This window comes from Triticum urartu, chromosome 5, assembly GCF_003073215.2.
Source record: "Triticum urartu cultivar G1812 chromosome 5, Tu2.1, whole genome shotgun sequence".
Classification (NCBI taxonomy): domain Eukaryota; kingdom Viridiplantae; phylum Streptophyta; class Magnoliopsida; order Poales; family Poaceae; genus Triticum; species Triticum urartu.
In genome coordinates this window covers 660,268,876-660,340,964 of record NC_053026.1, presented here as the reverse complement: position 1 = coordinate 660,340,964, position 72,089 = coordinate 660,268,876, and the positions used below count along the sequence as shown (strand labels likewise).

The following is a 72,089-nucleotide window of genomic DNA, read 5'->3' as shown; positions in this document are numbered from 1 at the left end:
AGCCTGTTTCAGACAGGGCGGTAAAATCAAACCTATGGTCAATAGAAGCATCTGCTAGAAATCTTATTTTAGCCAAGTCTCTCAGACCTCCAGATGATGGCCAAACAATGGTCAGACACTCACACGCACGCACGCCACGGGCTCGGCGTGGCCACGGACTGGCACCTAACACGCTCACCGCGCGCGCACACACACGCCCATCGTGTCTTATTTCCTAACAGCACCGACACTATGGCCAAAAGGAATTTGAAATTGCCTCATCTATCAGTCCACGTTTCTCCCTGTTGCTATTTTGGCCAAAACCCAACAGCAGTGCAAATTTGCAAAGTGGAAAATAGTTGTAGTTGATATGGCAAAGATAATATGGTGCCCATATGACTGAAAAGTGAAAAGACAACAATTTGTATGGAGGTAGATTTAATTAAAACAGAACTCCATTCTATGACAACAATGCAATACACTTCATATCCATACTTCTGATTACATTAATATATTTCTTATTAGACAATAGGCATAGAAAGAAATCTAGACATACATATAAAGTTTCTTTCAATTACGACAATAGGTAAGAGCTAACAACCATAGCACAAAAGGGGCAAGTGGAAAGGGATACCTCACTGCTAGAAACAATCAGAGACAGGAGCTCCTACAAGCAAACTATTAGTGGAAGCTATTGACTGGGAGCACAAATAAGCTCGGTTCCAGCCATGATTTTTCAGAAACTAAACAACTTGACCACTTGATTTGAAATGATGGCATGGAAGATTTGTATGCTACTCCCTCTGTAGAGAAATATAAGAGCGTTTAGATCACTACTTTTAGTGATCTAAATGCTCTTATATTTCTTTACGTAGGGAGTAATAAAGTATCCCAGAACGGGCAATAGATCACAAAAAACACCTTTCAGCTTGTGAGCATTCCGTTTCAATGCTGAAACATACAACCCAAACAACCACTTATAAGATTTAGGAAATAGGTAATGGTAGATCATGTTCTCTGAAAGCATGTGAAATTTATTAATTGGAATAGCGTGCAATGTATTGATTCGTTTCACTAAATACACTGATCTTGTATTCAGTTTGCCAGATGTAATTGTACTCCTCAGGTTCCATGACTGCACATGGATTTACCGCAGAGTCAAGGGGCTGTTCACGGGACGCACGTTTAACTCGGTAGATGTAGTAGCCTGCAAAATCAAAATAAGGATTTGATATGCATGAGAATCTGGGAACATGATACTCTAAATTATTTAGAGCCGAAGTGCAACTGCATCATAACCTAGATGTAAAATAATGTGTTGCACCGGGCCGCTAAGGGCATGATTTGTAGTGCACAACAGTAAATAATGATCATAGTAGTGCGGAAGGAGAAGGGCGGGAGCGTGGCGGTGGCAGCAGGCGAAAGCAGGAAGGGCGGCGGCGGTTTTGGTGCTGTTTTTTATCCCCTGCATTAAAAAAATGGGCGCACAGGATGAGGACACGTATATGAGGAGGATTGGATCAGACGGATACCTGTACAAACGCACCGCATGCCCCCAATTCCTGCACGAACAAGAATTGAGATATGTAAGTCAGATAAAAATGATCTTGAGGAATATCCCTTGAAAAATAAAAGTGAACTGTCATCACAAAGTACTCTAGTTAGTAAGAAAAAGGCCAATGTACTCTTGTCTCTACTATAAATGCCACTAGACTACCCGCCATTCTGTGGGCATTGAGCGCGCGCTGCGTTTTGACCACCAGATTGATTAACTACAGTGTTTTTGGCTGCTGGCGCCTGGTCAACCGTCCACTATTTTTCATGTTCATAGCTATTTCAAGAGAGGATGACGGGTGGGGTCGTGAGGCTGAGGGGGCTAGCGAGCAGAGGGTGTGTTTTCTGTGGAGGCACGTGAATGATTGGGTGAGGGTGGGCTATTCTTGATTGGTTGAGGCCGACATGATGAGGTGGATTCCCGCTGCTCTACTTGGCTGAACTCTACCCTGTTGTGTCGGTGGTCCCGGTTACCATTTGAGCCCACGTTTCAGTGTGTTGAGTAGACGGGCTGGACTAGAGGAGCGGCGTGGAGCTCGAGGACCAATCCCCTCCCGAAAACCTAGCGCACCAGGACCAATCCTCTTCCTCCTCAAGCCCCACACCACTCCGCCATGTCCCGCCTCCACTGCTCCTCTCGCACCGCCGCCTTCTCTCCCGGCCCTCTTCCACGGCGCTCCAGGTGCAGCAGCGGGGACTCCACTATGTTCCTTCCAGTCGGATCAGGCGTAGGTCGCCGGCATCCGGCGTCGTGCGCAGTGATCCTGGATCGGGCTCAGATCTTAGTCAGGAAAGCAGGAGCGGTTGCTGCAGTGAGGGTAGCAGAGCTGTAGAGTAACCCGCCTGATCGAGACCCCACCTGGTAGCTGCCTGCAGAGGAGGAGAGGTCGAGGATGGCTCGCATAGCCCATCGCAGGTGAAATCTTCTTCACCGTTTACTCTTCTTCGCATGGTAACCTGAGCTCATATCTTAATTCATGGCTTCCTACTTTTTTTTATTCTTATGGATGTAGGGTTAGCAAGGAGGAGGTTGTCGTTGAAGAGGCAGTGTGGTGGCTTGGCGGCCAGCTCTCCTCATCTCCTCCCAACAAGCGCAGGCACGATGGTTCATGGTGTCGTCGTCGTCGTCCTTGGCAGAAGGAGCATGGGCCCCAGAGAAGGTCAGGTCTCGTGCCATCGTCCGTCCACTCGAGAAGCCGACCAAGCCACCCGTCATCCGAGCCCCCTCCTCCTTGGGTCGTTCTTTTCTCTTCAGGCAGGGTGAGCTACTTCCTCCTTCCCTCCTTTCAGTTTTGTGCTGGTAGATGTGTTTGCTGTTGGTTCTGCTGCTACCAGGCTTGGCTGCTGCTTGGCCTGACTCTACCTGTGATGCTACTATGTGCTACTATATGTTCTTGGTTGCCTCCTAATTTGGTTATTTGTGAATCAAAAAACACTTTGTGAGAGCAAGGATTGAAGAGAAGGCAATGAGACAATGAGAAGAGCTTCAATTTCTTTTTTTTTAAGAATTGATGAAGGACATGTCATATGTTCAGTTGCTAACATTCTCTCTATGGTGTATGCACTTGTTGTTCATTGCATTGGAGGGCACTACTAGGAAAAAGCCTACTAGTAGCGTGGGTTAAATAGCTAGTAGTAGCGCGGGTGCCCGCGCTACTACTAGCTCGCTATAGCTAACTGTTAGTAGTAGCACGGGTGCCACCCGCACTACTACTATGTGTGTGTTAGTAGTAGCGTGGGTGCCATCCGCGCTACTACTATTAGTTTCAAAAACAAAATAAATTATCAATCCCGTGCATGATGTCAATGGCAGCAATGATTCGATCTAGCAACAGTAGGGGTCTCCAATGGTGCCGACGGGCAGCGGCAGACCAGATACGGTGGCAGTTGCTGGAGAGGGACCGGATCCAGGGCGGAGCAAGGCGACGGTGTGGGGCTCCACTTCACGGCCAAGGCAGAGAGATCTTGTTCGTCCATGGCGATGACCTGCATGGGGATGGACATGGGAGGGCGAGTGAAAACAGAGGGCAGAGGGAAAGTCGGAAAGATAGAAAGAAGGGAGAGAGGAAGGAGATGGAGGGAGCACCGGGGCTAGTCGTTGGTGGTGAGGTGCTCCTGTGTGGTGGCGGGAGGCGAGGGGGAAGACCGGCGAGCTCCGGATGGCAGCGGTGCGAGGCGGCGGCCTCGTTAGGCGTCATGGAGGAGGAGACGCACATCGGCAGGAGCGCCATCGGAGAGCCTATGGATAGAGAGAAGGAGAGTTACAGGGGAGAGAGTGATTTGGACGAGGAGATGAGGATTTCAAGGCTGTTAAAAAACGCAGTACTTAGTAGTAGCATGGGTTTATAGCCCGCACTACTACTATCAACTTAGTAGTAGCGCGGGTTTATACCCTCGCTACTACTATGGCTTCTCCCCGGGGGGAGGGGGGCACGGTAGAGACCGCTTAGTAGTAGCGAGGGGTAAAAACCCACGCTGCTAGTAAGTAGCAGTAGCGAGGGGTATAAACCCGCGCTACTAGTAAGCGTCTGCCTATAAGCTTTTCCCTAGCAGTGGGGAGACGAATACTCTTTGTGAGCAGCAAGGATTGAAGAGAAGGCAATGAGCCAATGAGAAAAACTAAACTTTTATTTTTTATTTAAGAATTGATGAATGAAATGTCATATGTTCAGTTTCTTAAATTTTCTCTATGATGTATGTATCTGATGTTCATTGCATTCGAGGGAGAGGACGACAAGCGTTAGAAAGCCTTGCAGCGTGAAGGCAGTAGAAAGCAACACCAAGTCAAGCGCATTGGCCTCGATGGCAAGAGACCACTACCATCAGGATCGCTTGACTGCTTGCTAGGTTAGTGGTTCATCTCTTACTTCATATAGGAAATGTAATGTGTGCATATAGAAGAGTCCATACCGGCGACTACATTTTTAGTTTTTTGGAATCCAAGGCAACGGGTGTTATATTTTCATAATTCTTGCCACTTACGTGTTTTGTTTAGCAGCACAGATTTAAATGTAGTAACACGTGTTTTTTCTTTGCAGCTCGACATCAAACAGTACCCTTAATAAAGCGACACGGTGGACGCTATTTGGCATATTTTGACCGACGAATCTGTTTGAATAGATTATACAAGGTTGATGTTGTTATCAGAAGATTGCAGTCTACCCCAGGGTGAGTTTATCCTTTTGGTTTATGCAAAAATGCTTATTTGGCTTCATGTATAATATGATCTTTTAGTATCTAATATTTGTTCTGTGCAACATGAGTACATGAGAAAGAAGTGCTACTGCTACACTATTGCTATTTGCCTAGGGAAAGAGAGTTCCATTGTACAATGAGATGCTAGGTATCGACGGCTAGACTATACATGGCAAAGCTTAATTTGTTATGGTGAAACCAAACCTTTAGTGTTTGGGAGTCATATTTGTTAACTTATTATTAAGCATATCAACTATGTAGTTTGTCCCACATAAATGATTGAGAAAGACTCTGCTTTTTACGACATCCTGTCTCACTTATCGTCAGGTCTAAATATTTGAATTTTATGTTGATGTTTTGACCATGGATGCCAAAATGAAGTTCCTTCCATCAATTAGATATTTTTTATTAATTTGATTTTTCTATTTTGTAGATACATATTGGTTATTTGGATGCTTTCAAAGATTTGCAGGGATCAATGAGGATTCGGGTGGCGGGGAGGGGACTGGTGATAGTAAACATGACTAAAAGCGGTGAGCATGGTGAGTTGTTCTCCCTTTTCAAATTTAAAACCTAGACAAGAATCGGTCAATTGTAATTTGGTAATATGATTAGGATAGCATAATATTTTGCTACTGCCTTGATAATAGCTTCGCGAGGTAATTCTGTCAGCTATATATGTGTTTGTTTTTCACTGTAGTTAGATCACTAATTTTAGTTTAGAAAATAGAAACATGAAGTGTGGTTATAAGAATATAATAGTAGATGTTCTTAGCATGAACAAGCTCTATAATGTACGTGCTGACTAGCTAATAGCACAATCGAATCCTCCCTAAGCTGCATACGTCAGTCATGACTTCGCATGCCCGGTTTTACTTTACGAAGAGTAGTATGTGGTGCTATAATATTACTGTGTTTTTGAATTGGGAATTATGGTTTAAATACTTATAGTGCTTGTGTGTTGGTCTGATGTATATGCGTGAAAGAAAATAAAAAAATGGATGGAGGAAGGTAACTTCTTGCTTTTCTTTCCTTTTGTTTCTCTGTTTGATAATTACTCCCTACAATGAAGGTTTGAGAATAGAAATGTCCTACTCTTTGATCCATTTTAGTATGAACGGCTCAACAGCAAGCGTGGCTGTCTGCTCCTCGCTCTATTGGTTGTGTCTCTGGCTTTCCCGTGCGCTGCGCCACACTTGTATTTGTGGCTTGCATGCTGCTGCTGTGTGTATGGTGTATTGGCTTGATGTGTGTGTGTGCGCGCGCGCATGCACTAACTAGGCGAGGATCACTGCTCACTGCTCTCTCTGTAGCTTCTTAATTCGAAAAAAAATACTTTGCCTCTGGTCTGCATCATGCTTCTAGCATGTTTCCAGGCAGGTAGATGTTTCCAATATCAAGAGAGAAAAGGTCCTTGCATGTATATACTTTTAGATGACACATGACCAGAAGTATTTCCTATGAAAAATCATGTGGCCTCGTGACGCCCCGACCCTTTTCATCAGAAATTTGTGACGAGTTTATGCATGTCTGTGTTGTTATATGCATAGGAGCATGATTTGTTCTGGCACTTTAGGCATTAGCACACCTATAATACAGGTCTTGAGTCTACAAAGTGTCATATACGTTGTGTGTGTGTGTGTGTGTGTGTGTGTGTGTGTGTGTGTGTGTGTGTGTGTGTGTGTGTTTGAAGTGTCAGTACTTTTGTGTAGGAAGTGGGTTTCCATTTATTTTGCCTTTCTGATCAGCACAATTGGCCCGGGATACGTGTAAGCTTTGTCCTAAGTAGGAAGCTAACTGTGTGCATCATCAGTTTATCACCATCAGCTGGATCTTTGAAGCCATCCAATGCTCAATTTTAGTGAATGGTGTAGCGATCCACGATTTTATCCTAAACTGCTATTAAACTCACAAGAGGGGGCATTTTAATAACAAAACAACTCTAGCCATGCTTTTTGATATACTGTATATATGTATGTTGTACTAGGAGTTTCTATTTTTTAACTATTGCGTAACAGAAAATTAAATTGGCAATGTTTGCATAACTATGATGTATTAAATTGTGTTTTGAGAGGGGTTCTTCATTTTTAAAACTAAGAATTTGGATGAGCTTAAAGCACCTATTCACGAATGCACTGAGCTTTTCTAATTGTATTTTAAATCCAGAAGAGGGCAAAATCATTGCTCTTTCCCAGATCATCTAAATAAGATGGACGGGCTCCAAAACTCCTAGTGCCATTTGTCATTTTTTGTGTTTTGATTATTACTTGAGTGCCTTTGGACCAATGGTACTATGGCGAGGTAACATTTGCACGATTGATAGTTTCTTCTCTCCTGTCGACTATATCTCCTTCCTCTATATTTCAATATATCAACAAAACAAGAGATCTATAATATCATTGTTGTATGGAGTTCATAGATTAGCACGATTGTGAGTTTGTTACTATACATTCTTGTGTCCTACATGTGAATTGTAGATATATTGTCTCTCTATGTGAATGTAAATATCCAGGTATGTAAGCAAGTCCTAACTTCTATTTACATATTTATCTATGAAATTCATACAAGAAAATCACATCTTACAGACAATTGCCCCCTTATAGGTAAATCTGATGATTCATAAATTAACTGGTCAGAGATCAGCCATGTCTATTGGTAACTGGAGTGTAGTGCTCAAAATCCTTCTAACTTTTCTACTGATTGTATTTTCTTGACAGCTTTGAGAGAAGAACAAGTACTGTTAGCCATTCTATGTCATGTATAGTAGTACAATTCTGGAGATGTTAATTGATAATGTTCATTTAGTGGAGTATTAGTAGATGATGATTTCTTTTCTTTGCAGTCAACTGGTGTATATCCTGATATGTTCAGTTTATTATCAAATTAATTTGTAAATCAGCCTTAACATTCATACAGTCTCTCTGTGCATTACAACTCTGTTTTCTCTGGTTTTGGGTCAGCTGGACGAAGTTAGTTTGTCACAACATGTGAAAATGAGTTTATTTACCTACACTGTTGCTTTTATGAGTTAGCAAAGATGTTTTTCATATAGTTAGTTAGGCATCACTGTCAAGCTTGGCAAAGGGGCTACTGGTGAGGCCTACAAGGCTGGAAGCACTGCATCAGCTAGCCTAAGCTCGAAACACACACGAGTACTAGTACAGGAGACACGACGTCAATACTTTTTATTGTTTTTTTTTGGGGGGGGGGGGTTATGCAGGGAGACGTGTAGGAACGAATGGATTAAAACTAACCATGCAACTACACATTCAAAAAAAACCTAGACAAATATACATATACTGACCAAGAAAAAATCATATATTTTCTTATAATATAATTTCATCACATACACAACTATGACAACTTTTTTTTTTGCAGCAGCTCTCGACTCGCTGGCCGGAGATGGAGGGACTTCTTATTTTCCTCCTTTTTGCGAGAATTCTTTCAATCTATTCATCTTCAATCATGGCAGTACAACGAACATCATAAATAATAAAAATTACATTCAGATCCGTAGACCACCTAGCGACAACTACAAGCACTGAAGCGAGCTGAAGGCGCACCATCGTCATCGCCCCTCCCTCGGCAGAGCCGGGCAAAACTTGTTGTAGTATATAGTCGGGAAGTCATCGTGCTAAGGCCCCATATGACCAGCGCAACAGAACAACAATCGCCACCGATGAAGAGTAGCGTAGATCAGAAGGGTCCAACCTGAAAACACACGAATGTAGACGAACTACGACCAGATCCGAGCAAATCCACCAAGGACAGATCCTCCGGAGAAACATCTCCACATGCCCATCGATTGCTAGATACACCACCGGGGGGTGGGGGCTAGGCGGGGAGAACCTTATTCCATCTTCAGGGAGTCGTCGCTGTTTTGTGTTCCTGAGTAGGACACAAACCCTAAAAAACTCGAAGGACAGAAAAAAAGAGGCCTCCCATCGGCAAGGTTGGGATCTACCGCGCCGCCATGACCCTAAGGCAACCCGAGATGAGGCAGACCGACGACGCCGCCGTCGGTGAAGGAAATATGCCCTAGATGCAATAATAAATTTGTTATTTTATATTTCCTTATATCATGATAGATGTTTATTATTCATGCTATAATTATATTAACCGAAAACTCGATTCATGTGTGATACGTAGACAATACACCGTGTCCCTGGTAAGCCTCTACTAGACTAGCTCGTTAATCAAAGATGGTTAAATTTCCTAACCATAGACATGTGTTGTCATTTGATGAACGGGATCACATCATTAGGAGAATGATGTGATGGACAAGACCCATCCGTTAGCTTAGCATATTGATCGTTCAGTTTTATTGCTATTGCTTTCTTCATGTCAAATACATATTCCTTTGACTATGAGATTATGCAACTCCCGGATTCCAGAAGAATACCTTGTGTGCTATCAAACGTCACAACGTAATTGGGTGATTATAAAGGTGCTCTACAGGTATCTCCGAAGGTGTTTGTTGGGTTGGCATTGATCCAGATTAGGATTTGTCATTCCAGATATCGGAGAGGTATCTCTGGGCCCTCTCAGTAATACACATCATAAGAAGCCTTGCAAGCAAAGTGACTAATGAGTTAGTTGCGGGATGATGTATTACGGAACGAGTAAAGAGACTTGCCGGTAATGAGATTGAACTAGGTATGAAGATACCGATGATCGAATCTCGGGCAAGTAACACACTAGTAGAAAACAGGGCTTTGGTCACAGCTCAATATACACATTAGTCCCGGTTCGAGCGGCTAAAGGCATTAGAGCATCTCCAGCCGTTGGCCCCCCAGGACGCGTAAAAATCGCCCCCAGGGGCGAGCCGGCAATACAATCGGCGCTGGGGGCGGTTTTGCGCCCAGTCGTCGCCCCCAGCTCGCCCCCAGGCGCCGAAATTGGCCCACTTTGCAGCCCCATTTCGGCGAATAAAGGGCCCATATGGGCGAGAATAGCCCCTTTTTCGGCGTGGTTTCGCCGTGTCTCGGCGTTCAATTATCAACACAATTATTTCTTATCACATATTTCATCACAGAAAAATCAAATACTTCAACAAAATAGTACAACAACAAATAGTTCAATACAAATTATATAGTTCAAAAAATAAAAACTCGTATTTCATCACACGGCGTCCCCCTTGAGCCTCCATACACTAGTAGAAAAGGGGGCAAAGGTTCAGGCCGGGTAAGCCCATTAGTCCCGGTTCAGTCTAGAACCGGGACCAATGGGTGCATTGGACCCGGTTCGTGAGCCTAGGGGGCCGGCCGGGCCACGTGGGCCATTGGTCCTGGTTCGTCTGGACCTTTTGGTCCCGGTTGGTGGGACGAACCGGGACCAATGGGCCTGGCTACTGGCCCACCACCATTGGTCCCGATTGGTGACATGAAGCGGGACCAAAGCCCCCCCCCCTTTAGTCTCGGTTCATGCCACCAACCAGGGTCAATGGTGGTGCCTATATATACCCCCTCGCGCAAGAGCAGAGCACACTGCTCTGTTTTTTCTTGCCGAGGGGGAGAGGGCTTGGTGGTGCTCTAGCTCACGTCCTATGCACGCAAGGTGTTCGATGGAATGCCCGAGCCACACTACTTAAGCTTTCTCCTCTCCAAGCTCGACCTCCAAGCTCCATTTTCCTCAATATTTGTCTAGGTTTAGCGGTCCGTCACGCCCCACCCCCGTCTGTTGGGGAACGTTGCAGAAAACAAAATTTTTCCTACTCGTTTCACCAAGATCCATCTAGGAGTTCATCTAGCAACGAGTGATTAGATGCATCTACGTACCTTGTAGATCGCGAGCGGAAGCGTTCAAAGAACGGGGATGATGTAGTCGAACACGACGTGATTCAAATCACCGATGATCAAGCACCGAACGGACGGTGCCTCCGCGTTCAACACACGTACGGAACGGATGACGTCTCCTCCTTTCTTGATCCAGCAAGGGGGGAAGAGAGGTTGATGAAGATCCAGCAGCACGACGGCGTGGTGGTGGATGCAGGGCGTCACAGTAGCAGGGCTTCGCCTATACTACGAGAGAGAGACGTAACGGGGAGAGAGGAAGCACCAAAGGCTGAGGTCTGAAATCCCTCCTCTCCCCCACTATATATAGGAGGTCCAAGGGGGGGTGCGCAGCCTAGGAGATCCAATCTCCTAGGTGCGGCGGCCAGGGGAGGGTTTCCCTCCCCCCCAAGGCACCTCGGGGTGCCTTCCACCACTTGGACTCCTCCGTGGTGGAAACCCTAGGCGCATGGACCTAGTAGGGCTGGTGCCCTTGGCCCATGAAGGCCAAGGCGCACCCCCTACAGCCCATGTGGCCCCCCCGGGACAGGTGGCCCCACCCGGTGGTCCCGGTACAATACCGATAACCCCGAAACTTGTCCCGATGGCCGAAACAGCACTTCCTATATATAATTCTTTACCTCCGGACCATTCCGGAACTCCTCGTGACGTCCGGGATCTCATCCGGGACTCCAAACAACATTCGGGTTACTGCATATTCATATCTTCATAACCCTAGCGTCACCGAACCTTAAGTGTGTAGACCCTACGGGTTCGGGAGACAAGCAAACATGACCGAGACGACTCTCCGGTCAATAACCAACAGCGGGATCTGGATACCCATGATGGCTCCCACATGCTCCACGATGATCTCATCGGATGAACCACGATGTCGAGGATTAATCAACCCCGTATACAATTCCCTTTGTCAATCGATATGTTACTTGCCCGAGACTCGATCGTCGGTATCCCAATACCTTGTTCAATCTCGTTACCGGAAAGTCACTTTACTCGTACCGTAATGCATGATCCCGTGATCAACCACTTGGTCACCTTGAGCTCATAATGATGATGCATTACCGAGTGGGCCCAGTGATACCTCTCCGTTATCCAGAGTGACAAATCCCAGTCTCGATCCGTGTCAACCCAACAGACACTTTCGGAGATACCTGTAATGCACCTTTATAGTCACCCAGTTACGTTGTGACGTTTGATACACCCAAAGCACTCCTACGGTATCCGGGAGTTACACGATCTCATGGTCAAAGGAAAAGATACTTGACATTGGAAAAGCTCTAGCAAACGAACTACACGATCTTTGTGCTATGCTTAGGATTGGGTCTTGTCCATCACATCATTCTCCTAATGATGTGATCCCGTTATCAATGACATCCAATGTCCATAGCCAGGAAACCATGACTATCTGTTGATCAACGAGCTAGTCAACTAAAGGCTTACTAGGGACATATCATGGTCTATGTATTCACACGTGTATTACGATTTCCGGATAATACAGTTATAGCATGAATAAAGACAATTATCATGAACAAAGAAATATAATAATAATACTTTTATTATTGCCTCTAGGGCATATTTCCAACAGTCTCCCACTTGCACTAGAGTCAATAATCTAGTTACATTGTGATGAATCGAACACCCATGGAATTCTGGTGTTGATCATGTTTTGCCCTAGGGAGAGGTTTAGTCAACGGATCCGCTACATTCAGGTCCGTATGTACTTTACAAATCTCTATGTCTCCATTTTGAACATTTTCACGAATGGAGTTGAAGCGACGCTTGATGTGCCTTGTCTTCTTGTGAAACCTGGGCTCCTAGGCAAGTGCAATAGCTCCAGTGTTGTCACAAAAGAGTTTGATTGGCCCCGACGCATTGGGTATGACTCCTAGGTCGGTGATGAACTCCTTCACCCATATAGCTTCATGTGCTGCCTCCGAGGCTGCCATGTACTCCGCTTCACATGTAGATCCCGCCACGACGCTCTGTTTGCAGCTGCACCAGCTCACTGCTCCACCATTCAACATATACACGTATCCGGTTTGTGACTTAGAGTCATCCAGATCTGTGTCGAAGCTAGCGTCGACGTAACCCTTTACGACGAGCTCTTCGTCACCTCCATAAACGAGAAACATGTCCTTTGTCCTTTTCAGGTACTTCAGGATATTCTTGACCGCTGTCCAGTGTTCCTTGCCGGGATTACTTTGGTACCTTCCTACCAAACTTACGGCAAGGTTTACATCAGGTCTGGTACACAGCATGGCATACATAATAGAACCTATGGCTGAGGCATAGGGGATGATACTCATCTCTTCTATCTCTTCTGCCGTGGTCGGGCATTGAGCTGAACTCAATCTCACACCTTGCAAAACAGGCAAGAACCCTTTCTTGGACTGATCCATTTTGAACTTCTTCAAAATCTTATCAAGGTATGTGCTTTGTGAAAGACCTATGAGGCGTCTTGATCTATCTCTATAGATCTTGTTGCCTAATATATAAGCAGCTTCTCCAAGGTCCTTCATTGAAAAACTCTTATTCAAGTAGGCCTTGATGCTGTCCAAGAGTTCTATATCATTTCCCATCAAAAGTATGTCATCTACATATAGTATGAGAAATGCTACAGAGCTCCCACTCACTTTCTTGTAAACGCAGGCTTCTCCATAAGTCTGCGTAAACCCAAACGCTTTGATCATCTCATCAAAGCGAATGTTCCAACTCCGAGATGCTTGCACCAGCCCATAAATCGAGCGTTGTTGCTTGCACACCTTGTTAGCATTCTTAGGATCGACAAAACCTTCCGGCTGCATCATATACAATTCTTCCTTAAGGAAACCATTAAGGAATGCCGTTTTGACGTCCATTTGCCATATTTCATAATCATAGAATGCGGCAATCGCTAACATGATTCGGACGGACTTCAGCTTCGCTACCGGTGAGAAAGTCTCATCGTAGTCAACCCCTTGAACTTGTCGATAACCCTTAGCGACAAGCCTAGCTTTATAGATGGTCACATTACCATCCGCGTCTGTCTTCTTCTTAAAGATCCATTTATTTTCTATGGCTCGCCGTTCAACGGGCAAGTCAGTCAAAGTCCATACTTCGTTTTCATACATGGATCCTATCTCGGATTTCATGGCTTCTAGCCATTTGTCGAAATCCGGGCCCGCCATCGCTTCTTCATAGTTCGAAGGTTCACCGTTGTCTAACAACATGATTTCCAAGACAGGGTTGCCGTACCACTCTGGTGCGGAATGTGTCCTTGTGGACCTTCGAATTTCAGTAGGAGCTTGATCAGAAGTATCTTGATCATCATCATTAACTTCCTCTCTAGTCAGTGCAGGCACCTCAGGAACATTTTCTTGAGTTGCGCCATTTACCGGTTCAAGAGGTAATACTTCATCAAGCTCTACTTTCCTCCCACTTACTTCTTTCGAGAGAAACTCTTTCTCTAGAAAGAATCCATTCCTGGCAACAAAGATCTTGCCTTCGGATCTGAGGTAGAAGGTATACCCATAAGTTTCTTTAGGGTATCCTATGAAGACGCATTTTTCCGACTTGGGTTCGAGCTTTTCAGGTTGAAGTTTCTTGACATAAGCATCGCATCCCCAAACTTTTAGAAACGACAGCTTAGGTTTCTTCCCAAACCATAATTCATACGGTGTCGTCTCAACGGATTTCGATGGAGCCCTATTTAAAGTGAATGCGGCAGTCTCTAAAGCATAGCCCCAAAAAGATAGCGGTAAATCAGCAAGAGACATCATAGATCGCACCATATCTAATAAAGTGCGATTACGACGTTCGGACACACCATTACGCTGAGGTGTTCCAGGCGGCGTTAGTTGTGAAACTATTCCACATTTTCTTAAGTGTGTGCCAAATTCGTGACTCAAGTATTTTCCTCCACGATCTGATCGTAGAAACTTGATTTTCCTGTCACGTTGATTATCAACTTCACTCTGAAATTCCTTGAACTTTTCAAAGGTTTCAGACTTGTGTTTCATTAAGTAGACATACCCATATCTACTTAAGTCATCAGTGAGGGTGAGAACATAACGATAGCCACCGCGAGCCTCAACACTCATTGGACCGCACACATCAGTATGTATGATTTTCAATAAGTTGGTTGCTCGCTCCATTGTTCCTGAGAACGGAGTCTTGGTCATTTTACCCATGAGGCATGGTTCGCACGTGTCAAATGATTCATAATCAAGAGACTCTAAAAGTCCATCTGCATGGAGCTTCTTCATGCGTTTGACACCTATGTGACCAAGGCGGCAGTGCCACAAGTATGTGGGACTATCATTATCAACTTTACATCTTTTGGTATTCACACTATGAATATGTGTAGTAATACGCTCGAGATTCATTAAGAATAAACCATTGACTATCGGAGCATGACCATAAAACATATCTCTCATATAAATAGAACAACCATTATTCTCGGATTTAAATGAGTAGCCATCTCGTATTAAACGAGATCCTGATACAATGTTCATGCTCATACATGGCACTAAATAACAATTATTGAGGTTTATAACTAATCCCGTAGGTAAATGTAGAGGTAGCGTGCCGACGGCGATCACATCAACCTTGGAACCATTCCCGACGCGCATCGTCACCTCGTCCTTCTCCAGTTTCCGTTTATTCCGCAGCTCCTGTGGTGAGTTACAAATATGAGTAACGGCACCGGTATCAAATACCCAGGAGTTACTACGAGTACTGGTAAGGTACACATCAATCACATGTATATCAAATATACCTTTGGTGTTGCCGGCCTTCTTATCCGCTAAGTATTTGGGGCAGTTCCGCTTCCAGTGACCCTTCCCTTTGCAATAAAAGCACTCTGTCTCAGGCTTGGGTCCATTCTTTGACTTCTTCCCGACAGCTTGCTTGCCGGGCGCAGCAACTTCCTTGCCGTCCTTCTTGAAGTTCTTTTTACCCTTGCCCTTCTTGAACTTAGTGGTTTTATTCATCCATCAACACTTGATGTTCCCTTCTTGACTTCTACCTCTGCTGATTTCAGCATTGCAAATACTCAGGAATGGTCTTTTACCATCCCCTGCATTATTGAAGTTCATCACAAAGCTCTTGTAGCTTGGTGGAAGCGACTGGAGGATTCTGTCAATGACCGCGTCATCCGGGAGATTAACTCCCAGCTGAGTCAAGCGGTTATGCAACCAGACATAGTGAGTATGTGCTCACTGACAGAACTATTTTCCTCCATCTTACAGCTAAAGAACTTATCGGAGACTTCATATCTCTCGATCCGGGCATGAGCTTGAAAAACCATTTTTAGCTCTTCGAACATCTCATATGCTCCATGTCTCTCAAAACGCTTTTGGAGCCCCGGTTCTAAGCTGTAAAGCATGCCGCACTGAACGAGGGAGTAGTCATCAGTACGTGTCTGCCAAGCGTTCATAGCGTCTTGGTTCTGTGGGACGGGCGGATCACCTAGCGGTGCTTGTAGGACATAATCTTTCTTGGCAGCTATGAGGATGATCCTCAGGTTCCGTACCCAGTCCATATAGTTGCTGCATCGTCTTTCAGCTTGGTTTTCTCTAGGAACGCGTTGAAATTGAATACAACGTTGGCCATTTGATCTACACGGACATATTGTAAAGATTTTAGACTAAGTTCATGATAATTAAGTTCATCTAATCAAATTATTAATGAACTCCCACTCAGATTAGACATCCCTCTAGTCATCTAAGTGTTACACGATCCAAGTCGACTAAGCCGTGTCCGATTAACCACGTGAGACGGACTAGTCATCGTCGGTGAACATCTCCATGTTGATCGTATCTTCCATACGACTCGTGTTCGACCTTTTGGTCTCTGTGTTCCGAGGCCATGTCTTCACATGCTTAGGCTCGTCAAGTTAACCCTAAGTGTTTTTGCATGTGTAAAACTTCTTACACCCGTTGTATGTGAACGAAAGGATCTATCACACCCGATTAACACGTGGTGCTTCGAAGCGACGAACTGTTAGCAACGGTGCACAGTTAGGGGAGAACACTTCTTGAAATTGTTGTTAAGGGATCATCTTATTTACTTACCGTCGTTAAGTAAACAAGATGCAAAACATGATAAACATCATATGCTAATCAAATAATAATAGTGACATGATTATGGCCAATATCACATAGCTCCTTTGATCTCCATCTTGGGGCTCCAATGATCATCCTTGTCGATCGTCTACTCATCGACATGTAAGTCATGATCAATCTCATACATTACATATATCATTCATCACATCCTTTTGGCCATATCACATCACATAGCATACCCTGCAAAAACAAGTTAGACGTGTCCTCTAATTGTTGTTTGCATGTTTTACGTGGCTGCTATGGGTTTCTAGCAAGAACGTTTCTTACCTACGCAAAACCACAACGTGATATGCCAATTGCTATTTACCCTTCATAAGGACCCTTTTCATCGAATCCGATCCGACTAAAGTAGGAGAGACAGACACCCGCTAGCCACCTTATGCAACTAGTGCATGTTTGTCGGTGGAACCGGTCTCACGTAAGAGTACGTGTAAGGTTGGTCCGGGCCGCTTCATCCCACGATGCCGCCGAATCAAGATAAGACTAGTAACGGCAAGCATATTGAACAAAATCAACGCCCACAACTACTTTGTGTTCTACTCGTGCAAGAGAACTACGCATAGACCTAGCTCATGATGCCACTGTTGGGGAACGTTGCAGAAAACAAAATTTTTCCTACTCGTTTCACCAAGATCCATCTAGGAGTTCATCTAGCAACGAGTGATTAGATGCATCTACGTACCTTGTAGATCGCGAGCGGAAGCGTTCAAAGAACGGGGATGATGTAGTCGAACACGACGTGATTCAAATCACCGATGATCAAGCACCGAACGGACGGTGCCTCCGCGTTCAACACACGTACGGAACGGATGACGTCTCCTCCTTTCTTGATCCAGCAAGGGGGGAAGAGAGGTTGATGAAGATCCAGCAGCACGACGGCGTGGTGGTGGATGCAGGGCGTCACAGTAGCAGGGCTTCGCCTATACTACGAGAGAGAGACGTAACGGGGAGAGAGGAAGCACCAAAGGCTGAGGTCTGAAATCCCTCCTCTCCCCCACTATATATAGGAGGTCCAAGGGGGGGTGCGCAGCCTAGGAGATCCAATCTCCTAGGTGCGGCAGCCAGGGGAGGGTTTCCCTCCCCCCCCAAGGCACCTCGGGGTGCCTTCCACCACTTGGACTCCTCCGTGGTGGAAACCCTAGGCGCATGGACCTAGTAGGGCTGGTGCCCTTGGCCCATGAAGGCCAAGGCGCACCCCCTACAGCCCATGTGGCCCCCCCGGGACAGGTGGCCCCACGCGGTGGGCCCCCGGGACCCCTCCGGTGGTCCCGGTACAATACCGATAACCCCGAAACTTGTCCCGATGGCCGAAACAACACTTCCTATATATAATTCTTTACCTCCGGACCATTCCGGAACTCCTCGTGACGTCCGGGATCTCATCCGGGACTCCAAACAACATTCGGGTTACTGCATATTCATATCTTCATAACCCTAGCGTCACCGAACCTTAAGTGTGTAGACCCTACGGGTTCGGGAGACAAGCAAACATGACCGAGACGACTCTCCGGTCAATAACCAACAGCGGGATCTGGATACCCATGATGGCTCCCACATGCTCCACGATGATCTCATCGGATGAACCACGATGTCGAGGATTAATCAACCCCGTATACAATTCCCTTTGTCAATCGATATGTTACTTGCCCGAGACTCGATCGTCGGTATCCCAATACCTTGTTCAATCTCGTTACCGGAAAGTCACTTTACTCGTACCGTAATGCATGATCCCGTGATCAACCACTTGGTCACCTTGAGCTCATAATGATGATGCATTACCGAGTGGGCCCAGTGATACCTCTCCGTTATCCAGAGTGACAAATCCCAGTCTCGATCCGTGTCAACCCAACAGACACTTTCGGAGATACCTGTAATGCACCTTTATAGTCACCCAGTTACGTTGTGACGTTTGATACACCCAAAGCACTCCTACGGTATCCGGGAGTTACACGATCTCATGGTCAAAGGAAAAGATACTTGACATTGGAAAAGCTCTAGCAAACGAACTACACGATCTTTGTGCTATGCTTAGGATTGGGTCTTGTCCATCACATCATTCTCCTAATGATGTGATCCCGTTATCAATGACATCCAATGTCCATAGCCAGGAAACCATGACTATCTGTTGATCAACGAGCTAGTCAACTAAAGGCTTACTAGGGACATATCATGGTCTATGTATTCACACGTGTATTACGATTTCCGGATAATACAGTTATAGCATGAATAAAGACAATTATCATGAACAAAGAAATATAATAATAATACTTTTATTATTGCCTCTAGGGCATATTTCCAACACCGTCTTCACCGCCGTCGATCACCCGCGCCGATCTCATCACCGGCACCACCGTGGTGAGCCTCTTGTTCTTATCTTCTTTCTGAAAGGAAAAATATTCTTACTTGTATGTTTATATAGATACTTGTATCATTTTCTTACTTTTATTATTGCATCTTATATAGTGCGATGGTTTTGGTATCCGCCCCCGTCGGCCCTCGTCCTGTCTATGATTCGGATGTGGTATATATTATCTTTATAACTATTGGTTCATTTATTGTTTATGAAAATTATGCCGACCAACGTGGCATAGATTTTATTTATCTAGGAGGTATGTGAACCGGAAATTCCAACCGACCCTATTGTTGAGAGGTTAAATTTAGTTGAAGAAGGAAACAATTTCTTGAAGGAAAAAATAAAAAAATTGAGGAGGAGAAGATGATATTGGAGTTGCATGTTGTGGATGTCGTCGATGATCACAAGATCAAGATGGATGCAATGCGCTTGAAGATTGGAAAGATTAGAAAATATGCCGTTCATACTGAGGCTTGGTATCATTATGCCATTGGATCAATTGTTACCTTGGTTGCGATTATGATCACGTTTGTTTTCGCATTGAAATGTTTTACATAGTTTCAATGTATGGTTTAATTAATTAGATGCTGTGGAGAGCTATATGTTGTTAGATGAGAACTATGTATGTACTTTGGTTTTAATGTGATGATGAACTTATATTAATTTGGTCACTTAATTATCTATTCATGATGTTCTGTAATGGTTTTTGACACACTTAATTATATATAATGCACGCAGATGAACCGGCAATGGATGTACGGTGACAGACATACCTCCGAGTACATTAAGGGCGTGCATGAATTTCTCGAAGCGGCACAGGCAAACAAGCAGAATGGTTTTATGTGTTGTCCATGCCCTAATTGTGGGAATATGAAGTCTTACTCTGACCGGAAAATCCTTCACATCCACCTGCTTTACAAGGGTTTCATGCCACACTATAATGTTTGGACAAGGCACGGAGAAATAGGGGTTATGATGGAAGACGGCGAAGAAGAAGAGTACGATGACAACTATGTGCCCCCTGAATACGGTGATGCTGCAACGGGGGGAGCTGGTGAAGATCAAGAGGAACCAGACGATGTGCCCAATGATGCTGCAACAGGTGAAGCTACTGAAGATCAAGAGGAACCAGACGATGTGCCCGATGATGATGATCTCCGCCGGGTCATTGTCGATGAAAGGATGCAATGCGAAAGTCAAAAGGAAAAGCTAAAGTTCGATCGCATGTTAGAGGATCACAAAAAAGGGTTGTACCCCAATTGCGAAGATGGCAACACAAAGCTCGGTACCGTACTGGAATTGCTGCAGTGGAAGGCAGAGAATGTTGTGCCTGACAAAGGATTTGAGAAGCTACTGAAAATATTGAAGAAGAAGCTTCCAAAGGATAACGAATTGCCCAACAGTACATATGCAGCAAAGAAGGTCGTATGCCCTCTAGGATTGGAGGTGCAGAAGATACATGCATGCCCTAATGACTGCATCATCTACTGCGGTGCATACAAGGATCTGAACGCATGCCCGGTATGCGGTGCATTGCGGTATAAGATCAGACGAGATGACCCTGGTGATGTTGATGGCGAGCCCCCCAGGAAGAGGGTTCCTGCGAAGGTGATGTGGTATGCTCCTATAATACCACGGTTGAAACGTCTGTTCAGAAACGGAGAGCTTGCCAAGTTGATGCGATAGCACAGTGAGGACCGTAAGAAAGACGGGAAGTTGAGAGCACCCGCTGACGGGTCACAGTGGAGAAAAATCGAGAGAAAGTACTGCGATGAGTTTGCAAAGGACCCAAGGAACGTATGGTTTGCTTTAAGCGCGGATGGCATTAATCCTTTCGGGGAGCAGAGCAGCAATCACAGCACCTGGCCCGTGACTCTATGTATGTATAACCTTCCTCCTTGGATGTGCATGAAGCAGAAGTTCATTATGATGCCAGTTCTTATCCAAGGCCCTAAGCAACCCGGCAACGACATTGATGTGTACCTAAGGCCATTAGTTGAAGAACTTTTACAGCTGTGGAATGGAAACGGTGTAAGTACGTGGGATGAGCACAATAAAGAGGAATTTAACCTAAAGGCGTTGCTGTTCGTGACCATAAATGATTGGCCCGCTCTCAGTAACCTTTCAGGAAAGACAAACAAGGGATACCACGCATGCATGCACTGTTTGGATGACACCGAAAGTATATACCTGGACAGATGCAGGAAGAATGTGTACGTGGGCCATCATTGATTTCTCCCGACCAACCATCAATGTCGAAAGAAAGGCAAGCATTTCAAAGGCGAGGCAGATCACCGAAAGAAGCCCGCCATGCGTACCGGTGATCACGTACTTGCTATGGTCAATGATTTACACGTAATCTTTGGAAAGGGTCCCGGCGGACTAGCTGTTCCGAATGACGCTGAGGGACGCGCACCCATGTGGAAGAAGAAATCTATATTATTCGACCTACCCTACTGGAAAGACCTAGAGGTCCGCTCTTCAATCGATGTGATGCACGTGACGAAGAACCTTTGCGTGAACCTGTTAGGCTTCTTGGGCGTGTATGGGAAGACAAAAGATACACCTGAGGCACGGGAGGACCTGCAACGTTTGCACGTGTAAGTGCATCTAGTGCCCCTTAGTGATTTTGGTGTATTTAAGACTTATAGGTTAAGGATCTAATGTGTTTATGAGTGTACACAGGTCTATAAGTCTATGAGGAGTTTGATATTTACAAAGAAAGCCGACCCCTAAAAATGAAGTTCTTCGACTGAAGACTTTGACATTCTGAAGACTTTCTGAAGACTTTGAAAGTGAAGAAATTGGTGTGACCTTGAAGACTTGGTAATCATTCGAGGAACATGAAGCGTGAAGACTTTTGTTTTTGTAGTTTCATTTTCTCTTTCTTGAGTCATAGGAAACACCGTACTATTAAAGGGGGTCGAGGAAATACTAAGGAAAAATTTCCATGTGATGCTCAACTCAAATCCTACACCTACCAATCCCTTCGAGTGAAGCCATTGGAAATCTCATACAGCTCAGTCAATTTCTTAAGTGACAGAGACGCAGTTCTTCTGGTCACTGAGGACTTTGTTCTGACTGAGGAGTTAGGAATTCGCCAGTGCGGATTGCCTACACAGTGAGGAACATGATAGCCCTGAGGAATTTGTACCTCAAATTTCCGACCGTTGTTGTGCTACGCGCCAGCTGTCCCAAAATATCTTATCCATCCAACGGTCATATCATTGAAGGGCATTTATGTCTTATCACGTCGGGCTGCTCCCTAGGCTATAAATAGCCGCCCCCTACAACCACTAGCTGGTTGGCTGCTCCGAGAGAAACTGACACTTGTCATTTGAGAGCATCCATCCTCCGAGGACTTTGAGCGAAAATCATCAAGTGAGGAAAATCCAAAACCCAAACCCAAACACCTACAAACCCAAAGTGATTGAGCATCACTGAAGAGATTGATCCTGCGTGGATCCTACGCTTGTTACCTTTGAAGGCTGTGCTTCTTCCAAACGGTTAGGCGTCATGGTCTAGAGCATCCAATAGGAATTGTGGATCACCGAGTGACCGAGTTTGTGAAGGTTCGGAAGTCACCTGAAGACTTACCCTGAGTGATTGGGCGAGGACTGTGTGTCCTTAGCTCAAGGAGAATACGGTGAGGACTTGGTGTCCCGAGCTGCGGGCTCAGGACTGGGTGTCCGGGACTGTGTGTCCTCGAGTTTAAATACTCAGCCGCTCCAACCAGATGTACAACTGAGACAGCAGTTGGAACTGGTGTACCAAATCATTGTCTTCACCAAGCCAACTGGTTCTATTTCCTCAACACTTTCATTTCCTCATTACTGTGTTGTGTGCTTATTCATATCTGTGTTTGAAGACTTTGACTGAAGACTTTCTCAATTTCCTCAGTTCAATTTCTTCAGTCTATTTGTCTTCATCTTGAACTATCATGTGTTTACGCTTTCTGTACTCTGTGTTTGTCTTCATTTCATCATGATGACCATGCATGTATTCTGCTATGTTTACTTCTGAGTACTTATTCCGCTGCTAGTAGTTCTTCGCTAAGGAATTTCCTCACTAGCAAATTCCTCAGTGAAGAATTTCATAAAAATCGCCTATTCTCCCCCCCTCTAGTCGATATAACGCACTTTCAATTGGTATCAGAGCAAGGTACTCCCTTGTTCTGTGTGATTTTGGTTTAACCTCCTGGAGTTTTAGTTATGTCGACCGTAGGTATGAAGAAAGTGACATGCCCCATCTTTGATGGTCACGAGTATCCCAAGTGGAAGGCCATGATGAAGAAGCACCTCGTGGCAATGAACAGCGAACTATGGACCGTCACTGAGATTGGTCTTACCGATCTGTGCAAGACGGTGGGAGCTGATGACATTCACAAGTACACTCTTCTCAACCTCATGGCGAAGGACGTCATCTGCACCTGTCTGTCTCAAAATCAGTTCAGGAACATCATGCATCTCGATCATGCGAAGATTATCTGGGACCGTCTCTCTGAGTTCTATGAAGGTCATCGAACCCATCATGATCCTTGGTTTGAGGACTTCAAGGAATCTCTCAAAGCGATGACATTCGAACCAGAATCATCATCCTCTTCATCATGCCTTATGGCAAAAAGTACTGAGGTAACTGAATGCTACCTATCTGAGTCAAGTGATGATGAATCTGGTGATGAATTTGGACCAAGCTATGTCAAACTTGCTTCCCTTGCCACTAAACAAGAAATAGCCTTGGAAAAGGTTCAACACATGCTCAATAAAAGCGATGATATGTTGGGTGAAGAAATGGATCAGTCAAAAGCTTTGGCTGAAAGTCTTCAGAGACTTCATAATAAGTATGACTCCCTTCAAGATCAACATAACACTCTCTTATCTGATCATGAGAATCTTTCTTATGAATTTCTTCAAAGAAAGCAAGATCTTGAGAAGCTAAGAGTGAGTTATGAAGATCTTCAGAAGGAGCGCGATTCATTACTTGCTCAACAAATCAACGCTGCTCAGGAAGAATTTGTTCCTCCATGTTTGAAATGCATTGAACGAGAATCTGCTAATTCCTCACCTGAATGCTCAAATGCTTCTAATGTTACAAATTCTTCACCTGCCTCTGCTATCACTAATTCCTCATCTGAGGACATTGCTAGTATCACTGACGATGCAGGGCTGAAGGAATTGTACATGACAGGCATGCACAAAAGCCTCAAAGGGCATCAGACTCTTTGTGATGTGCTTAAAAAGAAGATCCTCAACAAGAACCCTAGGAAAGAGGGTATTTCCTTTGAGAGGAAACTCAATGCTGATGGTACATATTGGAAGCCTAAGCAGTACCCCAAAATCTCATGGGTTGCTGCAAAGGGACCTCCAGTTGATCCATCTAATTTATCTGGCTATACATGTGAATCTTCTCATTCTTTTGATGAGTCATTTGACTCCAACTATAAGCTCTTCAAAAATAAGAACGGTGAAGTATTTGCTAGATATGTTGGCACTAACTGCAGGAATGGTTCCCCTATGGAGAAAATCTGGGTTCCCAAAAGGTGCCTTGAAAGTCTTCGGGTGAATGTCCTCATGACACCACCTGTGAAGAATAGGAACCCCAGATCAAATTCCTCATATGGACCAAACTCTTCATATGGATCCAAGTCCTCATACGGACCAAATTCCTCACATGGATCAAATTCCTCAAAAGGATCAAAGTCCTCATATGAACATCATCGTGCTAACAACTATGTTTCGCAGGGAAGAGCCAAGGGCTATGAATATGAGCATTATTCTTCTAATTATTATGTTCCTAAGTCCTCGAAGAATTTCTCTGCATATTCATATGCTTACCCTAACCACTCTTATGTGAAACGAAATGGATTGGCCTCTATGCCACCATTCTCATATGGAGCTCGCAGAGTGATGAACTCTTTGCCACCCCTTCAGATGTGGGTGGTGAAGAAAAAGAACTAATCTCTTCTGCAGGGTCAGGTCTCCAGACATGCTCAAACGTCTGAAGAAATTGCTGGGGACCTGACAACGTGACTGAAAGGACGCAGGCTAATCATGAAGAAATGAATTTTCATTTCTCATGTCCTCACACTGCTTTATCTGTCTTACTGCTTGATGACATTGATCTGATGAATTGTGATATCATATTCTTCACTGCTGAAGTATATGAGAGCCCACTAAGGTAGATGAAGCATTTCTGGAGCCTGAGTGGATTCAGGCCATGCAAGAAGAATTACATCAGTTCAAGCTCAACAATGTCTGGGAACTGGTCAATCGTCCAGATCCTCGTAAGCATAATATCATTGGCACAAAGTGGATCTACCGCAACAAGCAAGATGAAAATGGTGTTGTGGTTTTGAAGATCCAAAGAATCCTGACAAAGTCTTCAGACTCAATAAGGCCCTCTATGGCCTCAAGCAGGTCCCACGGGCGTGGTATGACAATTTGAAGGAATTCTTCATGAAGAAAGGCTTCACACCCGGTTCACTCGATCCCACTCTCTTTACTAAATCTTATGATGGTGAACTGTTTGTGTGCCAAATATATGTTGATGATATCATCTTTGGCTGTACTGACCAACGTTATAGTGATGAATTTGCCTATATGATGAGTGAAGAATATCAAATGTCTATGATGGGAGAGTTGAAATTCTTCTTAGGTCTTCAAATTCGTCAACAGCGCAATGGCATATTCATATCTCAGGAGAAATACCTCAAGGATGTCCTGAAGAAATTCGGCATGCAAGATTGCAAAGGAATCAAAATTCCTATGCCCACAAATGGTCATCTATGCACTGATGAAAATGGTATTGACTTCAATCATAAGGTATACCGCTCCATGATTGGCTCTTTATTGTACTTATGTGCATCTAGGCCAGATATAATGCTTAGTGTTTGCATGTGTGCCCGATTTCAAGCTGCACCGAAGGAATCACACCATAAGGCTGTGAAGCATATTATTTGATATCTAGCTCACACACCAACACTAGGATTATGGTATCCCAAGGGCTCGGATTTTGATCTCATTGGATACTCTGACTCTGACTATGTTGGTGATCGTGTGGACCGCAAGTCAACATCTGGTACTTGTCATTTCCTCGGACGATCCTTGGTCTGTTGGTCCTCGAAGAAACAGAACTGCATATCACTGTCTACTGCTGAAGCTGAGTACATTGCTGCTGGTTCTTGCTGTGCTCAACTGCTATGGATGAAGAAAACACTCAAGGACTATGGCGTCAACGTGAAGAATGTGCCTCTCCCCTGTGACAATGAGAGTGCCATCAAGATTGCTCACAACCCAGTTCAGCACTCGAATACAAAGCACATTCAGATGCGTCATCATTTTCTTCGCGATCATGTGTTGAAGGGCGACATTTCTATTGAGCAATGTAGGAAGTGCGGTTCGTCTCGGTACATTGAGGTGGTCGGTGAGGATGGTGAGAAAAAGCAGCTAACCATCCCCGTTAAGGTTCTTCGGTATCTTGATTTTATAAAAAGACTGCACGCCTTTTCATCACGAAGGAGTCTGCCAAAATGATGAAGTGGCACAAGGAAGGTATAAGGTACAATCCAAAAAAAATCATACATCCATCGGGAGGGGAAGCATGGAAGTCATTCGATGAAGAATACCCCGAGGAAGTAGCCGAGGCTGGGAATGTCAGAATAGCCATATCAGGTGATGGGTTGAATCCATATGGTATGTCGTCCAATCCATACAGCTGCTGGCCTGTGTTTGTAATTCCGCTCAATATTCCTCCCGGTGCCCTAATGCAACGGAAGACCATGTTCTTGTCGCTCATCATTCCGGGGCCTGACTACCCGGGGAAGCAATTGGGTGTGTTTATGCAGCCGCTTGTGGATGCTTTGCACCATTCTTGGTACTTTCCGAGGTTGACATACGACCGGGATCTGCAGAGAAATTTCTTGATGAAAGTTTGGTTGCACTATTGCACGCATGACTTTCCCGGCTATGCTCTATTCTGCGGATGGTGTACAAGTGGTAAGATGCCATGCCCAGTGTGCATGCAGGCTCTGCGAATGATTTGGCTGAGTAAGGGTGGCAAGTATGTAGCCTTTGACCTGCATCGACAGTTCCTCCCTCCAGACCATCCAGACAGAGAAGACAAGAAGAACTTCACGAAAGGCCGGGTTGTTCATGAAGTAACCGAGATTCCAACATTTTCGGGGGCAGATGTTCTTGCTCAGCTAAAAGCTCTCAAGCCTAAAGTCAAAGCCAAAGCCAAAGCCAAAGCCAAAGGCTTCGAGGGATATGGTGAGACGCACAACTGGACGCACATTACCCCCTTCTCGCAGCTTCCCTATTTCAAGGACCTCAAACTTCCTTACAATATTGATGTGATGCACACCGAAAAGAATGTGGCAGAGTCCCTTTTCCACACGATCCTCAACATTCCTGATAAGACGAAGGATAATGTAAAAGCTAGAGCCGATCAACAGAGAATTTGTGATAGACCACGCCTGAACATGAAGCCTCCCACAGGCGGTCGAAAAAACTGGTTCAAGCCAGATGCTGACTTTGTCCTTAAACCGCCAGAAAAAAAAGAAGTACTTATCTGGCTGAAACAAATTTTGAAGTTCACCGATGGTTATGCATCGAATATAAGTAAGGGAGTCAATCTTTCAACGGGCAAAGTGACCGGCCTGAAGAGTCATGACTACCATGTATGGATTGAGCGGATAATGCCGATGATGGATCGAGGCTATGTCCCCGAGCATGTCTGGCGAGTGCTTGCCGAGCTTAGCCATTTCTTCCGCACGCTCTGTGCTAAAGAAGTAAGTAAAGAGGTGATTGAAAAATTGCATAAGAAGGCACCGGAGTTGATAGTCAAGCTAGAGAAGATCTTTCCGCCAGGCTTCTTTACTCCGATGACACATCTCATTCTGCACCTCGCGAACGAGGTATTGTTGGGGGGCCCTGTGCAAAATCACTGGCAGTACGGCCCTGAGAGGCAGAACAAGCATCTCCGACGGAAATGTGGAAACAAAGCTAAGATTGAAGCTTCCATAGCTGAGGCAGTTATCCTAGAGGAGGTGTCAGACCTCAGGACATCATACTATCCAGACCATGTTCCCCATCTGTATAACAAGGTTCCTCGATACAATATAGAAGAGCCCAAGTATCAACCCAGGCTCGATCTATTCAATGCGCAAGGTGGGAGGGCTGGGGCCTCGAAATCTTATAACATGCCACGACAAGAGTGGGAGGACCTCATGTTCTATATCTTGCACAACATCAAGGAAGTTGAGGAAGTGTGGACGAGGTAATACCACTACACCATTCCTTTATGTCTTCCACATCATCATGTTTCATGTTCACTTAGTCTCGGTCTAACACCGCTTATCTTTTTTTAGTGATTTCGTTCAAGAGGAATGGACGGGAGTGAATCCTCCTACTGAGGCGGAGGCATTTACTCTTCTCCGTCATGGAAACCCTGGACGTAAAAAATTTGTTGCTTGGTTCATGGAGAAAGTAATTTTCCACACTCCCCTATTAAATACCTACTTCAACATTTATTAGTTAACCGAACAAATGCACGCAACAATTTCCATTATACTTGTAGGGAAAAGATCCGAACATATCTATGGATGATGAATTGAGATGGGTTTCCATGGGTTTTGACCCTGCCGTCGTGACATGTAAAAAGTATGATGTGAATGGGTATCGCTTCCATACAGAGGAGCACCAAAACAGCCGCCCCGATCCCAAAACTATAAATACTGGAGTGTACACCCCCGGTCAAAATTCAGTAGACTACTATGGAAGGGTACAAAATATATACGAGGTTAAATTCCGCCAGGGGCGTGAGACCCTAAGTCTGCCTGTGTTCAAATGCCAATGGTTCGATCCGCAGGAGGGGGTAAAACATACGCCTTCCATTGGTTTGGTCGAAGTTAAACCATCAACCGTCTATGCCGGAGCCGATCTCTTCATTGCGGCTACCCAAGCTACACAAGTATATTATCTGCCTTACCCATGCCAGAAAGTGTATCTAAAGGGTTGGGAAGTTGTGTTCAAGGTGTCGCCACATGGTAAGCTACCAGACCCGAATGAAGACGATTACTACAACATTAACCCCATGACATACGAGGGAGTGTTCTATCAAGAACAACCTGATGATGATGATGATGATGTGGTTAGAAACGATGACGCTAGACCATTGGGTGATGATGATGTGGACCCAAACATCGACGATGCACGGAATGATGGTGAGACCATTGTCAATGAAAATGACATACTTATGCTAGAAAAGTTAAACGAAGACGCTGACGACGAGGAAGAGCCTCCACCTCCGTCGGACAACGAAGATGATATGATTGATAGTGATGATGAGACGGACCGAGAAAGAGGTTACAACAGTGATGATTCATATGGGTTCTAGCAGATGTACGTTTCAAGTATTTTTTTTCTATAGTTTAGGAATATGCCTTTTTATGCATTTTTTATTAATGTGTTTATTATCATGCCTTTTCCTTCATTTCATTAATTTACTAATTGCATTTTCTCTTTTCAATGCAGGTTCGTGGAACATGGGCAAGGGGAAGGCCGACGGCGTGGGTTTCCTACGCAAGGTCGTCGGCCTGCCTAATCAGAGTGGTCGAGCACGTAATCCTCCCCCTCAGCTACTTGACGATGACTCCTCACAGGGAGGTCGAGGGAGAGGTGCCCCTAGAGGAGGAGGGGGCGGGGGGAGAGCCTCTAGAGGACGAGGTGCTGGGGGGAGAGCCACTACAGGGGGTCGCGGCCAGAAAGAGCGCACCCTCACCGACTTAGGGGTGTTGTCTTCGAGGCCCTCCTCTAGTGAGGTACCCTCTAGGGAGGAGGAGGAGGAGAAGGAGGTGGTGGTGGTGGAGGAGGAGGAGGAGGTGGAGGAGGAGGCAGGCGAGGAGGAGGAGGAGGAGGAGGTTGGGGAGGAGGTTGGGGAGGGGGAGGCAGGCGAGGAGGAGGGTGGTGGCAGGGATGATGGTGGTGACGGGAAGGGGGTTGACAAGAAGGAGTGGCTGCGTGGCAACGCAAAGCTACCAAAGCAGGTTCCTGCTACTGAGGAGCAGAAGTGGCTCATTGAGCCCACGGGAAAAGAGTAAGTGGTTCATTATTTTGCTTGTCACATGCTTATTCCGGTTATTATTTATTTTGCTTGTCCCATGCTAATAGTTCATTCTTTTGCAGCAACTGGATATATTCTAAAGGGGTTCGTATTCCCAACGGCCTCATCACTGTCTTGCTGAAGTTATATTGGCCGGGGTTGTACTGTCCTGATCCAGTCAGGCAGCCGGACCGTCGGGTTTTGGCCACGAGCTGGGACCACTGGGAAGCGGCCCGCCAAGCGGACCATGAGACCCATGCCAAGGCCGTGATCACTACTTTCTGGGTGAGTTCTCTTCAGAAGCACAAGTCCATTCTAGTTTCATGAATGATTTAACTCATGGCTTCTTCCATTCTTGTTTCATGCATGATTGTAGACATTCTATCGAGTTCTTCCGGAGCACAGGGCTAGAGCGGACCAGATCGTGTTGCGCCAATGCAAGAAGAAGGCCCGCCAGATGCAGTACGAGGTGCGCTATGTGGCCATCTCCACATACTACCACGACTATCTTGGTGTGAAGATGACCAAGGAAGAAGCGCGGAGGATGGCCATTACCTTGGAGAGGCCAGAGTTCTTGGCGTTAAGTATAAAAGATTTTTCATTATGCTTTCATTATGCTTTCATTACCTTGTGGTACATTATGCTTTATGCTTTATGCTTCCATAACACCAATTTGGACACACCTACATGCCATTATGCTTTTATTATGTAGGTGTGTCCAAATTGGTGTTATGGAAAAGACGAGTCCTGGGCGGCATTGGTGGATCTTTGGTGTGATGAGGCTGGAGCCTGGGCGGCTATGAGAACCAAAAATAAGGCTAACCGAGGGACGGAGGGAGTACATGCTCAGGGAAACCGAAACCACTATCTCCACAAGGCAGTTAATGTATGACTAACCCCATTAAACATTCTTCTTCTTCTATTTACCATCACTTTCTTATGTATGACTAATCTCTGTTTGGTGGTGCAGGAGGAGAAACTGAAGCGGCCGCTATCAGACATGCAGGCGTGGGAGATCGCCCATACGCGGAAGGACTCCAAGCCTGGCGAGCCCCAGTACTACGGCAAGAAGACCGCGGGGAGGAAGCAGGCCTACTCCGAAGCGTATCTGAAGTTGCATCCTGACACACCTGACCCCATTGCGGCGCCTCTGGACGACAGGGCGGTGGTGAGCATGGGGCCCAAGGAGCACGGTCGGGAGGCGGTTCTCGATGCTGTGATCACTCCTAGTATCTCCTACACACAGCTTCGTCGGATCGACCCGAGCCTGAGCCAGCGCACGAGCCAGCCAGTGACCAATACACAGTCCCTCTTTCAGGAGCAACAATCTGTAAGTATTTTCCCTCTTATCTTCACTGCTCACTTCATTTTCCGCATTTAGTAGTTTTATGAGTTCCATCATGTCATACTGTAGGCCTACATGGAGTACACACGCCAGGAGACCATGGCGTGGCATCAGAGGCTTTATGAACACCAAGTGCAGAGGGATAGCCAGATGCAGCAGGCTTTTCAGGATATGGCGGCCGGCAGGTGTCCTCAGTTCCCTCCAGCACAATGCCCTCCAGCACAACCAGTGCTGATGAGCTTTGAGGAGTTTGTGGCACAGAACGCTGGCCCCTCGCCGGTTAGTGCATCCCCAATCTATTCACCCAAAGCATGTCATGCCTTTCAACACAGTCATATATCCCGTGCATATGTCTTTTCAACATCCAGGGAACATGTGGATCTACCGTTGGCGGTGGTCTTCGCAGCACTCCGGAGACACGGAGCCCGACCACTTCGATCCACGGAGGCGGAGGCGGAGGCGGTCTTGGCGGTAGCGCTGCCGCTAGCAGTGACGACCTGGGCTTTGGCCGTCTTGGCGGTGACGACCTCCGCGGTGCTCGATGATCCTTGTGTGGTGATGATGCTTGAGATGACTTGTGTGTGGTGATGATCATTTAGATGACTTGTGTGCTTCTCTATATGCTTATGTTGGTTGTGATGATGTTCATTTAGAGACTTGTGTGTGATGATGCTTATGCATATACTGTTGTGATGGTGCCGGATGATATCCCGTTGTGTTTTATATGTCTATCTCATCATATATATCTGCTGAGTTATTTGCAATATATGTAGACAATAATTTCCGTCGGGAATGGACATTTTCTTAATGAGATCACTGAGTTACCCCTTTATCATGTTTTGCGTTATCTATTGACAGAATATTCTTACATGGGGTCTGGCATCATCTACTAGCCTTAGTTTAGTACTAAATTAGTGATCTAAACACTTTTATATTAGTTTACGGAAGGAGTACTATTGAACAACTTTCCATTCATTTCTAATTTATCTTTGCTACGAAGCTGCAGGGTGATGGAATACAATGTCTTGTGCTCAAAGGCTTACTTTCCAAATTTCAGCAGCTGATGTCTGCAGGTTGTGTATGTTATCTACAGTTCTTTCAGATTAGCCCCGCCAAAAGGCAGGTCCGGTTCATGTACCTTAGATTTGAATTGCAGTTTCCTTCCGTCAAACCTGTAGATGTCGTGCCTGAAGGTTTTCCGCTGTAACTTACAGCCTTGAGATATTTCAGGTCAAGATTCAACTGGTCGATTTGGGTGCAGAATTCTTGAGGTTGATCATTCTGTTGAATGCATTGCTGAATGAGGACGTCGATTTGAGACGGACAAGGAATCTACTATGCACCGAACAGCTACGACTCGGCACAACAGATACCGCCTCCAACAAGCAAGAGCGAAGCCAAGAGAAGGAAACACCACCAAACTCTAAGACTAGCCACAGTGGGAGTAACTTCAATAGTAACATCGAGTCCAACTCAGCAAATTTGCTTATGTGGCAATGAGTTAATAAGGAGAGAGGTAGTAGTAGTAACTTAGCTAGTTACTGTAACATCACATGTCCCAATGCAATATGAGTCTATAACCTAATAAATGAAGCTATGCATGTTACCACACTTATGTTACCACACACTATGAAGGTAGTAACATGGTCTAGGAATACGTGTATGTTACTACTCCCTCCATTACAGTTTATTAGGCGTAACTCAGAGGGCTCTGGGACCTAGGTGTTTTCTAATTGGAAGGAAAAACGGAGCCAGTTAGCTCTAGATGCGCCTAATCAAATGTAAAATTGACGCATAGTACTCCCCGTCCATTAAACTGATTGCATGCACCGGTTTCCTTCTTTTCCCCCTGGCGTTTCCTACTCTGCATGTACCGGACCGAGTACTTTCCTTCCGCATGCATTTCTTCCGCGCGCGATTTCTACACCGCGAGTTTCCTTTCGCGCGCGATTCCACGCCTGATTTTCCTTCTGCGCCGCGCGCCGCGCGCGAGTTTCCTTCTTGGCTGCCTGATTTTCCTTCTACGCCGCGCGCAGTATAAGTAGCTATGGCGATGGATGTTCACGAACAGACGGCGCTCATCTTCGGCTTCCTCCTCTTGGCCTCCTCGGTCCAATGGCACGGACGCAGCAAGATGAATCAGATCGCCGGCTTCCTCCTCTTGGCCTCCGTGGGCTGTCTAGGGTTGCTTTCCAACCGAGAGCGCAGCCGCCCGGAGGACTTCCTCCTCTTGGTCTCACCGGACGAGCGAGAGTTCCATCCATCTCCATCGGCACGGCTGGGTTCGACCATCTTCCTCCTCCAACGACTTTGCCTCGACGGCGCGTCGGCCTCGCACGCCCATCTCGCCCTCCGGCACCTAACGAGGCCGGTTCGTCGAACTGGAGTGGCTCCGTCGGCAGGGAAGGTACAGACAGCGGCGGCGGGGCCGGGATCGCAAGTTCTACGTTCGTGGGCTTCACGTTTGGCAGCGGCGGGATCTCGTTTGGCGGTGGCGGCGGGATCTCGTTCGTCGGCGGGGCAGGTACAGGCAGCGGTGGCGAGTCACTAGGCTTCACGTTCAGTGCAGCCAGCACAGAAGGTAAACACTAATGTTCTACCAGCTCCTATGTTCGTCGGCGGGGCAGGTACGGCGCGTCGTACTGTGTTTGCGTTTAGTGCACTAGTGCATGCGTTTAGTACCAGCTCCATGCACTAGTGCATGCGTTTAGTACCAGCTCCAAGCACTAGTGCAGGTACGGCGCGTCGTCCTGTGTTCATGTGTTCGTCGGCGTTGCCAAAACTGCAATGTTTTAAAACTGCAGATCGTTACCAAAACTGCAGTGTTTGCTGCAGGAGTACTAAAACTGTTGTGTTCTAAAGCTGTTCTCTTCTCACGTTTGTGTTCTAAAGGAACTGGTGGACACAATGGTTTGGATGTGATGAACGGAGAGAACGCAACTGGTTCGGGCATTGGCTATCGAGGAAGTGGATACAACCCAAATTTTGCCCATGCCGACGAATACCCTCCTAGTCAAGAGGCTGTACAAACCCAAAAACAACCAATCGATTTGAGTAAGCATATTTACAGCATAGTTTTGTTTCCATATTTTTTGTTTATCTAATTATTTTTCCTACGAATCTAGATGTTCTGTCGAACAAGGAGACAAGAAGACAGTACAATACAGATGACAAGCGTCACATATATGCTGAGATCATTAAACGTAATGGTACGGGTATAAGGTTGAAGCATGGTGTTTCTAAAGCTGTTGCAGTAGCTTGTGATTGTCCTAGGAGGATAGTGCAAAGGGTATGGCGGGAGGCTAAAAAAGGTGGCGGCATTACTGGGGTCAAAAACAATCGGAAGCTCAAATCAGGAAGGAAGAGGATTAATTTCGACATAGATGCATTGGAGGCCATCCCACCTGGAGAGAGAACAACATTAGAACAAGTTGCTGGACATTTGAACTTGTCAACTACCACTATTTGGCGGAGGTGAGCGTCATACTATCAGATTGTTGTCAATTTTCTACATGTCAACATTCTTTTATTATATGGAGGTGAGTGTTATCAACGAGATATTTTTGATATTTTGTTGTAGGTTGAAGATGAAGGAAATTAGACGAATAACAAGTGAATTGAAGCCTTCTTTGACTGCTTCAAACGAAAGGGCTCGTGTGGAGTATGCTCTTATGCATCTTGAGCGAAGTAGCCTAACATCCCAAGGCGGTATTAATCCCACATTTAGGGCTGATATGGATGTGGTTCATATAGATGAGAAATGGTTTTATCGCACGCGGAAGACCCAGAACATGTATTTGAGTCATAGAGAGGAGGCACCACACCGGGAATGTAAACATAAAAACCACATTCAAAAAATTATGTTCTTGTCCGCAATGGCTAGACCAAGGTATGATGCTCAAGGCAATTGTGTATTTGATGGCAAGATTGGGGTTTGGGCTTACACAGAGTGGGTGCAAGCAAAAAAGAAGAGTCAAAATAGGTTGGTACTTGTTCTTGTTACTACTCCTACTTTCTGCTAAATTTTTATATGCACATTATTTACTTGTTCTTTATTTCTATATTCTTAGGTTGAGGGGAGCATGGGAGTTGAAGCCCTGCGATAAAGTGGACAGGGAGAAAAGTCGGGAGTACTTAGTGAAATACGTACTGCCGGCTATAAAGGAAAAGTGGCCTGAGAGTGATAGATGGAACACCATCTACGTACAGCAGGACAATGCTAGGACTCATATAAAACCAGATGATCCACTTTTTTTGCAGGAAGCTGCAAGGGGTGGTTGGGATATTAGGATGATATACCAACCACCTAATTCTCCTGACACAAACATATTAGATCTTGGTTGGTTTGCCTCAATTCAAGCAATGTTCCATAAAAAGATGCCCAAGACTCTACCTGAGATTGTCGCAAAGGTCTTGCACTGATTTGAGTATTTTATGTTATTTGTTCAAGATATCTACTCCCATAGGTTAATGTTATGAACTGATTGAGTTTTTTAATTTTATGTGTAATAGGTTAATCAATCCCTTGCTGAGTACCCCCATCAAAAGCTTAATAGGATCTGGTTGAGTCATCAAGCGTGTATGAGAGAGATCATCAAGCACAAGGGTTCTATGCACTATGCAGTTCCTCACTTGAAGAAAAAAGCACTAGAGAGACAAGGATGTCTCCCTGTTCGTTTGACAGTTGACAGAGAATATGTTGAGCAGGCAATTGAGCACTTGAACTCAACATGAGATGTAATGGCAGATTTTCAGTAGCACTTGAACTCAACATGAGATGTAATGGCAGATTTTCAGTAGCACTTGAACTCAACATGAGATAATACTCCTACTGTGTTGCGAATGTACTGTTTTGAACTCAACATGAGATAATACTCCTATATGCAAGGGGCGGCCATCAGGTTCATAGATCATGCGGTAGCTTTTTTTTGCGCAAATCCTATGGTATACTTCATTGCTATTCCCCTTGATTACTTTGTGAATAATCCGCAGGTTCACTCATACACTTTTACATATTCTATCACCAAGATAAGCTCATAATAAGATTATATAAAACCATATTCGTACTCACTTTCTTACATAAACTTGAAGCATATAAAACCATTACAACTCACTTTATTTTCATCATTCGGCGAATCTAAACTTGACTATCCGGCACATTATGCGCTTTCTTTTCGTCCTCTAGATAGATAGATGGGTTGCGACGGCACCTTATGCATACCCCTTCTTTGTTTATCGCCACCGTAGTCGCACAATCTTTGCACCAAAAGTTGTCACACAGGCAAGGATTTCCGCAAGCCTCGCAAAACGCAAATCTTTTGGTACCGGGAGCCTACATCCTAAGCAAAGGAATATGGAAGGCTCACCGCGGATGCCACACTTGAAGCACAAAGCCGGATGAATGCACACCTCGCAAGTTGATGTCGGGTTGGAGTAGGTTCTGTGTGACACATCTTGCACGAGGTTAGCGGTGCGGACGTACCTAGCCGAAATCCTTGCATCCGTAGCGTCGACATTGGTTGCACGATCCACTCTATGAAAAAGATCCTGGATGTTTTTATCAACCCTCTGAAATTCATCCTCTAGTTCTTGTACTTGGCCTTGCGTGATCTCCACATCGCCATCCACCTCGACATGGACGGCATCCACCTCGCCCTCCACCTCTCCTTCTCCATGGACGCCCTCCACCTCTCCTTCTCCATGGACGCCCTCCATCTCTCCTTCTCCATGAACCTCAACTTCCTTCTCCATTTGGCTTCCACCTCGCTGGTTCAAGGAATAGCAAAGCAAATGGCTCTTCTTTTATACACCAAGGAATGGGGATGCGGTGTGAAAAGGAGATCAAAAGCTGCTGCATGCAAATCCTTCTCCATTCACACCTCAACAAAAACTGACGTGTTCCCACTTGCATGCAGAATTGGAAGGAGCACCGCATGCACCAAACGCCACAATTAATTCTGTGATTAATGAAACACGCCTTAAATCTCTCCTATTCTGAAAAATCAAGGATTTGGAGATGCGCCCAACAAACAAAAATGGAGGGAGTAGTATATGTTACTTTTCATTGTGGTTAGTCTAACATAATTAAGACACAACGCAATGGAACTGAAACCACGGTGAAGCAACTGACCATAATAATCCACGAAGAAAAAAAAGGGAAGTTGAACCCAGAATCAAACAATGGCGCGGCAAAGCGCGTCACCTTCTAGTCTAACTTGATGTCCGATGCAAATACGGTGCTTTGTACTGTATCTTGGTTTTTTGGGCAACTTGTACTGTATCTTGGTGTACGCTCTGCGCCAACATGGCTGTGGGCCTGTAGGATTTACAACGTTTTATAACCTTACCCTGGAAACATGCGGGCCAATCAGTTGAAATGGGCTATGGTCAGTGCAGCTCAGTTTGCGACTTTGTTTGTTCATGAAAATTTGTAGATAGTATGTAAATGGGAAGCGCTACGCGTCTACCGGCAGACGTTTAGTAAATATCCATCACCTCGACAGTCGTCGGATCTTCGCGCGCGAGCCGTCCGATCTAGCTCCTCGGCTCATCGCCGTCCCGACACACTAATTCTTGAAACAATAAACCAGTTGCAGAAACAACGGCCGCATTACAGAAACAATCCTGAAACAATGATCGCGTTGCAGAAACAATTCCTGAAACAACGGCCGCATTGCAGAAGCAATTCCTGAAACAACGGCTGCGTTGCAGAAATAACTACCATGTTGCAAAAATTTGGAGATTGCAAAAACAATTCCTGAAACAACGGCCGTGTTGCACAAACAATTCCTGAAAACAATGGCTGCGTTGCAGAAACAACTACCATGTTGCAGAAACTTTGAAGATCCACCCTCGAACACCCGCACACGAAAGTGGCGATGCCTCCGGCATCTCTTCAAAAAAGCTCGGTTGTGGGTGTCTCCAACATCTCCGAGCAGGTCCCTGATTATGTGCGTAATGGAGAAGGAAGGGTCGCTGGGGAAGGAAGAAAGAAGGCAAAAGAAAACAAAAGATGTGGATGAAAGCAGTCGGACGAGAAGATAAGCCTGGATGCAAAGCGGTGCACGCTCACTGGGACACACGTCGCCCGTGGGAGACGGTGGACGAGTGAGAGAAAATCCGCCGGTTGACAACAAGCATTTTCCTATGTAAATATGATCTAAGTAACTAAAATAACGTTCAAATATTCGTGTTTTATAAGTATTGTAAACAAAAGGAAATAACTTACTTGTAAAATTACTTATGTATCATAATAAAATATTTATATATTTAAAATAATATGTATCAACTAAAAAATGCTTGTATAATTTAAAATATTACATATATATGTAAACATTTAAATTTAGAAATATTAAATTATTAATGCAAACATTTAAATTTAATGTATAAATAATTGTAGTTAACTTCTAAATTATGAATATTTTTAATTATATGAACAGTAAACTATACAAATGTCTGTGTAGTTATTGATATGTTTGTATAATTGAAATAATTATTTCGAAAATTAAATTCTTACAAATATGTGTATTATTTTAAATTATACTCCCTCCGCCCCGTAACTCTTGTCGCACTAGTTTTTATTTCCAGGAAACCCCTCCCCAAACTCCCGACACTACCACTCCTCGTCGTCTTCAATTGATACAACCCACCCTTTCAACACAGGCGCATGGATGCCGGAGCTCCCCTATTCAGCTTCGCCGCGCTGCTCTCCCGCACCTCCTCCACTAATATTGTTTTCAATATATATTGATACATAGTGTTTTGACACATATAGTTTTCTAGATCGCCACAAACATTTTTTAATTGGTACATATTATTTTTAATATATAAATATGTTTATAATAATGCATGAGTAATTTCAAAAGTAATTTATTTCATTTTTATGTACAATACTTATAGCACATGAATATTTAAATGTTAGTTTATTACTGGTATCATAATTTACATACTATTTACAAAATTCAAAAAAACCAAAGGCGCAAACTGTGCTGCACTGAACATTGTCGATTTCAGCTGATTCCCACGTCTTTCCTGGAAAAGGTTATAAGTAATTGTTACACACAGAAAGCACCAGTTGGCCCTAGGCGGGATGTTTCAGCCCGAGAGCTTAATTCCTGAGATCCCGAGTTCGAACACTGTTACTTGGTCCCTCTGTATATACAGTACTACTCCCTCCGTCCGATAATACTTGTCGGAGGAATGTCTGTACCTAGACAGACCCGAATATGGTGGAAAGCACCGTATTTGCACCGGACATCAAGTTAGATGACCACATATTTGTACTTTTAAGGTTATTATATAGGGGGCGCGTTCACTGTTTTTTCTCGAGCTTTTTACTAGACTCGTTATAATATAGAATATTGTACCTATATGTATATGTTTTTTGTTTTTTTAGAAGAATCTATATATATCTATCATCAACAAAAAAGACCAAAAGTACAGATTCAATTAATCACGGCTATCAAACCAGGTCCATAAACTATACCTCCATATGTTAATGCAGCCGCCACCTCCTCCAAAACAAAAGTTAGGGTTCTTGCCCCTCGCCGGCGATGCCGCAGGACTGTCTTGTCTTCGGTGGCCCTTCGGCCATGGGTGCGCGATGGATCCTTGCAAGGGCCGGCGGGAGGGGTCCGTTTTTAGTCGTTTCTTTCAGTTTTTTTAGGGTTTGTCTCCTACTCAGAAAGGCGAGACAGTCACGGCTCCCTGAAGATGCAAAGAAGGTCTCCCCACCTAGCCCCCGTTTCAACGGTGCGTCTAGCATGGCTGGTGGGCGTGTGGAGGTGTGACACCAGCAGATCTATCATTGGTGGATTTGCTCGGATCACATCGTTGTTCGTCTTCGTTTGTATGTCTTCGGTCTGGATCTTTCCGATCTGCGTTATTTTTCATTGGCGGCGGTTGCTGTTCTTATCCGCTTGTCCTATGGTGTCTTAGCATGACGACTTCTCGACTGTCTATGACAAAGTTGTGCCCGACTCTGAAGATGGAGGGGCGATGACGGTGGCACATCTTCGGCTCGTTTCAGTGTGTGTAGTCGTCGCATGGTGAGCCCTCAACACGTTTAACGAGTAATTAATATCAGACCAAATATAGCGCTAATCACATAAATAACATGCAAATAATATCCTACCTAATATGCACGCGCAATTGATATGCTGCCTAATATTAACGTGTATTACACGTACACATCTAGTAGTATACTAAAAAGGAAACGAATGGCAATAGGTTAAAGGCCAAGCTCAAAGAGGGGGCAAACGGAGATGTGCAAATGCTAAAGAGCAATCGCTCATGCCACACCTTTGGTGGATCGGCCCATAGCAGAAGCGTTGTAGCAGTTCTACCAAGCTTCCCTCTCCGGTTTGGGAAGTGTCTACCCGGTTTTCCAAAGCTTCCGGATGGTCCTTTTTTCCTTTGTCTGGTTTTTTAGTCTTCTAGAAAGTTTTTTGTTCCCTTCCATGATTATCCAAACACACATTGCTATCGTACATATGATAAGAGAGTGCATCCACCAATCTTCATTACCACATATAGTGCAACAAGAAGTCACTCACATATTACGGTGGTGCATCACGTCGGTAGTAGGTAGTGACAATTGTGCCAATGTCATAACGAAGATCCGAATTTTTAATGGAACATCGACCGTCCGCAATCTACACCATGCTCTTTGTTCCGTGATGCTATTCGACACACCTGGACAGCCTTCAAGCCAAGCCTTCTTTTGAAGTTTTGTAGTGACTAACATCTTGTATGCTGATCTTACCGTAAACGCTCCTTTCTTCTCATAACTTCAGGCCCACAAATCTTGCATCGGACAAGTGCAAAGAGGGGTGCTCGGATCACGTCGTTGTTCGTCTTTGTTTGTGTGTCTTCGGTTTGGATCCTTTCGATCTACATTATTTTTTATTGGTGGCAGTTGCTATTCTGATGCGCTGGTTCTATGGTGCTTAGCACGACGACTTCTCGACTGTCTACGATAACAAGTTGTGCCCGACTCTGGAGATGGAGGGGCGATGACGGTGGCACGCAATCGGCTTGCTTTAGTGCGTGTAGTCGTCGCTAGGTGGTCTACGAATCTGGATGAAATTTTTATTATTTCCTATGCTCGTTGTACTGCATGATTGAAGATGAATAGATAAGAAGTTTTTCCCCAAAAAAATTCAAACCGGGTCCATCCAACAACATAGACTGCTTTAATGGTGAGCCCTCAACATGTTTAACGTGCAATTAATATCAGACCAATTATAGGGCTAATCACATTAATAACATGTAAATAATATCCTACCTAATCGTTAGGATTTAATTAATCATATTAATCCCTGCTTTTCTTAATTGAGGCGGTTGTCTCATGTCTCTTCGGACGCTTAAAGTCGGTTCGGGTTAAACTAGCAATTAATACATATTTCAACCATGAGATATGAAACATGGATGACAATAGGATTTCCATCTGATGGAAATGAAACCAAGGACTTGCATGTGTTACAGTCCAAGGCATTTTGTCTATCCAGAGGATGCTAGTAAGGGTGCAAACTTCAGAGTTCCAGCGATGGACAGAAGAGAGCAAAATGGAGTTGGAATCTCCGTGCTTTGATGAAATGGTCAAAGGGGTTTGACTTCATCAATGGGTAACGAAGATGCTTGTAATTCAAGAAAGTAAGTGGGAACGTAATAATATTTCTAAAAACCTTGTGTGCTTGACACATTGTTAATTGGAAATAAATTTCTTGACACGAATTAGGACTTCATTTGAAAATAGTTTTTTGATGAAGTGCTTAGGCTAAATAGCCTCATTATTAGGCATAATGATCTATGGAGATAGATTGACCTAATAGGGCTAAGCAATGAATACATATTGACAAGGTGCTAAAACCTTTTAGCATTTAAAACCGCCAAGGAGTGATTCTTGCCGGAGTCACATGGAAGAGGTTTTTGCAAGACTCGGTGTCCCAAAACATTGATGAGCAAAAATACATGATGCAAATTCCACACACTTTTGTGTTTGGATTAATCATGTATTCCATGGTATGTAAAACAACCAGATATGTCCGATACTCCCAAGGTGTTGCGAGTATGGATACTAAAGTGATCAAAGTACTGATCGTGGGACAACAGTGAACGATGTCATTGAGTACTAGAGTAAGTACTGATGATATGTTTTCTCGCAAGCGGAGATCATGAAGAGTTCGTTGTAAAATGTTACATCGATACAGTCTTCATCTTTTCTCCATGTGATTTTTCGATTTAAGTTAAGGTTTTTACACAATATGGTGGCACGGTAGTTGGAAATTGTTCCCAACAGGATACTGTGGCGAATTCTATAACAAATGACTAAGTATGTTGACGCTTTAGAAGCGACAAAAGAAGATGTTGAATCATATAGTTCATTCATGAACTTAGTATGGTTCCAAGATGGCTTTTGTCAATGGGACACTACTGCAGGTAGTTGCTCCATAACTCAGTCTGAGGAATCCAGGTTCGACCTATGATTCACATACATACAACGCCAAGTCCACACAAAATATGAATTTTGTGAAAGCATGAAAATGCGAGGATATGCAGAGATACACAAGGAGCTGAAATTGTCAGATCCGATGGACATCAGGCTATACCACATGCAAAGCATTTTTTACACCAGTATGCCATAGGTGTAAAGTGCATTAGCATTAACTAGATTATTGACTCTAGTGCAAGTGGGAGTCTGTAGGAGATATGCCCTAGAGGCAATAATAAATGATATTATTTATCTCCGAGTTCATAATTATGTTTATGTTCCATGCTATAACTATTATGGTTCTCGAGTCTGCAATAACCACGAGGCTCAGAGGAAGACTCATATGCACGTGTGGAATAATAAACGGTAAAATGTATTCCTAGTCCGGCCTCTAAGACTAGCTCAAGTGTTGCATGATGGTTCTGTTCCTGATCATGGGCATGTCTATGCCAGCAATTTTGAGGGCACAATGTTAAGAGAACATTTGTGTTGAATCGACCCGGATTGATGTTATGCTAAGAGATTCATTCGTCACAAGTTAATGGTACATAACACAGAGATGGTTAACGTTTGCATGATTCCTTAGACCATGAGAGTATCGAGTTTCTTCATGCTTGCTTCATGAACTTTGGGGTTTGTTAAACGTCATCCGTAAATGGGTGGCTATTACGGCGGCTTACGGGTTCATGGAAAAGTGTGTCAAGTAACTTGATAGCTCAAGATTGGGATTTGCTCCTCCGACGATGGAGAGATATTCTCGGGCCCTCTCGGTATTACGGTATCCCCAGACACAGTGTGATTTGATCACTGGGATGCCGGAACACGGAAACGAGAAAAGAGAACAAAACCGGTAACGAGGTAACTTGCATGGTGGACAAATTATTCGTCCATGGGGATGCAATAAATCTCACCTCAGGTGTTTGTGACATATCGCAAAGCAACAGGAATAGCTCACTGCAACTGGAGGTTCACTCGAATATTTATTCGTGTGGGTATAGGGGTCAATATGGGTGTCCACGGCTCCGATGTTGATCATTGATCGGAAGGGGTTCCAGGTCATGTCTATACTTCACCGAACCTATAGGGTCACACGCTTAAGGGTCATCTATCTGCTGAATACTAGACAGGGAGTCTGAGAGAAAATCATCGAAAAAGTTTCGGACAATGAAAGTTTCGGACAGCGGAAAAGTTCCACAGAGAGAGGTCACCGGATAAGTTTCGGTGAAACCGAAAAAGTTGTTTCGGGGTATGCCATTAAGTCAAAATGGTTTCGGCACATGCCTGATAATTCTTGGAGGGTGCCAGAATCATTCTGGAAACTTTTAGGAATTTTCAGAAATAAAAACCGGAAATGTTTCGGAGCTGCTGGAACCGGTTCAGATGCTTTTCGCAGATGAAAATCACTAAACTGGAATTGTTCCAGAACGCGTTGAAAATCATTATGGTGGGTAATGGAAATGTTCTAAGCCCAATAAATAATTTCAGTTCGAATAGACATTGAAAAATGTCGTCGTGAATAGTGAAAGTGCTTTTTGGGATATTTTATGGTGAATCACCTTTTGGGATATTTACAAAAGGCTTCTAGAAGGGCTTGGGGGCCAAGCATGCTCCTCATGGGGGTCCCCCAAGGGGGTTGGCCGGCCACATGTGTGGGGCTCCATGGAGCTCCACTTCCCTCCCCATTATGCCCTTCATGTGTGACATTTGCATGGGCATTTTGGGTTTTTATGAGCCATCCCTACCCCTTGGCTTTCCTATAAATAGAGGAGTGGGGCAGCTCAAAATTGATCCCTTCTCACATACAAGTGCCATGCAATGATCTGGCTTCTCTCTCCCTCCCCGCGAAATAGTTTCGTAGAGCCGAAAGGCTGTCTGGGTTCCGGCAGGAACTAGTTCTGGACGGTGAAGCCCTGCCGGATAGATGACACCGTATGTGTGCAACTCTGTAGAGAGATCGTAGTTTCGGTCTTAGTTCGTGAGTGCCTCCCGAAGGGCTGTCCGTGTGACCGTCCGAGTTTCGAAGGTCCTCCCGAAGGGCTGTCCGAGTGACCGTTCGAGTTTCGAAGATCCTCCCGAAGGGCTGTCCGCGACACCATCCGGGTGGGGCTGTTCGACCACCTCCCGGAGGGCTGTCTGAGGAGCAGATGAGTGTATACATCCTCACGGTCGGGAGGTTGTAAATCCTAGCTGCGGGGATCTGCACCGCCGATCGTCATCGACTCTACTTCCCGCTGCGCTACGAGTCGGTAATAAAAAGGATCAAACCATATATGCAGTCTCCATAATGGTCTTGGGCTGGCGCATAGGTCGGATTTTTTTTTTGTTTTCTACTGCGTTACCCTACATGTTGGTGTCCTATGACTAGACAAGCGGCTAACGGAAGAAGGATCTAGTGTCTTTCTGCGATGAGATGTGGACTAGTGTGGCGGACCTAGGATCATGACAATCCCCAATCGACGTGACACGGAGACATGGGTTCCGACACTCGTGCCAGCCCTCTTCATTGACTCAGGAGTGTATGGGCAATTGAGGTTTGCTAATCCTCCCTGCTTTATTTTTGATGAGCTTTTGAATGATGTAAATTTGTTCACAAGTCAAAAGAATGCATCAAAGGGCTTCCCCATTTAAAAAAAATACGGGGCGAGAGCCTTTTTCGATTGTTGGCGACTGTCCATCCTGATTTGGATGAATCTCCTTCGAATGCCTCGGCCACACTGCATTTTCTGTCCAGTACACACATTCGTATTTCCTATAACATTAGACACATCCAATTTGCATCGAACAAAAAGAGATATCTTTGAAATTAGGGTGTGCCTAAGGCTCATCTAGATGTGGCATTGTTGATATCATCATCTGATTGTGGTCCACATTGTGCGTTGTCTTTTTTGTTGTTGCCAGGTTTTTTTTTTTGTGTGTGTGTGAGCTAGATTGTCCTTTTTAAAACCATGTGAAGGCTAGATAGTACATAGATGCTCGTGTATACGGGGAGATGGTGACATGAACGCTGTTTGGTTTCCGTGTAGTTGCAGTCAAATAATAGATCAGGATAATTAGGCAGGACAACTCAAGAGGAGATGGAGAAGCTGGTGGCCGCCTACTCCGCTGCTTGACACCGTGCCGCCACCTCATCGCCTTCGATGCGTGATTCATCACCTACGTGCACACACGCAGCGGCGATGACGCTAAGGTTAAGCTGTCCCTCTTATTATCCACACATGGACTCCGCGGGAGATTCCTGGTTCGTTTCCCCTACAACGCATAGTTTTGTCTTTTTCGCACTGATAGGAGATAGGAGTAGATGAGATCCGCGTAAAGTAGAGAGGATGATGTGGCGTTTGACCAGTCAACAGAGTAAGATACTCCCCGCAAAAAAATGCAGAGTAAGATACGAGTTAGACAGTCAGATATGGAGCTTTCGACACAAGTTTAATGACCACAAATGCGTTTTACTCAATTCAAATTATTCAAGGAGAGCATATGCCGTGGTTGCACAAGGGTCTAAGAACGCGTTTGGTAGGCTGCATAGAGCCTAATCAGGCTCGGGCGGGATGAAAATGGCCGTTTGGTTGCCTGCAAGGAGGCTTGGCTTCCATCGGCACGAAATTTAAAGCACCCCAGAGTCTGGCTCGCTGAGAACACTCGAATCGGCCGTTTCCAGTGAGCTAGGCTGAGTCAGGCAGACAACGAAGACGCGGCGTAGGGCGCGGTGTAGGGAGGATTCGGTGAGAGATGGCGGCAGTGGGAAAACGGCAGAGGCGAGATGGCACAAAATATACCCTCACCATCCCATTTACTCGCTCACCCCTAGTTGTAAGACAAACCCTCCTCTGTTATTGGCACCAGCAGTGGCGGTGACTCAGATCTGCGGCTGCGACAGCGGTGGCAGCGTTGGTAGCGGCCGCAACACTCCCCAGCAGCGGCAACAATACTCCTCGGCAGCGACAGCTGCCTCTCCCCTTCTTCTTCGACTCCGTCAGGCTATCCTTGTCTCCGCCATGTCTCCCCGACCCTAAAGCTGGTAAGCTACCCCTCCCCCTCCTTTGTTATGTGCTAGGTAGTTTGATAGGATCGTTTAGGGTCGATAACGCCACCACTGACTGCATCATGGATGTCGCTTAGGTTGTGGATGAAGGGATGAAGCTTGTAGTTCAGGAAGCATGGCTGATAGCTGTGCTTCACGCCTGGATCTTGTTGGTCCATAAGAGAGTTGTTCGTCGGAATGAGAAAAACCTTTCATCCGGTATAGTCCGATGTTAATCCAGGATCAGGAGAGGATAGCGAATCTGAACTACATCTACAAATGCAATGACACAGAGGCTCTGTGGATGCTTCGAATGAAAAGAGCACCTTTCGCCAGGCTTGTGCAGACGTTCAGGAGCAGGGGCTACTAGAAAATAGCATCCCCACCACTTTGGAAGAGCAAGTAGCGATCTTCCTCCATGTTGTTGGTCATAACCAGTGGTTCAGGGTTATACACAACGCCTTTAGGAGAACAATGGAGACCATCTCCAGGTACTTGAAGCAAGTGCTCTATGATGTTGGGGAGCTAAGAGGAGAGATGATCAGGTCACCATCCAGCCGGACTCCTGCCAAGATCCGCACTAGCCCAAGATGGTGTCCGTGCTTCAAGGTGAGCACTAATAGTATGTCGTTCATGCCTTGATATGTTGTTATTGTTCTGTTGTATACTTCAAGGTGAGCACTAACAACATCTTGTAATGCCATTCCATGATTGCATTTGAGCAATAGATTGGTACTCATGTCACTGCCAGGGTGCCAAGGTCACAAGTTGCAGCATATAGAGGGAGGAAGCACTACACAAGACATAATGTGCTCGCTGTTGTTGACTTCGATATGAAGTTCACATATGTGTCGGCTAGCTGGGAAGGATCAGCACATAATGCTAACATTCTCAGTGACAGCATGAGTCGTCATGATGGCATCAACATCCCCGATGGCAAGTTCTACCTGGAAGATGCTGGTTGTGCATGTCGGCAAGGTGTTGTTCAACCCATCAGGAAAACCAGGTACCATCTGAAGGAGTTCTCTAATAGGCACTATCCTAGAACTCCTCATGACGGTTTAATCTCAGACTCCAACCTTAGAGTAACGGTTGAGAGAGCATTTGGAGCTTGCTAGAAGGGCTCATGTCTCCCTATTCCTGCTCTTACTACGTATGTATACTTTCAAAAAAAAAATTACTGAGAGCTCCTCAACGAAGGACGAACTCTTGGTGCTCCATCCCTGCCGGAAATGGTCAGGTTCCTCGGTGGCTCAGCTCGCGTCACCGTCCATCGCTTATCCTTGTTGGAGTGGAAGAGCTGTCATCATCGTCGTCGTTTGTTAGAGGAGGTTCAACTGAAGAGCCTGCCATGTTTGTTCGCTGATAGGTCCCTTGCCGTCGTCGAGTGGTGCCATCTTGCTGCGCCGCCGGCGGAGAGCTGGAATCTTGGAAGGATGCAGATGGCTTTCTGGACGTAAGAATCAAGGTTGGGTGAAATTGGGAACGATGATTGCTGCTCTGAGATTCGGTCAGGCACGTGTCACATGCAGAAGAGGGTCTCCTGCGGAACGAAGATTGCTGCTTTGAGATTCGGTCAGACACATACGACCAGGTCGTATAAGATTATTTTCTTGGGCGGACGCACCTGGGACAAAACCAAAAAATGTTTGTGTATTCAGTGTTACTGGCCTGTTTGTGTTCGAAAAGGGCCCTACGACTACGAGGCAGTCTCCCTCACTGACTGAAAGATGGGTGGTTGCAAGGCCTCTCTCTTATTTACTTTTTCGAGAATGAATCTCTCAAATCGCCCGTATCCGTCCTTTGTTGGCAGCTGATAAATTGATAAATAAACATGCTTTGCTCAAGAATCTTTCCACATCATGTCATTGTCACGTGGTATTGTTGAGCAGTCTCCATCAAGGGCGGAGGACGGAGCGTCCACCCGTTGGTTGGGCAGCTGAGGTTGCTGCCAGCCCACCTAACTTCAAATCTCGACATGAATGCGCGGTGCTCACGAAGTTTTTCCTATAATAAAAAAACCAACGAGGATTAACCCTTGGATTGGTCTCATTTTTCCGTCACGGGGGCCAAGCTCAAGTGACGGTCGGCCGGGTTGGAGCAACCCAACGCAAAGGAGTCAGAGTCACCAGGGAGGTCGCATGGTTCCTCCTGCTCTTCATCCCGCTCTTCGTCCGCCTACTCGCGCACCACGGCGCCGCTAAACCCAAGATCCCGCCGGGCCCGATCGCCGTGCTGTTGCTGCGCATCTCCTTGGTTGACGCTGAGCACCTCCTCCGGTGCCTCTCCATCTTCGTGGCTGACCGGTGAGTGGCCCACGCTCTCCTGGTGGAGCGCTGGCCGACCGCCCGGACCTCGTCATCAACAGCGGATGCACCGTCTCGGGCGCCAGCTACGGGCCCGCATGGCGCCTCCTGCGGCGGAACCTCGTCTCCGAGACGCTGCACCCGTCCCGTGCCCGCCTCTTCGCGCCGCGTGCTCCTTGACAAGCTGTGGGAGCCCGACCTCGGCGCCGACGGCGGGGTCATGGTCATGGACGCATTCCGGCACGCCATGTTCTTCCTCCTGGCGCTCATGTGCTTCGGCCAGAAGCTCGCAGCGCGATTGGCTCATGTTCGCCGCGCGGAAAACGAGTGTCTTCGCCTTCTTTTCGGCCATCACCAAGCGTATCTTCCGCGGGCGTCTCAAGACGGCGCTCGCCTTGAGGCAACGGCACAAGGAGCTCTTCCTGCCGCTGATTGACCCGCGGAGGGAGTGCAAGAAGCAACAGATCAAGCCAGTGCCATTGCCAACGGAGGAGGACACGACGCTGGAGGTTGCAGGCGACGAGGTGGACTTGGCCGACAAGCCTGAGTTCACCGTCGTCATGGCCAAGCCGCTACGCGCGCGGCTGCTGCCCAGAACCATATAACCTGTAATACTTGCTGAATCTGCTTGTTCAAAATCTACTTGATGGAATCTCATTTCTGCTGTTCAAATCAAGCACACACAAGAATCACTCTTCCGTCCAGGGCCTCTCTCCATTGATGCCTTGATTCATGGAATCGGTAGCAGGATACCAGTTCAGGTTACAAGTAGAAGAAAGAAGAAGAAGAAGAAGAAGAAGAAGAAGAAGAAGAAGAAGAAGAAGAAGAAGAAGAAAGCAGGGGATGAGGTTCAGAGTAGAGGCTGAGGAGAGTTCGGTTCAGCCGGCACCATCGACGACTCACTCGGTTGCCATGTCTTGCGAACGTTCACCACAAGAGATGACATTTGCCAAGGTTCGTCGGGCAGTTTTAGGCCTCTTTTGGTTCATAGGATAAGATTATTATAGCAATAGAAATTTTGTAAGAAATAAGATGACATGTATCTCAAATCCTATGAGTAGGAATAGGAAACGAGATGTCATTTGGTTGACACCAATTTTTTTTTCATTGAGTCTAGGCTCATTTTTATTTTTCTATGAAATGTGAAGGATAGGAACCAATCCTATGTAGGAATAGGAATCTATTCCTATGAACCAAAGGGCTCTAAAGGAAAAAATCCTATAAAAATCCTATCCTCTAAAATTCCTATGAAATTCCTCCAAACCGAAGGAGGCCTTAGTGTATTTGGGGGAACTGGGAAGCTTTTTTGCAAAACGGCTATGGCATTTCTTTAAGTTTGGTTGTAAGAAACTTATCCACTCTGCTGAGTAGGGGTAAAGGTCGTGTGGCAGTTTAGGCGTTTGTTGGTAGTTGCTACCTGGCGAACATTCGCCAATTACTATTTCCGTCATATTTTGTAGGTGTCGATGCTGGTTGAGAGTAAATCAATACATTATAAGGTGCTCCCTTTGTAAACTAAATGTAAGACCGTTTAGATCACTACTTATTGATCTAAATGGTCTTATATTAGTTTATACCGGGAGTATATCTTCTTGTTCGGTACAAATGGGATCCGTGCAATGTTATAGGAAAAAAAATATGTTGGTAATGGAAGAAATCACAAGGTACTTCATAGAAATTACAATGACGGTTGCCAAGGCGCTCGGTGGAGATTTTGTCCAAGTCGGATGCATAATCGCCCACATCCGAAAGGGCACTTGCCTCCCCTTTATAGATAGATCACAACCTCAAAGCACAATCACCCATACACTTTCTGAGTTGTGTCTGTGGGGTGGGGGGCATCATTGTTGGAGCCCGCGTTGACCAGGGATAATACCTGGTCTAATACTCCTAAAACAACTCTCACAAACTCCACCATGACAGATAGAAGAGACTACTTAGTAATGCGGTTGGATCCAAAAGACGACAACGCCTAATATCATTGCCGCCTCACTTGCAATACCCGACAAACCTATGTCTGCCGCCCAAGAGGAATGGCGGAAAAATAACCCAAGAAAATCCTCCTCGTCGCAGAGTTGGAGACAAATCCAGGGTGAACTTATTCTACACGGCGTTGTCGTCTGTCGCTACCATGGGAGTGTTGGCGCATGACCTATGCCCCTAACCATAACTATAAATTTACAACACCAAAGTCATAGGGTCCTCTTGTTACTGGAGTGGCAAGTCAAGAGAGAGGGGGCCAACAACCTCACCGGCAGGGTCGCCTCCCAGGATCCATCATTGAACAAGGGCAGAGGTCCAAACAGCTACACCGACGGGTGGAGGAGAAGCTGATCGCTTTGGGGAGAAGGCCTTGTGGATAATTTTAATTCGCATGTCATGTGTTTGTTAGAGTTCTCTACACGAAGAAAATTATTTTCTACCAACATCCTTCTCATTTTAAATATGTTTGAGAAAATATTACCAATGTGTCATGTTTTATTTGCAGATAAGATGATTTAGGATAGCCTTGATATGAAAGAACATGATGGGGAGCTATCAACTCAAATATGATGGTGGAAGGCACATTTGCAATGTTAGTTGATGTTAGTTCACTATAATTTTCCTTCTTGGCAAGTGTGCTCTCATGAAACATGTGATGTATGGTACCTGATCTGAGCTTCATATTAGTTGATCCTTTCAGAAGTTACCACCATTCTTGCATTGTTCAGAAATGAGACCAGGTAGCCACGAAAGAGATAGGCAATGCCATGGCAATGAGTTGTAATTAGCGTAGATATTGGTAATACAAAATTAGATTTTTGCTTTCTAGGGCTTCAAATTGACTAGATAAACGCAATCCACCATGGTTCTGCTCTGTAATTTTTCCTGGTTTGCATACCTAATTTAGTTTTTTTTTCGGCCCTGAAACCGTAGAACAATAGTTCTACTATATATTTTCATTAATAAAAAAATTATGTACATTAGATGTTTTTAGTGTCTACTCACGAGTGGTTAGCTGATTTTTAGTGTCTTAGTTAGCACCTTGCGTTGAAGAGAAGGGTCGTTAGCTCCTTTTTATTTTTTTGGGATGTTTATTTTATTTGTATATTTTCCTATTTAAGTGTCTACTTAAGTGCTTTGCATTGTAGATCCCCTTAGTTTTTTGTAGTCATCATTGTGTTCTGATATTTCTTATGCTCGGCAATAATATGCATTATCTTTTATAATATATAGAATTTGTTCCTCAAACTCTATCCAGAAAGGAAGAACAAAACAAATAGATAGGCCTCATTGTTGACATATCATAGTGTTTAGAAATTACTCCTAATAGACAATCTACGCTTTGCTTTGGAGCGTCCAATGAATTTGGTCTGCACACATGAACTTGCTTGGTTATATAAGATTTGTAGAATCAACAACTAGTAGGAATTGCTTAGATACTCAAGGTTCTCGAGTGTTTCAGTGTGCTCAAGATCAAATTTTTGGAGTGATAGCATTTAGGATAATCCAATCAATCATCTATAGCAAAAACACATGAATACGTTCAATTACTTCAGTACACTAACCTACAAAAGCACTACTACAACTGCAAGTTAAATTATCACAATCTTAAGAAATGGAGCAGTAAAGGAAAACATACGTGTTCATGATCATGTGCACAATTAATATGAACATGCAATTGGTGAGAAGGAACCCCACCTGCTCATTGACGATTGAGGTGGGTTAAATGTTATCAAGGGGAACGAAGAGGCAATGAATGACCTGCTGCATGGTCTTCTTGGGACGCACCGTAGGACCTCCCACTTAGTGCCGGGGTGCTACACGATGCGGCAGCAGGTGCTGACGAAGTGACGATGGTGTAGACGTGGCGGTTGGTGAAGGCCATGGAGGCGAGCTACACCTGCTAGTGAGGACGGCCGGGTCGGTGACCTTGATGCGACAGCCATTCACGTCCTCCATGATAACACCCATGGCCTTGTTGGCGCCTCTCGTGCCGGGCGCCACGAGGTCGAGGGAATAAATGGGATTTTGGACGCGAGCGACGACGGTGGCACACACCTGAATGAGCGGGTGGAGAGGATCAAGCGAGCGACTGACAGGGGCCTTGCTGAAGCATGGAGATCCACATTCGAGGCATGACCCAGTCGGTGACGGGGGCACGCCGCGAGTCACGATAGAGGAACCCTAGCGGCGCTAGCATGAGGAACATCATGGGATAGAGGTCAAGAGAGAGAGAGAGAGAGAGAGAGATGTGCATGTATTTCTGATTGAACGGCTGGTTTTTTCTGTTTTCTTCCACTGTGCGTGTGGAACGCTACGAGTATTTCCTAAAAAAAAGGAGAATGGTACGAGTCGAAATAAAAAACCCAGCATGGACTTTATGGAAAGAAAACCACCGAATGAAAATGTTTTATGGAACCATGGTTCAACCGAACCTACGCTCGACTCCATTGATTTCTAGACACTATTCATAAGGACTCATGGTTGATTAAAAAATGCAGTTGACATGCATGTCTATTCATCAACACGTTATTTGGGACGTGGTTAGATGGGTTAGACTCCGAAACTGCGAGACATATCCGTGTTGGAGTATGTGCTTTATTATGGGTTGTATGGAACTGCAGAAACGATTTGGTTTTTAACAGAACAACAAATATTCATTTCTTGCAGGTTATCTTCCGGGCCACTACACTGATCCATATGTGGTTGCTACTCACTCCGACGGAGGCCAGGGAGCGTTTGGTTACTGGATCTGTCCGATGGGAGATGGTAACTCGGGATATCTTCAACCGGTTTGGATGACGGTCATGTAATAGGATAGATTTTTAGGTTCCTATCTTATATTTTTTTTGTCTGCCGGTTGTGGCTTTTCCTGTCATGATGCTTTTGCTCTTTGTGACCTTTTTCTGCTTTTCAGAGCGGAAGACCTTTGTGGAACCTTTTTGATTATTATTAATAATATGGCCGTATGCATCATTCTGATGTAGAGGCCGGGGCCTGTCCCCTTTTCGTAAAAAAGAAAAGAATGCATGTCTATACATAAGAATCCATGCATGGTTGATTTAAAAATGCAGTTGGCATGCATGTCACTGATCCACATGTAGTAGGATGTTAAATCATACGGCATAGACTATAAGTTCGGCTGAACCAATGGTCTTGAATCACGTCTCTCAACTACCGAAGGAGGAATGGAGGGTGCGAGGACGGACGAAACAAAATTTGACGACGTACAAGCACCAACTCCCCTTTACTTGCACTAATTATATAACAATAAAAAATTAGAAAAGCTGTAGGTAACTAAATCATCCAATGAATCTTCATCCAATGGCCAACATAACCCTTTCCTTCCCTACCTACACAAAACCCCACCCCGCAGCACCAAAGTTGTCTGGGTGCGAGACAGGAGAGAGACCAGAAGCTTCATTAAGCAAGGCTCAATGGCCACAGCCGCCGTTGCCAGTCCGCCGGAGACGGAGCCACATGTAGGCTGCCTGATTCTCTTCTGCCCGTGCATCGTCTTCGGGAGGATCGCCGAGATCGTCGACAAGGGAGCCACATGCAACTCTTTGTTCATCTAGTTTTTCTTTATCTGCAACGACCATCGAATGATCTACCAGCTAATGATGGAACGAATGATCAGCTTGCTGTAAGAGCGGCACGGCATACACGCTGCTGGCCTCGGCGACGGGAAATGGAGAAGAGGGAGATGCTCTGGGATGCAACCAGAGGAAACAAAGAGCGGAAAAGAGGAAGAATCGAGAGACAAAGAAGCAATACAGGAGAGGATGAGATGGGCTGAGGAAGAGAGGGGTGCCTGCAGGAGCCCATGAGGACGTGCATCACATGGAAGATGTGGTAAAAACGCCTGAGCGATCAGTCGGGTGATTGCCCGTTTTTCCCTTGTTATATACACGTTAAGGGATTAATGATTAAGATGCCACAAGGCTTTTTTTTCCTTTTTGGAAAGGCCTAAAAGCCTTTGGCAGTGTAAGAGAAAGGGAATGGGATTTTATGAGTGGGAGTTTGTCAAGGTATTGGACTTGAAAAGTTGATTATTAGTCCCAATCTTATATTTGGTGTGTGGTGGGAATTAATAGTGGGATTTCGAGAAGAAGTTCCATCCCTCCTAAATTATTATAGGGGACTAGGGAAGAGATATGTGAGAATTGGCCTACTTAATTCTCTTTCGTCTTTCCTCCTAAACTCACATGTCCTCCAACCAAAACCATGGATTATATATCTCCGACCCCTCAAACTCTCATTTCCTACAACTAAATCCCTCCGACCAAACGGATTGTAAGGCCGTATAGTATTAATTATCATAAGTCCTTACAAACACACTCATATGAAAAATGTACATCGAAATTCATGTTTCTTCTACATCAACCGGTGGTACATCATGAGCAAAATTCTTGGGGTGCCAAAGTCTTCTTCCTTCTACGCTAGACTTGTATCCAAAGACTAGGCAACTTGTTCTTTTCTTGTAGTGGGCCGCGGGATGCGGGAGCTGGCGGTCCGACCGATGATACAAGAGGGAGGAAGAGAGAGACGTGCGTGCATCTACAGGGGAAGAAGAACCGCGAACGGTTGGAGGAAGAAGATGCAACACTTTTTTTTTCATTTTTGGGTGACCAAGGGGAAGGCGGTCCCCATGATTACGCACGTGCCGTCAACTCTGGTGTGTGCAGTGGAGAAAGCTATAGGTGCTCCGCCGCCGGCCGGAGGCAAACGCTCAGACGCTTACACACAGCCAATAACGCCGAAAGAGTCCGTCCTGTAAGCAACTAAGGCGCTGTTCGGCAGTCCGCCCGCTTCATAAAAATTGAGAATCTTGGAAGTACTGTTTCGCTGGCTCTGCGCTTTTTAAGTAGAACTCCGTCAGCTCCGGGAGCGGCCTCACGGAGCGGAGGGGCTCCAAACAGGCCCTAAGCTATCGATCGGACGCATGCATGCAGCTGCCAACTTACCTAACGACAGAAATCAGCTGCTGTTAAAACAGACACGCCTACACGGGTAACACGGCACAGACGCGCTGTTGGCTAACGTATCCGAGTTGTATATAATCAGCTGCAACCTAGATCGAGTGGGTACGAGTCGTCTAGTCTAGGTCACAACAGCGGTCGTCGTGCGTGTGATGTTCGCCGTCGTTGAGTCCCAAGTCAAAACACACGTACAGTACGTACGTAGTGCATGCAAATTAATGCGAACACACCACGGCCTAGCACGACAAACCTAGGACGCTAGCGCTGTTGCGCTGGTGACAACTATACTGATGTTCACATCACATGCCGCGTGAAGACCCCGGCCAACTCCGGCGAGCTTCTTTCTGGTATTTAGTCCTACAACCGCAAGTCTCTCTCTCGGCTCTCGCCATGGCCAACCTCAACAACGCTTCGTGGTCCAGCGGCCTCTGCGGCTGCACCCACGACGTCCGCAGCTGTAAGTTAGTAATTTTAATTTCCGCATTCCCTTAGAGAAAAGGTGATGACCGGCCGGCCTAACAGTAACTGGTGTGGTGCGTGCAGGCTGCCTGACGCTCTTCTGCCCGTGCATCGTCTTCGGGAGAATCGCCGAGATCGTCGACAAGGGAGCCACATGTAACTCTTCCTTCATCTAGTTTTCATTTATCTGTAACGAGGATCGAATGATCTACCACTAACGATGGAAACGACCGATCAGCTTGCTGTAAGAGCGGCACGGCGTACACGCTGCTGGCCACGGCGACGGGGCTGGGCGGCTGCCTCTACTCCTTCGGCTACCGCTCCAGGCTGCGGGAGCAGTACGGGCTGGAGGAGAAGCCCTGCGGCGACTGCTGCGTCCACTGGTTCTGCGAGCCCTGCGCCCTCTGCCAGGAGTACCGCGAGCTCCAGACCCGCGGCTTCGACATGGCCCTCGGTATGTTCCGTCCGTGAAGCTTGATCATGGCATGCACGGCGACGACGGCGGCATGTTAACCTTCTTTGTTTGTCTGTTGGTACGTGCAGGGTGGCAAGGGAACATGGAGAGGATGGGCAAGAGCGGTGCGACCGCCGCACCGCGGACGCACCAGGGGATGACTCGCTAGCTAGTGTGTCCGCATGCGCCGCTCAATCAAACGCATGCATGCATTGCATGCTCAGTGATAGCTCTCAGTTCAAAATAAAGAATGTCAGTCTAGCTACACCAGCGTCTGCTTTTGTCATGTCGCGAGTCAATTTTGTCTTTGTGACCGATCGATGTGTGTGCCTTGCTGTTGCAAGAGTCGTTTTTCATACCTCCACCCCCACCATGTATCTGTGATGTTTTTGAAGACATTTGAATAAGACCATAATGATTACTCGGTCACAGCATATTGCTTTAAGAGCGACTCTAGTCGGGGATCATGCCGGGAGTTGGTCCACGGGACGTTAAACGGGCAGGCTAAGTGTCCACACTAGTTAAACTTGTGTTACTGTTTCTTTAGCCTGTTTCTTGTTTAATTGCCATGTTCTTGCCTTGCTTGCTTTTGGAAGTTTATGTGAGCTCGCTACATGCAAGATGCAGGACAAGCCCAATCTAAGGATGCCGAGAGTGCGAACTAGGACTCTTTGTCCCAGCAGTCTCCCTTTTGGCCCTGTTTGGATCCATGGATTAAGGCCAGTTTGTGTTAGTTTGTACTCAGTTAACCCAAAAATATTCAAACAAAAGAGTTAGTTTGGGTTAGATGCATTTAACCCATTCAAAAAAACTAACCCACCCAAGAGGTGTTTATTTGGATTACTTCTCCTCAGGACCACTAAAAAAACACTTTTTTCTCTCGCTCTCCCTGAGCAGACCCCTCCCCATTCCCTCGAAGCTTCTCGTCCTCTCCCTCCCTCCCTTTCGCACCGCCCGTGAAGGCGACTCGCCGTATCCACGCTCCCGTCCGCCGCCGTAAGCAGCCTCGCCCTATCCTCCCGTTTCAACCCCCTCGTCTCCCCGCGGCCCGTCCGCCGGTCGGTAAGCAGTCGCGGCTCCTTGCATGGCCCGTCCCCATCGGCCTCGGCCAACGCGGCTCCTTGCGCAGGGACAGCGGATTCGGCCGGCGGGCTGCGCGAGAGGCCAGCGCGGCTCCTTGCCGGGCGGGTCGCTCTCGGCCAGGGCTCACTCCGCCAGCGCAAGGAGCGCCTGTGACCTTCCGTGATCTGATCCGCCAGTATAGTTCGTGGCGGTGTTCGTTGTTTGCTCTGCTTTGTTTCTACTTGATGTTGGAATCGATATACTAGTGCCAAGAATGGAATGCAATCACGTTACCCTCAATTCATCTGCAATCTCTTGCTCAGTTGATTTCTATCCTGTGTAGTTTCCATCACCTTCCATGTGCTGTTTAGATGACCTTCTGTGATATGCCTGCAATTTGTTCTTTCAGTACTAGGCAGTGTAGGTGTTCTTTTCTGAACTTACAGGGAAATCTGAGACGACTTTTGGTGCAGGCAATGGACGGAGACGACTTCGACGTGCGGGGTTCGCAGCCGTCAGCAAGCGGCCCCGCTACCCACACCGATATCAACCTCAACTCCCAAGCGCCGGCGGCGGAGGGGTTCCCGGGGCTTGGCCTCTATGGAGCCCTTCTCCAAAGCGACGGCGACGAGGTCCTCCCTGGTTGCGGGAGGGGATCCGGACTCCCTCCCTATCGCCCACCCTACGCCCGGCGACTGAACTTCGGCGGCTCCTCGTCGATGGCAGTCGGTCGTGGAGGAGGAAACGGTGGTGTGTTACTCGGCGGGTCATCGTCGGGGGCAGGTGGCGGCATGCCAACTCGGGAGCCGCGGCACCCGGCTGCCGTAACCGGCGCACCAACACGGCATTCAGTGGCGGTGGCGGCTGCCAATGCGTACCCGTCCGCCGGACACCGAGGGCGCCAATTTGTAAAGATGATTCGTTTATGTCAATTGTGAGCGGGGGGAGACCATACAAGAGCCGGCCACACCAAATCCGGCGGGAAATAGGGTTCAAAGTAGCCAAATGATTGAGAAAAGGAATTTATTGTTGATCTAACCTTGTCATTCAAACATCTTTTTGGTTAGAATTAGTTCAGGGTTAGTTCAAAGTTAGAATCTAACTCTAACCTCTAACTGAGTTAGAGTATCCAAACAGAGCCTTTGTATTGGAGTCCCGTCTCGTCGCGCTTTTCGTTGTGTTTCACCACTTCCGCCACTAGACGTACCCCCATGATAGGTCATTCAAAGAATAATGTAAAGAGCATAGTTGCTCGAGTAGTACCACCATACTTCGCAAGAGTATTGTATCATAAGTCTTTGTGGTCGTAATACTTCAATATATGGTGGTTTATTCTATATCAAGCTATACAGTGTTTCAGAAGACATAGGTCTCTAGGCTGGAGCACGAGGCCTCCGGTTTGATGAATCGGGGTGCCACAATTATTGTCGCATGAAACTCTCTATTACTTAAATAATGAAAAAGGCAAACACTTGGCCTCTGTTGATAGAACACGAAGTCACATGCATGGCAAGTGTGTATTGCAAAGGCAAGCGGTTGGCCTCTTTTAAATGAACCGTTCAATGCGTGCTTTGCATGCTATGTGCGGCATTCGGGTCATCCAGTTTCCTACAATTATATTACTTGCATAGTAGAGTAATATACAACCGTTACCACGTTGAGTAGCAAGCCAACAAGAAGATGCCAACCAACTAGCGTCAGAGTGTCCGCCCGTGCTACATAGTAGTGTTCTTCCAGAGAACGAACCACCCACTTGCTCACAAGACTAGCCAACCATGTTACATGACGCGGGACAGGAGCGGCAGGCCATGAATGAGGTAGGGAGAATCCTTGATATCTCGTCTCCTTGATTTGATACCACCGCGCTTGACTCTGATTGATGCAACGACGCATCACGTGAGCCTGCCTCCCATGGTGACTACGACGCGTCTGACTCTAGCTAGCATAACGGCACACCACTAGATCCTACCACGGTGACCACGATGGGAACATCACTGTGAGCACACATGATTGTGAGCGTCAGTTGCGTGGCTTAGCTCTAGTTCTTTGCTTTTACGCTTGCTGCTGCTTACGGGCAGGAGGGGTGTCGTATGTCAGCCTCAGAATATCATGTCGAAATACTCAACTGTATTTCTTATCCACTTGAAGGGGGGAATGAATCACACTTACTTCGGTGGTGTAAAAGGTACATGCCTGAAGCTACCACCACTAATCATATTTGTTCATATCACTAGAAAAATACCATAGCAACCACAGCGAGGACCGCGTCGGACAAGTAGATGCTTGAAGCCACCGTTGCCTAGCTGCGGTAGGAGATCTTGAGGGATTTCGGCTCACGGTGCACCCCACTGGGAGCGGTCGGCAAGGAAGCGAAGGAAGTGGGCTCTCCATCTGCTCCCCAACAAAGAGCCTTCAATGGTGGAGTCAGTACTACCGCGGGTTCAATCGTCGATTGTGGAGGGGCTGCTCCTCGACAAAGAGGCTTCAATGATGGAGTCAATGCTACCGCGGGTTCAATCGTCTGTTGTGGAGGGGGGGGGGGGGGCGCTGCTCCTCGACAAAGAGCCTTCAATGGTGGAGTCAGTACTACCACGGGTTCAATCGCCGGTTGTGGAGGGGTGGGGGGGCACTGCCCCCACCCCACCCCAGATAAAGTAAGCTTTGTCGTTGTCTCTTTGTCCTGCAAACAACTTTGTGGCTCCCTAGCCGGCTCTCGTCCTTCAATGGTGGTTAGGGATGTCCAACCAAAGCTATTTAGATATAGAAGATTTGCTGAACTGAGCTTGTCTCCATTATGGATTTCTGTTTTTCTTTTCTACTTCTAGACTAGACTAGATAGGTCTGTACGTAGACTATGTAAAATTTATAAAGAAGAAAATGTGGAAAGAACTACTAAGGTCCGGCTCTATAAAAAGGGAAGTGGTTCTGGTGACTCGGCTCAACACTTGCTGCCCTTGCCGCGTGATATAAAGCGTGTAGGAATACAGTTGAAGTGCAAGAACTGCAGGCACCTCACCGAAAGTAGAGAGACGGGGGGGGGGGGGGGGGGGGGGGGGGGGGGAGGGGAGACCTCAGGCAGGCGCTTCACAACTTGGACGCTCACCCACCAAGAACTACCGGGTGCAGGGGCACCAACTTCGTCTTCATCCTGGGCGACCCAACACGACCTCCAAGATCTACCGGGGCCAAGGGGAGCTTCATCGGTAAGACCTTTGATCCTGATCAACCCAACCCAAACACGATCTTATTATCTCTACTATTAAAAGGGGATATGCCGCCGCCGTTGTCGTGATGGTTCGACCAACATCCCCCTCCCCACTATCGCCAGAAAAATAGCCATGATCAAAACTAATTGATTTTGAATGAGATGAACTATAAGAATTAAACAAACATCTACATCATGCATATATGACTCAAAGCTTACATGCTATAGTGTGGTGTTTATTTATAATTTAGTTACCAAATCTCATGGGTGCAATGCACGTATACCTTACTAGTATAATAGAAGAATGAATATGCATAAAGCATAGTCTCACACTATTACACAATTTCAAGTTTGTTTTATTTTGTACGATAGACATATATCAAATACTTATGCTAAAAAAACAGTAAATGATAGTACAACAACAAACTAACCTCATGTTCTACCAAAAAGGAGCATCCCTCTAGTATTTCATGAAATAAAATCTTCAATCACAACTTTAAACTTAATCTTTTCCAAGACATCGTTTTCAATTACTATTGTCGCCAATCCGTTGAGTATTATCTACACCCCCTTCATCGACAAAATTACCATCATCAATTTTCTGCATCAGAGGCCTCAACCTTTGCTGCATTATCATCAAGACCATTATCAATTCAACATTCACATCTGCAGTTTGATTTTCAGAATCAAGTTGATGAGTGTCTCTCACAATATATCTATCGAGGGCATCCGTTTGAGATTGAGCCTCAACTTCTGGTCGTGGCTTCTTCTTACGCTTTGCAGCACCAGCATCATCTTGGTAATTCTGGTAGACATGATGAATGTTCAAGAAGAAAACCTAACAGATTATAAATGATCAAAGGGAATAAAATTAGCTTCATATGGTAATGATCTGGAGATGACCAGATCTTCAAATACAAGAAAATAAACTGAGAAACAAACCTTGCCCTTGAAGATTAAAATACAGTCAGTCAGTAGTCCGGACATTGGCGTGTTCCTGAATGATTTTGTTGGTGGTCTTCCTGATCGAAGCAAGGAACGGCACCGCAGTCCGCGGCTGTTGTGTTTTCATGGCAGCAAGAAGATCAGCCGATGGGATCGGATTGGATCGGATCATTGTAGTCAACTGCTCCGGCACGAGCACGACTGCTAGGGCCTCGCCGTATTATTCCCTCAAACGCCAGTTCTGCTGCTACGCCTGAGGGTAGAATGGATCGATATGCCTCCTGACCAGCCGCAAAAAAAAAGAGATATGCCTCCTGTCCTGGATTTAGGCCTCCAACGTGTCCGATCAGGGCATTCGGCCTTGATCTGCTTTTTTTGGCCTTCCCGAATGTGACCGTCCGTGATTCAGCCATCATAGCAGGGAACTACGAGCACTCGCGAAGCTACAGCCAAGCAAAATTGTGCTATAGCCCGTCCAAGTTTAGCGAAAATTCACTAGGATATAAGAGCAAATGGGGAATCAGATTAAAATAGTTGGAGTTCCCTTCAATTTGGTCCGTCCAAGTTTTTATGTGTAGCTCCGCGAGGGTGCTCCTAGTTGGCGCTTCAGGCACCAGAGATCTGGCGCTCACAGGCGCCGAATCGTGGGCCAGCCCATGTGGCGAGCCACGCCCGATCGCTCGGCCTGCCTCGCTGGCTCGAGCCTCAGGGCTGTTTGTACGGTCATAGTTGACCTAACCGTTGACTTTAGAAAAGAAAGGAAACAATTAAAACGAAAAAAAAAGAAAAAATTGAGATTTCAAATAAGTTCACAGATATTGAACAACTTCATCAATTTTTTATAAAAAAAATAACCGAATTTGGAAAAAAATTCACACAAATAAAAAAATTCATCAGTTTGAAAAAAGATTCATCAAATTTTAAAAAAGAGTTCATCAATTTTAAAAAAAAGTTCACCAAATTTAAAAAAAACATCGACTTGAAGAAAAAATTCATCAATTTTTAAAATTTTCTTCTAATTTGGAAAAATGTTCATCGAATTCCAAAAAACTTCATCTAAAGCGAAAAAAGTTCATCGGTTTTGAAAAAAACTTCATCAAATTTTAAAAATTTTCATTGTATTGTAAAATATGTCATCCATTTTGAAAAAAGTTCATGAGAGTGTAAAAAAAGTTCATCGAAAATGAAAAAAGTTCATGCATTTTTAAAAAAAAGATCATCAATTTGAAAAGAAGTTCAGCTTCCAAAAAGTTCATCAATTTGAAGAAAAAGTTCACGATTTTACAAAAGCAATTCAACGAACCAGGAAGAAGAAAAAAAAGAAAAGAAAAAACGAAAAAAAAGGGGAAAATGTGGAAAAAAGGAAAAAAGGAAAACGAAGGAATAAAAGAGGGAAACAGTTGCTAGTTAGCAGAACTCGCTTTGTGGTGTAGTGGTGCATCACGGGTTCGATACATGAATCTGGCGTTGTTTTTTGCCGATTAAAGACACGGTATATGGGCCGAGCCCAACTAACGCAGCTGCAGGAGCCGGTTTGCAGAAAACGGCTATATAACCGGCGCCTGCAACGCCAAATAGGTTTCGTGTACGTTTCTGTATTGTTTTTTTAGCGACTTTTAACAACACGAGGCAATGAACCAAGCTTTCATCTCCATTTTCGTTTATCTGGAGGCCCCCGATGTTGGAGGCTCACTTGGCTCCCCCTCATTGACGACTTGCTCGTCCACGATCACGCTCTATACCTGTTTGATGGAATGCCTCAAATAGATGAAGAAGATTTGGGAGAGACAAGGCTGCTGGTGGGTGGACCCTTCGTCCAACTTCAGAGTAAACAAACGGTGCTGACGTTTTGTGCCACGTCAGCGCTTACAGGTAGACCCGACATGTCAACAATTGGATTAAAACAGTTTAAATCGGTCCTTAGTGTTTATTGATAGAATTAGTAAGAAGAAGGTAGATTTTTTAGGCACGCAAAAAATGTGGTGGCAACTCTGAATGAGAACTTCTAACGTGTTTTTTTTTGTTTTTGCAATTCACTCCCTACAATTAGCACAATTTATTTAACTGACACAAACTTAAAAACCAGGCACCTGACCATTAGCAAAACTGGAGAAATATAACTTTCACGGCCCATAGCTATAAGCAGATTGAAACAATGCCGTTCACCCAGTAAAAATGAAAGAAAATTCTCGATGGGTGAATCTTTTCATGGCCCGATGAGATTCTTGAAATCCCGGACAAATTTATCTGCAAACCTCTTCTGCGCGGTGTGGTCCATGAAGAAGTCCCTCCACTTGCGCGGAGTTGAGGACTTGAGGTGCTGGTCGGTCTTCATCGGCAGCAGCACCAGCCGGAGCCGGCAGCCGGCGACGAGCCCCTCAACGATGGAGCTCAGGCCGGCGTGGTTCACGAAGCACCCCACGCTCCGGTGCCGCAGGATGTGCTGCTGCTGCACCCACCCCGTGTGCACCACGCCTCTCCTCGAACCCCGGAGGCGTGCTTTTCCTGACCTCCGCCGCCGTGTCCGTGCCCCTGGGGAAGTTGAGCACGGTCAGGAACGGCCGGTTGCAGGAGTGGACTCCAGGCCGAGGAGGAGCTCCGTCACGGCGGCAGTCGGAAGGAACGTCTCGCTTCCGAAGGAGGCGAACACGACGGCCTTCTCCGGGAAGGAGGAGAGCCACTTGGCCCACCGCTCCTCGAGCTCGCCCTGTGGTGGCTCCGGCTTGCTGTACTGGGCGGAGAGGTAGTTGATGCAGGGGCCTTCCGTCTCCCCGCATGTCTTGACCACGACGGCGTCGCTGTCCTGGATGCCGCCGACGGTGCGGTCGTACACGGGCGGCATGCCGTGGAAGCTGGTGAACACGTACGTGAAGTGAAGTCGGCGGCCTGGTAGGCCGGCACGGCGGCGAGCGGGGACGACGTGAGGTCTTGGGCAGACGGGAAGTGCCCGGGGCCGGGGAGGCTCGCCACTCCTCATACGTCCTATGTGACTCCTCAAAGAGATGCAATATTGACTCTTCGCTACCAGACTTTTGCCGAACACTCAATCCAGCGATCCCCAATTCCCACCACCGCCTTCCACTACGTCGGCCTTTCACCAGCCGTTGCTCATACTCCCTTGATGCCTCCAAGAGGCCACCCAGTTGAGCAAAGTGACAGCTACACCATAATGATTCAAGCCTCTACAACTACAACATTTTCTCCCTTGCAGGCTGAAGCATGGGCTCTCTTGTTTGCAGCAAAGATTGCCAATCATCTCAACATCATCCAGATTTCCTTTCTCACTGACAACCTGATCCTGGCAAGAGCAGCAGCTCAGAGAAGCATTGATTCATGTAAAGTTGGTTGGGAAATCAGGAAGGAACTTGCAGATTACATTCATATCACGAAAGAACTCCAACCTCAAGTATTTCATATCTCAAGAGAGCTAAATGGAGTTTCTGATAACTGTGCACATCAGGTACTCAACAACTTGGTTGAACCTATCTTTAGTTGTGTTAATTCAGCTCATAGAAATAGGCCATGTCCTGTAATTCAAAAATTGCAATATTCTCCTTTACAGGGCGTTGTAATTCATGCGGTAAAATGTTTATGAACTGATATATTTTTATGGCACCTTTGGCGCCTTTCCCTGTTCAAAAAAAGAGGCCACCCATTGGAGGAGGCCACATACGTGCTATATTACTCTACCATAATTACTTGAATTTTGAGCTCATTTCTCTACCTCTTAAGAATTTGAATGCTATATATTATACCCAATGGATACCCATTGGGTATAGGATACCCGATGGTATGGGCATGGGTGTCTGTTTATATCCATGGGTATTGAAGTGGGTGGGTATAAAAAGTTTGTATGGGTATGGGTTTGGGTAGAAGGAGGTTGTACCCACCCATACCTACCAATCAATCAATCATTCCTTCACATGCATGCATACTTCTCGGTGCACACCAATCTTAGAGCATCCACAGTGCGATGTTTTCCGGCCCCTAAATCCATAGTGGCAGCCAAATGCCTTTCTGCTCCCGAGTTCACATGAGCTCGGTGAATAGTAAAATAAAAAAATCAAACAAATTTAATCTTTTTTGCAGAAATATTGACAAAAGTTCTAACTAGTTGCAAGAATTCGTCATGCAATCACATTCCTGTAAGGCGTAGCAAAAAAACAAATTCAATGCTCCAAAATGCTTTTGAAAGTAGGATGTTCAGAGTATCACTTTTGTTTTTTGTTTTTTGCCACGCCTTCTAGGAATGTGATTTCATGATGAATTTTTGCAAGCACTTAAAACTTTTATCAATGTTTCTCCCAAAAAATTGGAATTTTTAAAATTGTTTTTGTCTTGATTTTACTGTTCACCAAGCAAATTTGAGCTCGGGAGGAGAAACTCTGAGTCTAGCAGACGCTATAAACTGTGAGAACAGTCTCTAAGCCAAATTTGCTTAGCATCGACGCGATGCTTGGAGCAGCCTCCAATTCTGTCCATGCAATAAAATAATTCGCTGGCCCTACATATCATAGAAGAAGAGTATGCATGTGTCATGTCAAGAGGATGAAAAGGAACACCTTTGATAATCAGTACATATTATACCTAGTGGGACACCTTGGGTGTGTTTAGTTTTAATCACCAAGTCCAAGTGGGACGGCACGGGTTCCGTCCCGAAGTACCATTCTCGTGTATGGTTGACGTGAGGAACCGAAACCCACTCGTTCCTGGAACGGCATATATTCGGTCGATATGCCGAACCTGGTCGTTCCTTCAAATTGGCCGGATGACGCGGAACGCCACAGTTTCACCCCTTTCCCCGACTCTCACTCACCCCAATCTCAACGTCGCCAGCCCCCCATCACCTCTCCCCCTCCATCCGTGACGCCGCTGGCCACCTCCTCGTCTCTCCCCCCTTGATCTGTGACGCCGCCGGCCACTCCCACCTCTCTCCACTCTCCGGCGTCAACTCTCCCTCTCTAATGGCGTGCACCAGCAACGCGGCAGCAGACTAGCAGCGGACAGCGGGCGAGCGGAGGCGGCTCGCATGGAAGAGAGGTATGGCGGCTACCCATTTGTTCGAGAGCGAGTCGGCAAGGAAGCCGTACTCCGGGCCGCCTCCTCTCCTAATTTCCTTCATAACTCGGTTCCCCTTCGCCGCCGATTTCAGGCATTCAGGGGCCCATCTTCACATCGCTTTCTCTAGCCTCTAGGCGTTGTATAGGTGGGCAAACGCATTGAGAATTTGAGATACATCACGGAGGTATATATCACATAATTCATATTGCCTTCCCACTACCAGAATAACGGCCTATGCCAACGACATTATGTCGGGGCCGTAGGCATAGGCCAATATATGCCGACGGCATTTTGTCGGGGCCGTAGGCATAGGCTGATGAATGCATAGCTGGCAATTGATGCGTTTTTTTCTTGGTTCATGTCATCCAAAAAGCATCCATCGAGTAGCGAGAAAAGGGAGAGGAAAAAGATAAGTGGATAAATTGACAACATGGAGATATTGACAAATTTTTCAAGAGTAATATTGATGCTTCCGGTGCTTCAATAAAGCCAGATGATGAGTTGGTCATAGTTGCCATAGTGGAACAGCAACCAACTAATGGAAATTTAGAATCTGGTCATATTGGATGATATTGATATTGACCCCATCATAAGTGACTTTGCATTAAGTAAATTTTAGAAGGAAGTTTTAAGGTAGTATCTACATATTATTTGATATGCATACTCGTTTTGAATGCATTTAAGTGTTATTGACAACATTTCATACATATGTATATTCATTGTTATTTTTATGTGCCTATATTAAGGATCCCAACTTTTAGTCTCGCCCTGGGCCCCCAAAATCTCAGGACAGGCCCTATTGGCGTTCCTCTCGGCCTCCTGGCCACATCGCACTACACTTACGCCATCGTCAGTGTTGTTCCTCTAGTCCTCCTTGCGGCGTCCTACTACACTGGTGCCGTCCCTGGCGTCGTTTCTTTTGGCCTCCTCTCTCTCGTCCTACTACACTGACACTGCCATGGCATTCGCACTGCAATTTTTTCTCCTCTTTTTATCGCGGGCATTTTTCTCCTCTTTTCGTCCCTCTGCGCTAACTTTCTCTGTGGCGACGACGCAAGCAACTAGTTCGTCACGGCGGCGGCACAGCCGCCGTCCACTATAGTCGCCATGGCACTGTGTAATTAACTATGTGTATTATTTGTAGTTGTTAACTCTTAATCATATCCCGTGTATACAACCGAACACTGTATGGTTGTGTGAGTGGAGACAATGCATGACACCAAACACATGCCAAAACCAAACCCCTAATGAAGGAAGCCTCGATGCAGGCAACCAAACGAGGTGTAGATGTTGGTTTTTGCCTATTTTCCCTCAGCCAGGCTGTCGGTATTAAAACTGGCAGACCTCGGGTAGGGGGCCCCGAGCTGTGAATCTCGGATCGATGGGTAACAGGAGACGAAGGGGACAATATTTACCCAGGTTCGGGCCCTCTTGAAGAGGTAGTACACATGAGTTCCTCTCTTTCTTGGCGCAGCCCTATCCCTCTCTTTCTCCTCATATCTCGCAGTGCTTGGCGAAGCCCTGCTGGATCACCACGCTCCTCCACCACCACCACGCCGTTGTGCTGCTGCTGGATGGAGTCTTCCTCAACCTCTCCCTCTCTCCTTGCTGGATCAAGGCATGGGAAACGTCGTCGGGTTGTACGTGTGTTGAACGCGGAGGTGCCGTCCGTTCGACACTAGGATCTCCGATGATTTGGATCACGACGAGTACGACTCCTTCAACCCCGTTCACTTGAATGCTTCTGCTTAGCGATCTACAAGGGTATGTAGATGCACTCTCCTTCCCTCATTGCTAGATTACTCCATAGATTGATCTTGGTGATGCGTAGAAATTTTTTGAATTTCTGCTACGTTCCCCAACAGTGGCATCATGAGCTAGGTCTATTGCGTAGATTCTATGCACGAGTAGAACACAAAGTAGTTGTGGGCATTGATTTTGTTCAATATGCTTACCGTTACTAGTCCAATCTTGATTCGGCGGCATTGTGGGATGAAGCGGCCCGGACCGACCTTACACGTACTCTTACGTGAGACTGGTTCCACCGACTGACATGCACTAGTTGCATAAGGTGGCTAGCGGGTGTCTGTCTCTCCCACTTTAGTCGGATCGGATTCGATGAAAAGGGTCCTTATGAAGGGTAAATAGCAATTGGCATATCACGTTGTGGTTTTTGCGTAGGTAAGTAACGTTCTTGCTAGAAACCCATAGCAGCCACGTAAAACATGCAAACAACAATTCGAGGACGTCTAACTTGTTTTTGCAGGGTATGTTATGTGATGTGATATGGCCAAGAAGAATGTGATGAATGATATGTGATGTATGAGATCGATCATGTTCTTGTAATAGGAATCACGACTTGCATGTCGATGAGTATGACAACCGGCAGGAGCCATTGGAGTTGTCTTTATTTATTGTATGACCCGCGTGTCATTGAATAACGCCATGTAATTACTTTACTTTATTGCTAACCGTTAGCTGTAGTAGTAGAAGTAATAGTTGGCGAGACAACTTCATGAAGACACGATGATGGAGATCATGGTGTCATGCCGGTGACAATGATGATCATGGAGCCCCGAAGATGGAGATCAAAAGGAGCAAAGTGATGATGGCCATATCATGTCACCTTTTGATTGCATGTGATGTTTATCATGTTTTTGCATCTTATTTGCTTAGAACGACGGTAGTAAATAAGATGATCCCTCATTAAAATTTCAAGAAAGTGTTCCCCCTAACTGTGCACCGTTGCGAAAGTTCGTCGTTTCGAAGCACCACGTGATGATCGGGTGTGATAGATTCTTACGTTCACATACAACGGGTGTAAGCCAGATTTACACACGCGAAACACTTAGGTTGACTTGACGAGCCTAGCATGTACAGACATGGCCTCGGATCACAAGAGACCGAAAGGTCGAGCATGAGTCGTATAGAAGATACGATCAACATGAAGATGTTCACCGGTGTTGACTAGTCCGTCTCACGTGATGATCGGACACGGCCTAGTTGACTCGGATCATGTAATCACTTAGATGACTAGAGGGATGTCTATCTGAGTGGGAGTTCATAAAATGAACTTAATTATCCTGAACATAGTCAAAAGGTCTTCGCAAATTATGTCGTAGCTCGCGCTTCAGTTCTACTGTTTAGATATGTTCCTAGAGAAAATTTAGTTGAAAGTTGATAGTAGCAATTATGCGTACTAGGTCCGTAAACTGAGGATTGTCCTCATTGCTTCATAGAAGGCTTATGTCCTTAATGCACCGCTCAGTGTGCTGAACCTCGAACGTCGTCTGTGGATGTTGCAAACATCTGACATACACGTTTTGATAACTACGTGATAGTTCAGTTAAACGGTTTAGAGTTGAGGCACCGAAGACGTTTTGAAACGTCGCGAAACATATGAGATGTTTCGAGGGCTGAAATTGGGATTTCAGGCTCGTGCCCACGTCAAGAGGTATAAGACCTCCGACGATTTTCTAAGCCTGCAAACTAAGGGAGAAAAGCTCAATTGTTGAGCTTGTGCTCAGATTGTCTGAGTACAACAATCATTTGAATCGAGTGGGAGTTGATCTTCCAGATGAGATAGTGATGTTTCTCCGAAGTCATTACCACCAAGCTGCTAGAGCTTCGTGATGAACTATAATATATCAGGGACATATATGATGATCCTTGAGATATTCGCGATGTTTGACACCACAAAAGTAGAAATCAAGAAGGAGCATCAATTGTTGATGGTTGGTGAAACCACTAGTTTCAAGAAGGGCAAGGGCAAGAAGGGATACTTCATGAAACGGCAAATTCAGTTGCTGCTCTAGTGAAGAAACCCAAGGTTGAACCCAAACCCGAGACTAAGTGCTTCTGTAATAAGGGGAACAGCCACTGGAGCAGAATTACCCTAGATACTTGATAGATGAGAAGGCTGGCAAGGTCGATAGAAGTATATTGGATATACATTGTGTTAATGTGTACTTTACTAGTACTCCTAGTAGCACCATGGTATTAGATACCGGTTCGGTTGCTAAATGTTAGTAAACTCGAAATAAAAGGCTGCGGAGTAAACGGAGACTAGTTAAAGGTGAGCTAGCAATATGTGTTGGAAGTTTTTCCAAGCTTGATGTGATCAAGCATCGCACGCTCCCTCTTCCATCGAGGTTGGTGTTTGCGTTGAGCATAGACATGATTGGATTATGTCTATCGCAATATGGTTATTCATTTAAGGAGAATAATGGTTACTCTGTTTATTTGAATAATACCTTCAATGGTCTTGCACCTAAAATGAATGGTTTATTGAATCTCGATCGTAGTGATACACATGTTCATGCCAAAAGATATAAGATCGTAATGATAGTACCACCTACTTGTGGTACTGCCACGTAAGTCATATCGGTATAAAACGCATGAAGAAGCTCCATGTTGATGGATCTTTGGGCTCACTCGTTTTGAAAAGTTTGAGACATGCGAACCATGTCTATTGGTGTATATGCATGAAGAAACTCCATGCAAATGGACCGTTTGGACTCACTTGATTTTGAATCGCTTGAGACATGCAAATCATACCACATGGGCAAGATGACTGAAAGCCTCGTTTTCAGTAAAATGGAACTAGAAAGCAACTTGTTGGAAGTAATACATTTTGATGTGTGCGGTCCAATGAGTGCTGAGGCGTGTAGTGGATATCGTTATGTTCTTACTTCACAGATG

General features: G+C 45.7%; 2 protein-coding genes and 1 pseudogene across 2 annotated transcripts; 2 read left to right on the top strand and 1 right to left on the bottom strand.

Annotated features, from left to right (window-relative positions):
• Nucleotides 1-30,531: 30,531 nt before the first annotated feature.
• Nucleotides 30,532-32,007, top strand: LOC125507688. The gene is made up of 3 exons (XM_048672179.1): nucleotides 30,532-30,543; nucleotides 31,045-31,404; nucleotides 31,489-32,007. Exons 1-3 carry the CDS (start codon nucleotides 30,532-30,534, stop codon nucleotides 32,005-32,007), a joined length of 891 nt encoding a protein of 296 aa, XP_048528136.1.
• Nucleotides 32,008-48,988: 16,981 nt separating this feature from the next.
• LOC125507687 lies at nucleotides 48,989-51,155 on the bottom strand (annotated as a pseudogene).
• Nucleotides 51,156-56,535: 5,380 nt separating this feature from the next.
• Nucleotides 56,536-57,541, top strand: LOC125506585 (cell number regulator 2-like). The gene is made up of 4 exons (XM_048671372.1): nucleotides 56,536-56,659; nucleotides 56,746-56,817; nucleotides 56,900-57,115; nucleotides 57,205-57,541. The coding sequence occupies exons 1-4, from the start codon at nucleotides 56,593-56,595 to the stop codon at nucleotides 57,282-57,284; spliced, it is 435 nt and encodes a 144-aa protein (XP_048527329.1). The 5' UTR covers nucleotides 56,536-56,592; the 3' UTR covers nucleotides 57,285-57,541.
• Nucleotides 57,542-72,089: the final 14,548 nt, after the last annotated feature.

Bases quoted from the DNA above. Each gene is read 5' to 3' on its own strand.
- LOC125506585 (XM_048671372.1), top strand. From the start codon at position 56,593: ATGGCCAACCTCAACAACGCTTCGTGGTCCAGCGGCCTCTGCGGCTGC. The intron at 56,660-56,745 runs GTAAGTTAGTAA...TGGTGCGTGCAG, and splicing joins CACCCACGACGTCCGCAGCT to GCTGCCTGACGCTCTTCTGC. The intron at 57,116-57,204 runs GTATGTTCCGTC...TGGTACGTGCAG, and splicing joins CGGCTTCGACATGGCCCTCG to GGTGGCAAGGGAACATGGAG.
- LOC125507688 (XM_048672179.1), top strand. The intron at 31,405-31,488 runs GTAAGTATTTTC...GTCATACTGTAG, and splicing joins TCTTTCAGGAGCAACAATCT to GCCTACATGGAGTACACACG.